This window comes from Phascolarctos cinereus, unplaced genomic scaffold (assembly GCF_003287225.1).
Source record: "Phascolarctos cinereus isolate Bilbo 61053 unplaced genomic scaffold, phaCin_HiC Scaffold_8;HRSCAF=390, whole genome shotgun sequence".
In the NCBI taxonomy this organism is placed as follows: domain Eukaryota; kingdom Metazoa; phylum Chordata; class Mammalia; order Diprotodontia; family Phascolarctidae; genus Phascolarctos; species Phascolarctos cinereus.
This window is the reverse complement of record NW_027556291.1, coordinates 54,221,674-54,293,428: the sequence shown is the minus strand read 5'-3', so window position 1 is coordinate 54,293,428 and position 71,755 is coordinate 54,221,674. Positions and strand designations below refer to the sequence as shown.

The 71,755-nt window shown below is 44.3% G+C and overlaps 1 protein-coding gene across 1 annotated transcript; it reads left to right on the top strand.

The window, feature by feature from the left end:
• The first annotated feature begins 22,710 nt into the window (after window positions 1-22,710).
• On the top strand, window positions 22,711-46,199 carry LONRF3 (LON peptidase N-terminal domain and ring finger 3). Its single transcript, XM_078148052.1, has 13 exons — window positions 22,711-23,804; window positions 27,954-28,072; window positions 29,879-30,001; window positions 32,416-32,580; window positions 34,081-34,506; window positions 34,612-36,787; window positions 37,337-37,427; window positions 38,985-39,099; window positions 39,699-39,820; window positions 41,055-41,216; window positions 42,584-42,746; window positions 43,587-43,736; window positions 44,927-46,199. Exons 1-13 carry the CDS (start codon window positions 23,006-23,008, stop codon window positions 45,683-45,685), a joined length of 5,370 nt encoding a protein of 1,789 aa, XP_078004178.1. The 5' UTR covers window positions 22,711-23,005; the 3' UTR covers window positions 45,686-46,199.
• The last annotated feature ends 25,556 nt before the right edge of the window (window positions 46,200-71,755 follow it).

Here is a 71,755-nt window from a genome sequence, read left to right as displayed (position 1 = left end):
AGGCTGTTAGAGGACAAAGGCCTATTTCCTCCAGAATAGATGGGCTGAGTTCTAGGTCTAAAGGGCAGTGTACAGGGGCAGAAAAGGAAAGAAAGAAGGCCTTTGCAATTAAAAAAAAAAAAAAGGAAAGTTTACCTCCAGCATTTTCCCACCACCTTTCTCTTGCTTAGTCTTCCTGTTCCTAGATTCCCTACATCTTCATGGCCAAGAGAAAAACAGCCTAGTATGTAACCAGGATGACCTGAGTTCAAATCCTGCCTGAGAAACTTCCTATCAATATGAGCTATTCCAAAATGGAATGGCCTACCTTGGGAGGGTTCCCCTCCCTGAAGGTCTGCAAGCATTTACTAAATGTGTGACCCTGGGCAAGTAACTTAACCTCTGTCTGCCTTAGTTTCTTTATCTATAAAATGAGAATGATAATAGTACCCAGCTCCCAAGGTTGTAGTGAGGATACAATGAGGGAACATTTGTGTGCTGTTTTACAAATCTTTATGTGCTATATGTAAACGCAAGCTATTTTTATTATTATTAAACTTCTTTGTGCCTCAGTTTCCTCATCTACAAAGTGGGAGGGGGGTTGGTGATGGCCTCTAAGGTCCCTTTTAGCTTTAAATCTATTGTCCCATAATCCTTAAACTCTCACTTCAACATCTCTCCCTACCCAAAGATTGCAAAAATTACACTCCTTTCCTCAGTCAAACTCCTCATCTCTGTGTTAGGAAGCTGAAACTAATTCACATTAGCATGTGAATGGTCCACACCCAGGTATTTGCAGAGTAACTGGGAATATGTGAGGATGGAAGGTCATGGTGTAGACTGGCCCTATCTCTTCAAGATGCTCCTATTTAAATAGCTGTTTTGCTCTATTAACTCCTAAACCCACAGATTTTCTAAAAGCCCAAGGGTTTCATCCAGGAGTGGCATGGTATGGTGGAGCAGAGTGGGCTGTGGGAAGGTCCATAAGGTAACATAAAAAGTTTTCTGAAAAGGGAGGCCTGGACTGGTTGTGCTCAGTTTAAAATCAAATAAAGTCTCTCTCACCCACCTACTTGGCCTTGTGATGAAACCCTTTCCACTCTCCCACCCTACTCCCTATGGGGCTAGTATTAGGCATCAAAGAATTTTGCTTTGGGGCCGTCTCTTTGCTGCTTGCCAGGGAGGAAGAAAACTGCCAGGCCTGGCTTCGTGTCCTAAGACCTTCTCTTTGTCCCCTAGGCCTGGGGCTGGGATGATTCCCAAACAGGGGGCTCAGGGTCCCTCCAGTCTTAGGTGAGATCCCTGCCCCCTCAGCTGTCTTCAGGGGAAGGCTGACCCAGCTTCTGCAACCTCCCTCGACTTAACTGGAATTAACCCTAAAGTAAAGGGGTTGCTAGTTACTTGTTAACGTCTTGCTGTGCCAGTTCTTTGAGAACCTAGTTCTTGGACAGAATTTCAAATGGCATCACCCAGAATTTATAACGGAATATTTTGAACTACAAAACAAACACATTGGTTTTCTTTTTCACTGTCTGTACGTGTCCTTTCTCCCTTTGTCTGGGTCAGTGTTTTCCAAATATTATGTACCAAAGCATCCCCCACTCATGGTGGGGAAAAAATGATGGGTCCTCTCCTCCTGACCCACTTTGCAAAGAGTCAAAGCCAATATTTTTATGAGCTTGTATTTCAGTGAAAAATAAATTAAGAATTTATGGTAATTTTTAAAGAGCAAACATCTTCGACAATGAAATAGCATAAATGATTACTATGTTGCTTTCATGAGATCTGAGATGTGGAGCTGGAAGGGACCTCGTTGGCATCTTGGTCAACTCCCTTTCCCCACACATTCAATTTGATAGAGGAGGAAACTGAGGCAGAGGGAGGGGGTGTGGCTTTTCTGAGATCACACACAGAATCGTAGATTTAGAGCTGGCAGGGACTTCAGAGTCCATCTAGTACAAGAGGGAAAGAAACTTACCCAAGGTCATACAGATAGTGCCTCAAGTGTGATTCAAAACCAGGTCTTCCTAACTCTCCACACACTCTATCCATTTCACCACACTCATGAGACTTACCCCCCTGACCCTCAGTTTTCTCATCTGTTACATGAGAACTCAAAGATTCTCACCAGTTTAGTTACAGAGGAAATAGGGACCTGTGTTGTTAGACTGAGCTGCTGGGGGAAAGCTCTCTATATGGCTGGTCCAGTAAACTCAATGGAAGTAACCATCCTTTCAGGGGATCTGAGCTGAAAGCTGGAGGTATCACTAGACTAGAGAGTGAATAGGAGTGACTGATTGATTTCAGCCAGCTCATCAGAGCTCATTCAGCCAAATGGGGGCCCATCTGCCCCAAGCAGTCCCCCTATGAGGCTGAGCACTGAGTCCAGCAATGCAGCCCTTGCTTCAGACCCTTTAGGAAGTAGGAAGGAAATAGATACTTATCAAAATGTCTATTATGTGCCAAGTACTGTGCTGAGCCCTATACAGTTTTTCTCATTTGATACTGACAACAGCCATATGAGGTCAGTGCTATTATCATCCCCGTTGGGGAAACTGAGGTAAAGAGAGCTTAAGTAACTTGTCCAAGGTCACACAGCTATTAAATTTCGGAAGGTAGATTTGAATTCAGGTCTTCCTGTTTCCGGGCCCAGCACTCTGTCCGCTGTACCACCTGGCTGCCTCAAACCAGACTCAGAGGGGGTGACCCTATGAGTGTCGTAGGGCTGGGGTCCCCTCAGTGGAGGCAACTCTATTTTCTGAGAACAGGCTCATCACCAGAGGCAGGCCCAGTAGAGATAGAGGTAGGGGAAATGAGAGATTTCAGTATCAAATTTCCTTCCAGCTCAGACCATTCTAGGAGTTACTGTGTAATGAAGCTGAGGAATTGGTAATCGCTTGGTATTACTGAGAAAAAAAACTCAGTTATGAGCATCCTCAAAGGGTTTTCTCCTGTGGCTCTAACTGTCCCAGAAGGTGGGTCCCCAAAAGGAGTCAGTCCAAAAAAAGGTCTGATTACTAGAAGAGCTCCTGAAATCACTGTCTCCTCTCTACTCCTCATCTTCTACCAAGGGGACTCATTTACATGACAAAGTTCTAGAATTTTAAATAAATTGCTCTAATTTTGTTGGTAGCCAGGGTTTTGTTTTGTTTTGTTTTGTTTTTTGATCAGTCAACAAGCATCAATTAAGTTTGGTCTTATTTTTAGCTACTGTGGGCACAGAGAGGCAGTATAATGTAGGAGATAGAGAGAAGGCCTTGGAGGAAGACCAGGGTTCAAATCCTGCCTCTGGCATATACTGCCTTGTGTCACCTAGGACAAACCACTTAGCCTCTTCCTGCGTCCAGAACAGGTGCTGTATTAGTTGACTGAGGGAGTTTCCAAATCAGTTGCTTCTAAATCAATGAAACCTCAGTTGGGTCCATGTGATACCAAATAGTCCCTGGATCCTTCTGTAGATCCTGAATGTCCCCTGCCGCATTCATTTAGCACAGAAAATGGACCTTGGCAGAAGGCTAATCTTGAGGACAATCACATGCCCCCTTTTCAAATCAAGTGGAGGTATTATATGGTCCCTCAGAGTCATTCAGTCAGCCAATAACCTTTTATTAAGTCCTTACTATGTGCCAAGCACCCTGTTAAGCAATGAGGATACAAAAACAAGTGAAAAGAAATTAAGTGGCTGTCCTCAAGGAGCTTACAATCTAGTGAGAAAAGACACCAGGAGGCCTGATGGATTAGGGGATGATAGTGGAAAAGAAGGAAGGGGAAAACAAGGAACTGACTGTGTCCTGGACCCCCTCCTGAAATGGAGGATTTGGAGTTCATGACTCTGTCCTCCAGTCAGAGGGGCAGGGAATACTGATGCGATGTGAGCAGGCAGGCTGATTGGGTCTTGTAGGATGCTGAGACTTCCCAATGCAAAGGTCCAGGAGCTCTGGGCCATGAGGCAAATGGGCTATGCAAAAGTATCGCTGCTGGAGGTTAATGAGGCGCTAGCTGATTACTGGCCCCCCTCCTCAAGTGGAGATTTGGAGGTTTGTGGCTCCAAACTCCAATCGAGGGTGGAAGTTACTGATGAGTTGTGAGTATAACAACAGCATGATTCCATTTTGAACGATGGTGATATTTCTAAACTTTCAAGTGCCCATTGAAATCAGAGAGGAAGAGGGTGTGGTTGGAGGGCAATAGGGAGGTGGGTGTCCTGGACCCTCTCCTGAAACGGAGGTTTTGAAGCTTATGGCTCCAAGGTTCAATGAGAGGGTCCAATCAGAAAGGAAGAGGCACTGATGAGGTGTGAGTGCCAAGGCTTAGTGGATCTTTCTGAAGGACTCGATTTCCCAAAGATTTGTTCCCAGAGATGCATCACTACATGAGTGAACTATGCAAATAAGTTGGTGGGAAATTAGGAGTGGGAAATTCCACGGCCCCCATTAATCTGACTACTGCGAAGCACCCTTCATAGGAGGTCTGTTTCAGAAATTATAAATTCTCTCCTTTCTCTTTTCTTGAATTGAAATTAACCAATGGCTATTTGTATGTCTTTTTTCTTATTCTTATGTCCCAATGGCAATGTTTCAAGAATGAAGAAATTCCTTCCTGCAGAAATTAATGATCTAAGGAAGAGATGTGTTCTTCAAATCCAGAAATAATCCCCAATTGCCTGTAGTTTTAGTTCAGCCAAACCCAGAGCACCTTATTCTTTAATTATGATGTAACCCAGAATCATAAAAACACATCTTTCCATATTCCGTCATATCTTTTACTGTGCTGTGAATATTTTGCAATTAAAATATAGGTCGAAGAAAAAAAAGCCTTAAGCTAGATCTTTTCTCTCTCAACAACGAAAAATATTTGTGAAGATGACAATTTGTGCTTGCAATCAATTTTGTATGATTCATAAAGAAACACTTTTAAAATAACTTCATAATAAAGACAGAAACCTGTTTTCTCACAGTTATGATTCATCATCATTATTTTTGAACATTGGGTAAATCCCATCTTGGTAAATCTTTAGGAAAACTGCTAAGATCCTTCAAGAACCTGCTCAAAAATTCTCTTTTCTAAATTTGCAGTGTGTTCCAGGTTTCTCCCTATCCTGCAAGGTGAAAAGAATATGTAGCTTAGAAACTGGGGATATGCATTTTAATGGAGTTCTTGGAGGGGGGGTGCCTTAACCCAAAGGAATAACTGCAAGAGTAGGATTTCCAGGCCCCATTTGAATTGGGGGTGGGACCAGGCACCAGGGGTATCTTTAAAGCCCCTCAAATTTCACAGGTATCTGACTCCCTTTCTGGCCACCACTCTGCAATCTGTGTTTTCTGTCTCCTTTAAGAATGTAAGCTCCACAAAATGACAAATGCTGGAGGGGATGTGTAAAAATTGAGAGACTAATGTGCTGTTGGTGGAGTTGTGAACTGATCCAACCATTTTGGAGAGCAATTTGGAACTATGCTTAAAGGGCTATAAAACTGTGTATTCCCTTTGACCCAGCAATACTACTACTAGGTTTATGTCCTAAAAAGATTAAAGGAAAAGGAAAAGGATCTATACACAGTATAAAAAAATATTTATAGCAGCTCTTTTTGTGGTGGCCAAGAATTGGAAATTGAGGGGATGCCCATCAACTGGGGAATGGCTGAACAAGTTGTGGTATATGAATGTAATGAAATACTATTGTGATATAAGAAATGACAAGCAGGATGCTTTCAGAAAAACCTGCAAAGATTTATATGAACTGATGCAAAGTGAAGTGAGCAGAACTAGGAGGACATTGTACATAGTAACAATGATATTGTAAGGATGATCAACTGTAAATAACTTAGCTATTCTGATCAATATAATGATCCAAGAAAATTCTGAAGGACTTATGAAAAATGTTATCCATTGATGAAAAATGTTATCCACCTCCAGAGAAAGAACTGATGGAGTTGAATGTATATTGAAGCATAATTCTTTTCATTTCATTTTTCTTGGGTTTTTTGCAACATGGCAAATATAGAAATATGTTTTGCATGATTTCGCTTGTATAATTGATATCACATTCTTTGTCACACAACAGGTGGGAGAGGGGTGAGAGAGAATTCAGAACCCAAGAAATTTTAAATTAATATTAAAAATAAATAATACAAATTTAAAAAAAGAATGTAAGCCTTTTAAGGGCAGGGAGTGTCATTTTCATATTTGTATCCTCAGCACCTAATACTGGGCCTGGCAGACAGTAGGCACTTAATAAAAATGTTAATACGAGGTCCATTTATTTAGACCCATTTTATAGTTTTGGCTGTACTAAACTTGAAAAAGCTAGCAAGCATAAGTATTTTCACTAAAAAGAACAGAAAAGAGGATTGTGCATGAAGCCACCAATATCCATTACCTGCAGCTTGTTTTTTGCTTATAATATACTCAGTACAGTATTCGAGATATAATAAATTCAGTATATTAGTTTCAAAGCTGTTCCACTTGTGTTTCCGTCTGAACCATTTTCTGTTCTGCTCTATGCACTTTTAAAAATGCTTCTTTGATACTTTTATTTAAATATTCGTTTGCATCACTAACATTACCCCCCGCCCATTCTCTTCCCTGTTAAAAAAAAATAACAAAAAATTCTCCCTTGTACCCAGTAAGCAGTCAAGCAAGCCAGATCCACACATTGGCCATGTTCAAAAACTTATTGTCTTCTCTAGTCTCCTCCATTAAGAAATGAAAAGTATATTTCAGAAAGTCATGGTTGGTTACTGCACTCATCAGAGTCTTGTCATCTTTCAAAGTTGTTGTTGTTGTTGTTGTTTCTTTTTAACAAGCGTTTTTTTTTCATTCATTCATTCATTCACTTACCTCCATAGCCAGCCTGGGGAAGGCTGGTCACTCAGTGCCACCATTGGAGGAAGGGAAATTAACTACTGACATTCTGTTCCACCTCACTTAGTTTTGATTATGATGAATGTGAAAATGAATCTGTTTTTGAGGAGGGGGATAGGAAGTGCCCTAATGGTTTTTCCTATCCTAGGGAAAGACACATAAAACAATCTAGCCTAACCTGACTTCACTTTATAATTTTAGTCTCTGGGGAATTGCCAAATTAAGTTGCCTTTTTTCCATTTCTGAATTCTCTGGACAGAAGCTTACCTAATTCACATTTGAATAAGCACTCAGGTAGAGAGACAAAAACCTTCTGGATTGGAGATGGTGTCAGTGGCTTCTTGACTATAGCTCAAAGGCAATTTTCAGCTTAGCCTTCCATATTCCGTCCCAGCTTTCCTTCTTGGCTTCAACTCATCTCCTCCTACGCCCTTTCCTATGCTCCAGCCTAATAATTTATCATTCTGAAAGTTCTCTGTGCTGCCCATCCCTCACACCAGGAATGCTCTCCCCAAAGCCTCATCTCCACCTGCTGACATACTACCCCATCCTTCAAGGCCTAGATCAAATGCTGTTTCATGGAGCCTTCTCTGATTGTCCTGTTTGGGTGTGATCCCTCCTTCCCTTGAATACTCATGGCAATTTATTGTGTAGTCCTTTGAGGACAGAGACTGGTTGTATCTTTAGCTCAGAGGACAAGCTCTTGGATGTGTGTGTGTGGGTGTGTGTGTGTGTATACATCTTTTCATCTGAATTAAATTCTATCCCTTTTAGACACATTCACACTCAGTCTTGTATTGTGATTCTTTTTATATTTGTCTCATCTCTCCTACTAGATTATAAGCTTCTTGAGGATAGGTTTTATTTGTTTGTTTGTTTTTTTATATCTCCCAAAGATAGATTACTTAATAACACTCATGTAATGGAATGTTGAGTTCAATTTCAAGTCTACAGATTTAAACACCCTTTTCTAACTGGCCACCAGTACCTGAGAGTTTGTGCTCTGTCTTCTCGTCAGTCAAGGTTGGAGTTGGTGACTGATAGGTTGAGTTGAGGAAGGGCCAGGTTGGGAGCGACTACTTTGTTCCATCTTTGAATGGCAGGCATTCAGCACAGGGCTTTGCACACAGTAGGTGTATATCACGTGTTGGACCAGAACCTTTTAGTAACATCCCCATGTTAAAGGAATGTCAGCTGGGGAGATCTGGAGGCAGTGGCAAGACCAGTAAACTTACAGGCAGGAAGGCCTGGGCTCAAAGACATTTTTAGCTGTGTGAGCTTGGACAAGTGCCTTCCTGTCTGTCAGCCTTAGTTTTCCTTTTCTGTAAAATGGGTATAATCTTGCTCTCCAGGTTTCATCTGTAGCAGAAGCTACCTTGCTGGAGAAGATGGGGGTAATGGGTAGTGCAAAGGGGTTGGTTGGCGTCAGGAGGACCTGAATTTCAATCGCTCCTTTAAACCTTAGGCAAGTCCATAAGACAAGCTGTTGATGGCTTGCACCTGCCCTGGCAGAGAGAGTTCTCACATCTACAAAATCACAGCATCCTGACACAATCTTTACACCCCTGACGTCTCACAGCACTCTTGAGAACTCCTCCTGAGTGCTGCTAGAGGTGGAGTAATCTGTGTCTCCCTCTCTGGCACCCCTACTTTGTGGCATGGAACATTTGCCTTTCCCCCCTGCTTCTTAACATCCCTAACTTCTTTCAAGGCTCAGCTCAAGAGCTACCTATTTCCTATAGAAAGTCTTTCCTGATCTCCTTGTTTGATTGAGTCATTGGTTTGGAGGCCTTCTAATTCACTCTCCTTGTATTACAGTGGAGGAAACTGAGGCAGGGAAAGAGACTTGCCAAAACCTACAAGCAGGATCATAAAATCGTAGATCTAGAAGAGGAGAGGGACTCAGAGGTTATCTTGTCCAATCCCCTCGTTTTACAGAGGAATTTCACCTCTGAACTTCAGTTTCTACATCTGTAAAATGGGCGTATTGATACTTAACACTACCTACTTCATAGGAGTATTGGAAGGCTCAAATGAGGGAGGGTCTTTTGTGATTCAAAAGTACCTCATTTCAGCTATTATACCCAGAATGCATTTCTAGGCCCTGCTGCATTTAAACATTTTGTTCTAGGTGTTCTTCCTCTAGAATTTTTTGACTGTCCTTGTAAAGCATGTGACATTTCCAGAGAGAGTAGGCTAAGGGGCAGTGGGTAGAATGTGGAGCTTAGAGCTCAGAAAACTTAAATGCAGATCAAGCTTCTAACACACACTAGCTGTGTGACTCAGGTTAAGTCACTTACCTGCTGTCTGCCTCTGTTTCCTCATCTGTAAAATAAGGAAGCTAACAGATTTATATTGTTAAGAGGCTCAAAGGATATTGTGAATGTTGGCTAATGCTTTTGACACTAAACTATGTGCATTTGTAATATAATTTTAAAAGTGGCCCCCCTGGGCTACTCCACAAGTCACATCCCCAATCTGGCCCTTGGTCTCTTCAACTAGCAAGTGAAAAAACCAAATGATCTGTAAGGCCTCATCCAAGTTGAAGTCCTGGGATCCTTCTCTCCTTCTGACTTCTTCCCTTCCTCCGGGGCCTGCATGCTGTACCCAGGGAGGGAAAAGAGAAGGAATCAAGCATTTATTAAGCACCTACCATGTGCCTGACACTTTGCTAAGTGCTTTACAAATATTATTACATAATTATTAGTAGTATTAATAAATATTGTGAAATATTAAACAACCCTAGGAGGTAGGTGCTGTGATTATCTCGAATTTACAATCGAGGAAACTGAAGCAGACAGAGGTGAAGTAATTTGCCCAGAGTCACACAGCTAGGCCTGATTTAAACTCAGGCCTTCCTGATGCCAGGTCCAGCGCTCCATCCACTGTGCCACCTACCTGCCAGGAGGCACTCATATAAGGTCTTGTTAACTAACGTGAAAATAATACATAAGAATAAAAAGAAAATGCATTAGATAGTGCTTTGTGCTTCTCTTACACATAGCAAGTACTTGTAAGTGTGTTTTAGTTCATCCATTCAGTGTAAGGGAGGTCTCTCCTTCTGGCCAACTCCCTTTCGGGCACAGTATGTTTTGCTCCTCTTGGAAGGAGAGAATAGTGTGAGTATAAACCATAGCACCCAAAGGTGATCTAGGTGGCTTGAGAAGAGAAGTTTGGAGGGGTCAATATAAGGAGTGCCATGGCAAGTCTTTCTTATCGTGCAGCAGTGAGGGCCCACTTGGGATTAACCCAGTTCAGGGTAAATATCTCTGGGAGTGGCAAGCATCTCAGTGGCCCTGAAAGCAGGCCAGGCCAGGTCAGAGCCTGAAGCCTCAACCTCCTTTTCTTCCCTAGCCCCCAATACTTCTGTTCTGGGGGTAGCTAGTATACATGGGGGGGGGGGAAGAATCAATCTTGTGACTTTTCCCCAGCATCACACTGGGACCAATTGCATAGCTGCATTTTCCCACCACTAAGAGGCTAATCCTAGCACCTCAATGACTTCAGCCTTTGCTATTTAATAGATGAGGGAGCCCACACAAAGAGAGAGGAAAAGTGGCCTGGACTGAATCACCTTCCCAACCTTGAACCTCACCCTGGGCCCCATCCCACTCCAAGGCCACTCTGGAGATGCCATTCTTCAAGCTTGGGATAACAGATCAGACTTGTCTTGCTGAGATGTGGCCACCAAGAACCATCCTTCGGATGGTATGTTTCCATCATTGGTCACTATTAGGAATCCAGAGCTCAGCATCCTCCCTAATCTGTGTTGACTGAGAATTCAGCCCTGCATTGGCACTTGGGGAAAGTACATGCCTGTAGTCTAGGAATGGCATATGATGCACATAGATCATTAGAAACTAATGTATTATAGGAGTGTCTTCAAGAGGTGCAAATCAATGGGCTGTGAGTAAGTCACTCAACCTCAACTATTACTATTGAGGGGGACAGCTAGGTGGTGCAATAGGTAGAGCTCAGGCTTTGGAGTCAGGAGGACCTGAGTTCAAATCCGGCCTCAGACACTTGACATTAGCTGTGTGATCCTGGGCAAGTCACTTAACCCCCATTGCCTCATCAAAACAAAACAACAACAAAACAACTATTACTACTGAGACAATTTCTGTAGAACAAAAATCTCTTGAAAAAGAGGAAGAGAAGAAAGAAGGAAAGAATGAGTGAAAGAAGGAAAAAAGGAGTGAAAGAAGGAAAAAAGGGAGCAAAGGAAGGAAGAGAAAAGAACAAAAACAGATTGGGGAAAATATTTATGGTAAATATGACAGATAAAATATTTGACATCTAAAATATGAAATGAACTGTTTAAAATATACAAAGGTAATATCCAGCCCATAAAAGACAAATAGCAAAGAGTGTGAACAATTTTCAAAAGAAGAAACACAAGTTATTAATAATCATCATTTAAAATAATGCTCATCCTCACTTATAAGCAAACATATGCAAATTAAAACAACTTTGAGTTCCAACTAAAGCCCATCAAATTGGCAAAAAAGAATGAAAATAAGCAAAACAATGTGAGAAGGTTGTGGAGAAATAGGGATATTCATTGCTGGTGCAATTGCCAACTTGTTGAAGTTTTTTGGAGTGGTTAGGTGGTATTCATTAAGAATTACAAAAATAAACATACCCTTGGACTCCATCATTCCATTATTGGGAGTATTCCCTCAATATGTTATTAAAAACAAACAAAAAGGAGCTCTCTATGAAATAATAAAATGAAATTGGAAGCATTATTTATTTGGTCCTGTGATTTCATCAAGAAACTTCCTCCAGATTGGCACATATCATTTCATAAATGTTAAAATTTTAAAAAAATGCACACACTTTACAAATATTGTGAGATAGATAATACAAGTGTTGGTATAGAAAAGTCCAGCTGTGGAATGGAGCTCAGAGGCCATCTTATCTAATCTCTTTATTTTGCACATGAGTACACTAAGCCTTGAGTAATGAAGTGATTTGCCCAAGATCACACAGCTGGAAAGTAAGTATCTGACATAGGATTTCAATCCAGGTCTTCCTAACTCCAAAGATAATGCCTTATCTAATACATCATGCTGCCCCTCACAGAGCTGTGACCTTATGATCTTCCAGTTTCCTCTTCTATGAAAAGAAGGGGGTGTACAACATGAATTCTAAGGTCCCTTCTGGCTGTAAAGTTGTATTATAGATAGCAAGGGGTCTGTAAGAGGATTTCCAAATGTTAATAAAGTCTTTATTAACCTTATTACCTGTAAAGTGATTTTTTTTCTCTCTCAAATGAACATTGGAAAACTGTGGAACAAAACAGTTAAGTGATCTTACCCATGCTTCCGTCCCTAATGAAGGGCTGTCCTCAGAGGCAAACCTACCTCTAAATACTGTGTTTTCATATCCTTCGGAGCTGTTATTCAGTTCCCTTAATGTACACGTCAGCAAGCCCTTCCTTTTCTTTTTAAAAATTATTTATTTTCAATGTTTAAAAAAAGTTTGAATTCTGAACTCTCTCCCTTACTCCCACTCCTCCCCCACCCATTGTGAGATAAGAAATGTGATATCAATTATACATGTGAAATCATGCAAAACCTATTTCCATATTAGCCACGTTACAAAAAAAAGAAAGAAAAATGAGGAAAGTGAAAAAAAAATGCTTCAATCTGCATTCAGACTCCATCAGTTCTTTCTCTGGAGGTGGATAGCATTTTTCATCATAAATCCTTCAGAATTGTTTTGGAGTATTGGATTATTGTATTGATCAGAATAGCTAAGTCATTACAATATTATAATACAATATTGCTGTTACCATGTACAATGTTTTCCTGGTTCTGCTTACCTCACTTTGTATCAATTCATATGAATCTTCCCAGGTTTTTCTGAGAGCCGCCTGCTTGGTATCTCTTGTAGCACAATAGCATTCCATTACATTCATATACCACAGCTCATTCAGCCATTCCCCAGTTGATGGGCATCCCCTCAATTTCCAATTCTTTGCCACCACAAAAAGAGCTGCTATAAGTGTTTTTGCACACTGTATATAGATCTTTTTCCTTTTTAAAAATCTCTTTGGAATATAGAACTAGTAGTGGTATTGCTAAGTCAAAGGGTATGCACAGTTTTATAGCCCTTTGGGCATAGTTCCAAATTGCTCTCCAGAATGGTTGGATCAATTCACAACTCCACCAACAATACATTAGTCTTACAATTTTTCCACATCCCCTCCAACATTTGTCATTTTCCTTTTCTGTCATTAGCCAATCTGATAGCTGTGAGGTGGTACCTTAGAGTTGTTTTAATTTGCATTTCTCTAATCAATAGTGACTTAGACCATTTTTTCATATGGCTACAGATAGTTTTGATTTCATCTGAAAGCTGTTCATATTCTTTGACCATTTATCAATTGGGGAATAACTTATATTCTTACACATCTGACTCAGTTTTCTATATATTTGAGAAATGAGGCCTTTATCAGAGAAAATTGCTATAAATTTTTCACCCAGTTTCCTGCTTTCTCTAATCTTGACTGCATTGTTTGTGCAAAACCTTTTTAATTTAATGTAATCAAAATTTTCCATTTTATATCCACTAATGCTCTCTATTTCTTGTTTGGTCATAAATTTTTCCCTTTACCATAGATCTAAAAGGTATAATTTTCCACACTCCTCTAATTTGCTTATGGTATCACCCTTTCTTTCTAAATCATGTACCTACCTTGACTATATCTTGGTATACAGTGTGAGATGTTGGTCTATACCTAGTTTATGCCAAACTGCTTTGCAGTTTTCCCAGAATTTTTTTTGTCAAATAGTGAGTTCTTACCACAAAAGCTTAGATCTGTGGGTTTGTCAAACACTAGGTTACAATAGTCATTTACTACTATGTATTGTGTTCCTAATTTATTCCACTGATCCACCACTCTGTTTCTTAAATGGAGAGGTTTTAGAGGTTCTGGGACCCTGAGAATGCCAAGGCAGAGTCGCCTGGAATGAATTCACACACTCAAGCCATCTGTGAGTCAAGAGACAGTTTATTGTAACACCAATAGAAGTAGGTGAAGCCCCTTTGGGGAACTTGCACCCTAATGGGGGTGAATCTAAAGCTTATATAGAAAAGGGTCATGGGAAAGGAATGCCAGGGATGCTAATTAGGTGATCTAAGGGTCCAGGTGTCCTTGGGAGCTATGGATGGGAAAGTGTAGGGAGTACACCAGACACCGAGGGAGTTGTCAGAGGTATAAACCTTGGAGATCTGGTGGAGGTAAGAGTCCTTGGGTCAGTATCCTTGTGTCTGCTCTGATAAGGGAATTACAGATTCAGGCCTGCAACAAGGGAAAATTTTCTCCCCAGGGTGGAAGGGGTGGGGCTGGGGTTACTTTCAGAGACATGGTCTTAGAGCTCTTGGGGGTCCAGGTCATGCCACGCCATCATAACTAGTACCAGATTATTTGGGTAGACAGGTGGCTCTGCAGTGGATAGAATGCCTGTCTTGGAGCCAGGAAGACTCATCTTCCTGAGTTCAAATCGCCTCAAACAGTTACTAGCTGTGTGACCCTGGGCAAGTCCCTTAACCCTGTTTGCCTCAGCTTCCTCATCTGTAAAATGAGCTGGAAAAGAAAATGGCAAACCACTTTACCATCTCTGCCAAGAAAACCCCAAATGGGGTCACAAAGAGCCAGACACAATTGAACAACAATACATCAAAATGTTTTGATGATTACCTCTTTGCAATACAGTTTGACATCTGGTACTATTAGGCTGCCTTCCTTCACATTTTTTTTTTCATTGATTCGCTTGATATTCTTGACCTTTTGTTCTCCCAGATGAATTTTTAATTATTTTTTTCTAGCTATATAAAATGTTCTTTGGTGGCTTGATTGGTATGGCACTGAATAAGGAAATTAACTTAGGTAAAATTGTCATTTTTATTATATTGGCCTGGCCTACTCATGAGTAATTAATATTTATTTCTTCAATTGTTATCTCTGTCATTATTTGTGTGAAAAGTGTTTTGTAATTATGTTCATATAGTTTCTGGGTTTGTCTTGGTAGGCAGATAGATCCCCAAGTATTTTATATTGTCTATAGTTATTTTAAATGGAATTTCTTTATCTCTTTCTGCTGGACTTCATTGGTAGTAATTAGAAATACTGATTTATATGAGTTGATTTTATATCCTGCAACTTTCCTGAAATTGTTAATTATTTCAACTAGTTTTTTGGTTGATTCTCCAGGATTCTCTGGGTATGCCATCATGTCATCTGCAAAGAGTGAGAGTTTTGTTTCTTCATTGCATATTTTTATTCCTTCAATTTCTTTTTCTTGTCTTGTTGCTATAGCTAGCATTTCTAGAACAATATTGAATAATAGTGATGATAATGGGCATCATTGCTTCACTCCTGATCTTACTGGGAAGGTTTCTAGCTTAGCCCCTTTACATAATTGAGATAATCGCATGATTTCTGTTGGTTTTGTTATTGATATGGTCAATTATGCTAATAGTTTTCCTAATATTGAACCAGCCCTGCATTCCTGGTAGAAATCCCACCTAGTCATAGCCTATGATCTTTGTGATATATTGCTGTAATCTCTTTGCTGGTATTTTATTTAAAAATTTTGCATCAATATTCACAAGGTAAATTGATCTATAGTTTTCTTTCTCTGTTTTTGCTCTCTCTGATTTAGGGATCAGCACCATATTTGTGTCATAAAAGGAATTTGGTAGGACTCCTTCTTTGCTTATTTTTCCAAATACTTTATGTAGTATTGGAATTAATTGTTCTTTAAGTGTTTGGTAGAATTCATTTGTGAATCCATCTGGTCATGGTAATTTTTTTACTAATTTCCTAATTTTTTCATTGATGGCTCATTCAATTTCTTTGTCTAGGAAAGAGTTATTTAAGTATTCTATTTCCTGTTATATTAATCTGAGCAATTTATATTTTTATAAATATTCATCCATTTAATTTAGATGGTCAGATTTATTGGCATATAATTGGGAAAAGAATTCCTTAATTAATTAATTAATTGCTTTAATTTCATCTTCATTGGTGGTGCATTCACCCCTTTAATTTTTGATACTGGATATTTTGGTTTTCTTTTTTTTTTTTTAATCAAATTGACTAATGGTTTGTCTATTTTATTTTTTCCCTAAAACCAGCTCCTATTCTAATTCTTCTTTACATCATGACTAATGTAAAAATATGCTTAATATGAATGTATAAGTAGAGCCTATATCAGATTGCACACTGTCTTGGGGAAGGGAGAGGAGGGGGGGGAAGAAAAATGAAACTCAATCTTATGGAAGTGAATGTTGAAAACTAAAAATTAATAAATAAATTGTTTAATAAAACCAGCTGCTAGCTTTACTGATTAGTTCAATGATTTCCTTATTTTCAATTTTATTAATCTCTCCTTGATTTTCAGGATTTCCAATTTTGTGTTTAATTGGGGATTTAATTTTTTTTCTAGTTTAATTGCATGCCCAATTCATTGATCTGCTCTTTCTGTATTTTATTCATGTAAGCACTTAGCTAATTTTCTACATGCTTCTTACTCACTTTGTAAATTATCCATGGCCAATGGCTAATCTCAGTTCAGCTTCCTCCTGCCACCCAACATATTCCCACCCCATCAGTCAGTTAACAATTGCTGCCTTAAACATTTTGTGTACTTGGAGTGGAGGGAGGAAGGTGAAAAAAAAAATAGGGACCATGGTGTAGGGGCTTTCAACTTAGGTAAAGGCAGCTGAGTGGTCTAGATAAGATAAATTTTGTAAAACGTTTTGCAAACCCTGAAAGACCATGGGACCCTGAGGGTGGATTTGTGTACTTGGAGTGGAGGGAGGAAGGTGAAAAAAAAATAGGGATCATGGTGTAGGGGCTTTCAACTTAGGTAAAGGCAGCTGAGTGGTCTAGTGGATGGAGTAGTGGATTTGTGGTCAGGAAGACCTGAGTTCAAATCCACCCTCAGATACTTACTAGTTGTGTGACCTTGTGCAAGGCACTTGACCTTTTTTCAGCTTCTTTCCTCATCTATAAAACAAGGATAATAATAGCATAGACCTCCTAGGGTTGTTGTGAGAATCAGATAAGATAATTTTTGTAAAATGTTTTGCAAACCCTGAAAACCTCTAAAGAGTGTGCACACTAATTACTTTTGAAGACTGAACAGATTAAAGAGAGTAAAGAGAGTCAGGGCCTCAGTGGTGATAGGCAGCATAGACAAAGGACAATGACTTGAGAATATTTACAAAGCCACAGCTGCTGTGGGAATGCAAACTAATTTTTAAAAATCTTCAGCATAAAGATTAATTAAAATGATAAACATGCTGTTAAAAACAATATCAGGCAAAGCATTCCAAAAGCCAAAGGGAAATGACTTTGGGATTAGCTAGTGTTTGGGATTACAATGATTGCCACATTCTTGAATGCTGGATTTTGTTTGCATTTGTCCTATAATTAGGGATTTGGAACATTTTTTTACATGATTCTTGAAAGTTTGCGTTTCTTTTTTTGAAAATGGCCCCTTCATACTCTGACTAATTATTGGGGAATGGCTCTTGTTTTTATATATTTGTATCAATTCCACATATACATAAGTCCACATATAATATTACAAATAATATGTTATATACTGCATTACACATATTATATAGAAAATATATTATATATTACATACCAGATATTTATCAGAGAAATTTACCATAAAGATAGATGTGTGTGTGTTGGATAGCAGACAGTGATCAGAGAAATTTGCTGCAAATATATATGTATATAATCCATATCTATGTCAATGCCACAGATGCTGTATAATATATAACATATATATCTATCTTGAATATCAGGCATTTATCAAAGAAATTTGCCATGAAGATGTGTGTGTGTGTGTATAATTCCACATATGTTCCATATATAATGCCCTACATAATATATTAAGTATAACATATATTTAATATACATATCTTATATATCAGGCATTTATCAGAGAAATTTACCACATAGATTTTTTTTCCCTACTCCACTGTTTGTCTTTTAATTCTAGCTGCACTGATTTTGTATAAAACCTTTTCAACTGAACATTAGACTTAAAGATGACCCCCATAAAGATGAATTAGAGTCTGGATCTATGAGAACTGCCCTTTGTTTCCTAGTTTTAGAACATCTAAGAAGTGACTACTAGGCCCTCTATAGATGTTGAGATCTGGAGAATTAATCAGCTTCCTAAATTCCCAACAGCCACTTACCACATAAGACCAATCATTTGTAAATTAGTGGCTGCCTGTATTGCCCCTTCATTAGCACTGATAATCTAGAGCTCGATTCTAGGGGAACAGATTATTGCTGAACATCTCCCTCTGCTCTCCAGCCCTCTTCCCATAGGTTAGAATTCAGTTTAGAAACAAACAAAACAAAACAGCCCAGGATGGGATGAATCCTTACTTATCTGCTGCACTAAAGATATACATTTTTTTTTAAAAAGTAAATCAACACACACAACACTCACACAAGAGTTCATCTGCATAGAGATGATGATTGCATCCATGGGAGGTGATAGATTATCAGGTGAGATAATATAAAGGGAGAAGAAGAGAGGGCTCAGGACAGAGCCTTGGGGGATACCCATGGTTAGTGGGAGTGACTTGGATGAAGATCCTGAAAAGGAGACTGAGAAAAATTAGTCAGAATGAAGAGAGAGAGGATCCAGGAAGAGGTAGGTGATCAGCAGTGTCAGAGGATGAGGACAGAGAAAAGGCAATTAGAGTTGACAAGTAAGAGGTTATTGGTAACTTTGGAAAGAGCAGTTTCTGTTGAATAATGAGATGGGAAGCCAGACTGAAGAGGGTTTAGAAGCAAATTTAGAGAGAGGATTTAGAAGAGGGCAAGGCAATAGCTTTTTCAAGGAGTTTAGCTGAGAAGGGGGAGAACTAATAGGGATGGCTGGATCAAGTTGGGGGCTTTATTTTATTTTATTTTTAAGTATAAGAAGGTGTATGTTTGTATACTGCAGGAAGGAGCCAGTAGGGAGATATTGAAGATGAGAGACACAGACAGTGAGAAAGAGAGGCAGAGATAGACAGAGAGACACAGAGAGAAAGAGAGAGACACAGAGAGAGGCAGAGAGAGAGAGAGAGAGAGAGAGAGAGAGAGAGAGAGAGAGAGAGAGAGAGAGAGAGAGAGAGAGAAAAGTATTATAAAATGAGAAGAAATGGGATCAGGGATATTTTCAGAGGGGTTTATCTTGGCTGAGAAGGGCCAATTCTTCATCAGAGACTGGAGTGAAGGAAGAGATAGTGGGGAATGATGTCAGAGGCACACAGCCTAAGAACAGGAGAAGAAACTCTAAGGGAATAACCTTAATTTTTTTCAGCCAAGTATGGGACAAGGTCTTCCGCTGAGGGTGGGGAAAGAGGTGGCATGGGTGGCTTGAGGAGAGAAGAGACAGAGACATTGTGGTGAATGGAATAGTGAATCAATTAGGGAATAGTAGGATTGTCTTGCTGCAGTGAGTGACCATTTGAGGTTAGACAAAATAAGTTTGTAGTGGACAGCGTCAGTATTGTTTCATGGCTTCCTATCACCTCTAGGATCAAATATAAAATCCTCTGTGTGGCATTCAAAGTGCTTTACAATCTGGTCCCCTCCTACCTTTTCGGTCTTCTTACACCCCACATCTCCCCATACTCTCTGATCCAATGAGACTGGCCTCCTAGCTGTTCCACAAACAAGACACTTCATCTCTAGACTCTGGGCCTTTTCCTGGGCTGCCCCCCATGCCAGGAACACTCTCCCTCCTCATCTCTGCCTCCTGGCTTCCCTGGCTTCCTTCAAGTCCCAGCTAAAATTCCTTCCACAGGAAGACTTACCCATTCTCCCTTGATTCTAGTACCTTCAGTCTTCCCTCTATATTCCCTCTCTATCTCCAATTTACTGTGCATAGAGCTTATTTGTAGCCAGATGGTTTCATTCCCATTAGACTGTTGTTGCCTTTCTTTGTATCCCTAGCCCTCAGCCCAGTGCCTGGCACATAGCAGCCTGTGGGCAGTTGCTGAGGAGGGAGATTGTGGTCATGTTCATTGTTGATGTATTAGCAAGGCTCTTTCACAGGACTCAGGAACTGGACAGTTGAGGATTGTGCAGTATTGAGCTGGTTTACCAAGGGGTCAGTATTGGGAGAGGGGGCAAATGTAGCCAGGGTATGGATAAAGGATTTGGAGGTCAGGGTGAGAACAGAAACATAGGAAAAGTCCAACTGACAATGGGTTGTGATCAGATTGATCTCTCTGTCTACCTTTCTCTTATGTCTGTCTCTGTCTCTGATCTTCAATATCTCCCTATTGGCTCCTTCCTGCAGTACACCATCAGATTTCATGACCATGAAAATGAATCACTTATCATGTGTGGATGGCAAGATCAAAGATGTGACCATCCCTGTGATTAGCCAGGTGAAATAGAGGAACAGGCCACGACGACTGAGATTTCTTCAAGTGTAAAATGAAGACATGATTTTTAAGTTCCCTTTCAGCATTAGACTTATGATTCTAGGATACAGAAATGAATTCCAATCGATGTGGCAGATTATAAACTCCTCAAAAGCACAGCCCTGGTCTCTCTCTGTATCTGCTCCAACTGCAAAGCCTTGCACATACATTGTATTAAGTAGACGATGTTTCTCTTGCTTGCACTGCTTCTGGCATCTACATGTGCCAATTTTTTTTTTTGTCAGGAATATCTTCGCTTTTGCCTTCTTGGCTACTAGCCTCCTTCAAAATTGACTACAGACCATCCTCCCTTCTTTGCGGAATTAGGGGACAGTAGATGTGTATTCCTGCATGCATGATGGCTGCCCTTTGATTTTTGCTGAACCGCTTTTGAAAGGTATTGGGTAGTGGAGGGATATATTTGGAAGTGAAAGTGATGTGATAATAAAATAAAATGTTAAATAATAAAATCAATAAGATTAATCAATAAAAATAAGATTTTAAAATACCTTAGTCAGCTCAGAACTGGCCTCCTCAAACATATTTTTCGTGATTACCTACCCCACCCCTCCCAAACCATCCTCCCCCCAGACCACTGGAAATCTCCACCAGGTTGCTTCTCAGACCTCAGAATCAATTGCCTTGAAATTAGTATAATCATTCATTGTAATGTAAATGTGTATTACCCCCTTTGGTATATGTGCGCCCCTTTCTCTCCTTGTGGGGTAGAAACCACTGGGTCATTTGGAGTCATTGTCCATTTGGAGACCTTGGATCCCAGGAGGAAAACCCCTCCTAACCAGTTGCTAATATGCACCTATAACTTTTTGGGGACCCATGAAAGTACAATTTGGGTCTCCAGCTTTCCTTGCCTCCCCCCCAAGTTGGCACAGGGCTCCAAAGGACATGAGAGTGGGGGAGGAGAAGAGCAGGCAATAGGAAAGGACACCAGGCCCAAAGTTTCGGAGATCACAAGACTGTGAATGCAGGAGATTGGGAAGGTGGGGGAGGGCAGGGGAGATCGGGAGGGTGGAAAGGAGTGTCGGAAGGGTGGAAAGGAGTGTCGGAAGGGTGGAAAGGAGTGTGTGGAGTGGGAATTCTCAGATTGCCTCCAGTTGCACACTCTGAACACACGTGCCAATTTTTGTCAGGGATATCTTCCCTTTTGCCTTCTTGACCACAGACCTCTCTCAAAATTGAGTCCAAACAATAATCCACCCCTCTTTGCAGAAGTGGGGGACTGTGGCAGCTGCTGCCCAAGCAGCCCCTACTATTACTGAGTGGTCACTCGTAAGACTGTGATGCAGGATCCCAGGAAGTCAGATGGCGTGGGAAGCTCACGATTCGTTTAGTCCGACTCTGTCCTTTGAGGAGAAAATAGTCTCACAGGGGCCGGAGGGGGGTAGTTAGGACAGGGACTATTGAGGGAACCCGTTTAGAGAATTTAGTTGGTGAACCCAGAATGTTCCTTGGGGCTTCAGCTTGGTTTATCTGTGCTTTCCGGTCCTCTTCTCTGACAGGTCATGTCCAACCCCTCCAAAACTCCTAGAAGGATCTTATTGTCCTGAGTAGATCGAGAAGAAATTCTAAGCTCCGGGCTGTCCACTCCCCAATTCTCTATGCCCCCCCCCCCACTCAGAAGGTCAGCTAGTCCCGACTCACAAGGTTAGTAGGCTCCTAAAAGGCCCTTTCAAGCCCTGTCCGTTTCCCCACTCGAGAGGGACTAGGGACCCCCCCCCAAACCCTGCAGCAAACCACCCAAAAGAATAGAATGTGCGTGCTCGTGGATGTGTGCAGAGGGCAGATCAGCCATGCTCAGGAGACGGCTGTCTGCAAACCGCTACGCCGCTCCCCCCCCACACCCCAATTGTGCAGCCACTAGGGCTCTCTACGGGCAATGATTGTCCAGCCGTGTAGGAACTGGAGTTGGGGGAAGAAGCTATATGTGCAGAAAGGTTTGCGTACACACGTGCAGCCTGCGGGGGAGGGGGGGCGCTAGGGTGGCTGTTGGTGCAAAAGCAAAGACAGTGAGTTTTGCTTTTGCAAAAGACTTGCCGGTAAAGGCGGATAAACAACAACATCCAAAAGGCACAGGCGCATAGCACCCACCAGCGAGAGCGCGCGCGCGCATAGATACATACATACACATCATCCTAAAATGCGTATAGCTAGCACAAGCCATACACATATACCACGCCAGGCACACTCACACCACACATACACACACACCCCACACACATTCACACTCGCACTCACACCGAAAAAAAAAGCAGAGCCAAAAGAAGAGAGAGCTCACAACTGTTACAAAACCCTTCGTCAGGTTTTGTAACAGTTCTCTCGCCGCCGGCCAATGAGAGGCAGCTCGGTTGTCACGTGGTTTGGGTTTATATAAGACGAAGCCGAGACGAGACAGTTATCAGGAGCCGCGGGGCGCGCGGAATGGGTGTTAGGGTCTCCGTGGAGAGCTGAAAAACACTGTTCGTCATCCCCAGGAGCCAGAGTCGCAGAAGACGCCGCCGCTCCAGCAGCATCAATCCCTGTCGTTCCAGTTCCGCCGCCGCTGCAGCACCTCCAGTGATCGCTGCAGCAGCGGCCGAGGCCGATCGGGTCTTGGCCCTATCGGGCCAGCTCTCCCGATTACTGTTCCAGTGGCGCCTCCAGCCCTACGGCTTCTAGGCGCCTCCAACGCTCATCCACCATGAGCTCCAATCCCCGTCAGGGGCCGATGCTCCGCCACTCGGCTGGCAGGAATTCGGAGCCTCCCGTGGTGGCGTCGTCGTCGGGCATGCACGGGCGTCCCGCCTTCCTGGAGGCATCCCCTCCGAAGCTGACCCTGACTCTTACCCCTGAAAGCCAGGGGATCCTCCAGCAGGCGGATGCCCTGGCTGCCAGCGGCAGCTTCCACGAAGCCTTCGGGCTGTACCAGGTTCTGTACCAGCAGCGGCAGCTGAGCTCCGAGCACCTCGACACTCTGGTGCGCTGCCTGGCCGAAAGCATCCGGCGCCGAGAGGGGCTCCTCGCCCCCGGGGCGGAGGACAGCGGCGCGAGCCAGCCCCCCGAGGCGGCGGCGACCCCGGTGGAAGATGTGGAGGCAGCAGTCGCCAAGTCGCCCACAGCGCCCTGGGATGGGTTCCGATGCCGGAAATGCCAAGGTTTCCTGTCCGATCCGGTGTCCCTAGCCTGCGGACACACCTTCTGCAAAGTGTGCCTGGAGCAAGAGCGCCGCTGCACCCTGTGCTGTGTCCCTGAGCCTGGGGTCGCCAGCTGCAGCCCAGGTACCTCGGGCGAGTCACTGCCGCCGCCCCCTCCTCTGCCGGTGCCGGTGCCGCCACCGCCCATGCCGCGCCTGCGGGTCAATGTGCTGCTCAGCAACTTGCTGACCAAGTGGTTCCCGGGCCCATCCCAGGCGTCGCGGCTTCGCCACGAAGGCAACCGCCTGTACCAGGAGCACAAGCCGGAGCAGGCGCTTGAGAAGTACTGCGAGGCGCTCGATCTAGGTAAGGAGCGGGGCCCTAGTGGGGGCGGGGCGTCCCGGCCCGAGGGGTGGAGGGGAGAAACCTGTCCCCCCAAGCGCGTCTTTCCCTCCCTGTCCCCCTGCCCTGCTTGCTCACTTTGGGTACCAACTTTTCCCTGACTAACTGCTCCCATCCCAAAACACCCGAACCCCTGGGGGTCCCGCGGGGAGGGCGGCGAGCGAGGGCCGCAGGTGCCCATTCAGGGCAGTGTGTGGCGCTGGCTGGGCGGCGGGTGGGTGTGTGCTCACGTGCGTCAGTCTGGCTATCTTAGGGTCGGGGCCTGAGAATTTTCTGCCTCATCCTCTCGATCGTTCGGTCCCGAGGGGGCGTGGGGTTCTGTGTGAATTGGTAACTTTCGGGGGGCATGGATGCTCTTTTGCGTGCAAGTCGCGAGTGGAATTAGGCCGGGAGAGCATCGTGTTGCATAAGCCCTTTTTGAGCTCGGCCACTCGGACCAGGCCCGGCTCCCGGCCCCTCCTCCCGGTGGGGCCGGGTTGTGTAACGGGTGAGGTAGTTGAAGCGGGCCAGGGTTTCGGAAACCATCCCTGGGAGCTAGGGAGGAGAGGTGGGAGCGGGCGCCGATCACCCAACTGGCCTGTGAATCAAGGTTGCTGTTTACCATCACGCGATTCCCCAGGCCGAAAGAACCGCTTTGCCTCCCCCGCCCCCGCTGGCGGGGCCCGATCGATTCTCCTTTGCCATCGATCGTCTGGGCCTGCTGGCCTCCCTGTTTAGGCAAGCCCAGGTCGGCCAGTTTATGGTAGTAGCTTCAGAGTTGTGTGTCTGCTTGGAGGGGGTCTGGATGGGCTCCTGAGGCGAGCTTTTGGAATCCCCTTGGCCATTTCAGGGGGTGCTATGCCTTCTGACTGCTGCTGCCCTCTTTCTCCCTCCCTTTCCTCACTCTCTCCTTCCCCCTCCCATGTGTCTCTCCAGTATTGCTGCGTAGTTGTCGCAGCGGTGATGGTGGCTTGGCGGAGGGCTTGAGTACGGGGCAATTTGGGGGTGACGAGAATTGAGCTCGAAAGCAGCTCTAGTGGCTGACAGTGGGCAAAAACACTCCCCCCCGCAATAGCCGTGGTATCTGGAATGCGGGTAACTCTAGGGGATATGGGATTGACGCAAATACATGGAAACGGGCAAAATTGGAACTACTTGTTGACTGCCATCATAGGCCTGCAACAGGTATAAGCAGGGGGATGGCATCTAATTTACAAAGTAAGAATGTAATACCTAAGAAAAATGTGGATGGGAAGGAAAGGAAAAATGTGGATGGGAAGGAAAGGAGCAGTGACAAGCATTGCTGGAGGAGAGGCAAAATTGGAGGCCTCTCCCCCTTCCCCCTTCCCCCTTCCCCCCTCCCCACAACAGCCCCCATACAGAGGGACTGGTATATGGCTTTCTGTGTCATTCTTGCCTCTCAGACCCAAGAAGGATTGCAGATTAAGGTGCAGAGAAGCTCCCTTTGGACCCATTGTCCACATTCTGTGACTCACCCCAACAGGAAATATTTTTTAAAAAAATCAAAAATCTTCATCCATCCTTAGCTGATGCTTATTAGCAAATTATGCAGAGCTCTCAAAAGGTCTGGAAAGGGTGATTTCAAATCCTTGGGATAGGCTTTAAAAAAAACCTGACACTGGTAAGACAAGATGGCACCAAAATCCCACCTGACCCTTGAATCCCTTGTAGCTCTAGCTCTGTGATCTTGTACACCCCCACCCTCTTTGCTACCACAATCAGAAACTGCCCCCCCCCATCATCCAGTGACATCAGAGAAGGGTTATCAGACCCTATGAGAAAAGGGCCCTGGGAAGAGAAATTCTCATTGTGCCCCCCCCCCCATTTTCATCTACCCAGTTTAGGAGTAGCTTTTCTAATCCTAACCTCCCAGCTATATGGCTATGGGCAATACCCTTCCTTCCTCAGGACTTCATTTTCCTCATCTGCTATGGGTTGGGCTAGATGTGAACCAGGAGCCATGAGATGATACATGTAAAGCACTATATAAATGGTAGCTATTATTGATTAATAATGAGCAGAAATTGCACAGAGGCAGATTTAGGTTCAGTGTCAATCAATCAGCAAATATTTATTAAGCACCTGTGTGCCTGGCACTGTGCTAAGTGCTGTGGATACAAAGAGTGCAAAGATACAAAAGCTAGTCCCTGCTCTGGAGGGGCTCAGAGTCTAATTAGGGGATGCAGCAGGCTTTATACTGGATAAATTGGAGCTCAGCAACAGAGGGAAGAATTAAGGGGGATCAGGAAATATTTCCTGCAGAAGATAGGATTTTAGCTGAGGCTTGAAGGAAGCCAGGAGGAGGCAAAGATGGAGAATCCTGAGTGAGGAACAGCAAAGCCTCCAGTGTTACTGGTTTGCAGAGTACTGGGTGGGGGAGGGAGAGGTTGTAATGTTCCAGAAGACTTGGTGAGGGGCAGGTTATGAATGCCAAACAGGATTTGCTATTTTATATTGCTATTTTATATTTGATCCAAGAGGTGATGGTGAGCCATTGAGATTTATTGAAGGTCAGATCTGTATTTTAGGGAGGTCGTTTTGGAATGGACAACCGCAAGAGGTATTGAGTTCCCAGTCACTAGGGATCTTCAGGCAAAAGCTAGATGCCCTCTTGTGAGTGTAGGTGGCCCCTGACTTAGATTCGAGAGCTTCCACCTCTGAAATTTTATAATCTCCAAAGGCCCTTGCAGCTCTGACTTTGTGTGCTTTTGCTAATTCCTAGTCAGTGCCATGGAACAGCTAGGTGGCCGAGTAGACAGATACAGTGCTGGGCCTGGAAACAGGAAGACCTGAGTTCAAATCCAGTTTCAGACACTTACTAGCTGTGTGACCTTGGGCAAGTCATTTCATCCTATTTGCCTCAGTTTCCTCATCTTGTAAAATGAACTGGAGAAGGAAATGGCAAACCATTCTACTATCTTTGCCAAGAAAACCCCAAATGGGGTCACAAAGAGTCTGACTTGATTGAAAATGACAACCACCACAAAAGTCAGGGCCATTCTCTGATTACAGGTGCTTGTTTCTTGTATCTGTTTTTTTCCTCCTGAGCACTTCTGTTGTTCATGCCTTGGTGGGGAGATTAGTGGAGTGCCTTGTCCCAAATGAATTTCACCTCTCCCTAGAGAAACTGCCCTTCCATCATAGGGGCTGCTTAATATATACAGAGATGCTGCTGGTCACCTGGCTTTCTTTAACTTGGCATTATTTGTCCAGTAGTGGGGGATGGATCTATGCTAAATCGTTCACATAATCTTAATGTTTTAATAATAACAGCTAACATTTATATAGTGCTTTTAAGATTTGCCAAGTGCTTTACAAATATTATCTCTCTTCATTCTCAAATATTATCTCATTGTAACACTTACCCAGCCCCAGGTTAACATACATTTATTAAATCAGTTAAGAAGTGTGCTCTGTAGCCAGGAAACATTTTGTCTGTGTGATGCTAACTGGATTGTAAAAGGATTAAACTGTCACACCTGGCTCTTCCCTTCCCACCCACCCCCACTTTGGGGGGTCTAGATAGTTAAATGTAATAGAATAGCAAGCCTTATTTCTTAGCTTATTTTACAGATGGTAAAATTCAAATGCAGATGGGTTAAAGTGAATGAAGGGATGGCTGAAAATAGGGCTACCAAGACTAAAACCTAAAAAATAAACAAAAAAAAAACCCAGGTGGTTCCTCCTATTGGCTCTAATTTTTACTTACAACATCACTAATCTGAAAATATGTTTAATAAGAGTGTGTGTGTACATATACATATATATATATATATAGCCTATATCAGATTGTGTGCCATCTTGGGGAGGATGGTGGGGAGTAATGGGGAGAAAAATTTTAAACTCAAAAGCATGTGGAAGTGATTGTTGATAAATCAAAATAAATTAATAAAAATTTAAAAAAGAAAAAGAAAATGGCAGCACATTATAAATGGTAAGTGGTGACCAGCTTCAGGGATCACCTGCCAGGCAGCCAGATCCAGTTTGGACCGGTTGGCACCTGGTTCTGGGAGTGGGACTCAGCCATCCAGCTCCAGCTCAGAGAGAACTGGGGCTCTGTGCTGATGATGGTAATTGATGAGACTGTATGCTGCTGTGTGTTTCAATCAACAGCTCCAAATGACTACTTGCTCTATAGCAACCGATCTCAAATCAATACTGTCTTGAAACGTCCTGAAGCTGCATTGCATGATGCTGACATGGCCTGCAGACTCCAGCCACGTTGGCTGAAGGTTCGTGTTCTTACTGGGTGATGGGTTTGTTCCTGGTAGAAACAAGTTAGGAAGGTCCCTTCTTCCCCTGCCCCCCACCCCGTTGTCCTCTGTGAGCTTCCACAGGTGTGCGGTGGGGGGGGGGGGTGGTGCTAAGAAAATGTTTGAAGGGTGGCCCAAAAGGGGAGATAGAGCATGGGGAGACAAAGAAAGGGATAAATAGTCCCTGTTTTCAAGTCCCTGTTGTCCCTTGTCCTCCAGCACCTCAAAGATGGCCCCTGTAGGCAGGTCCCCAAGCACTAATCTTGGCCTTCCTGTCCTGCAAACATCCTTCTTCTCTGATAAAATGCCAGTGAAGCATGATCCCCTCAAAGGCCTCCCCTCCTACATAGCCTTTTCACATTTTAAAATAAGGACTTAATTGGGGGCAGCTAGGTGGCACAGTGTGGATAGAGCACTGGCCCTGAAGTTAGGAAGACCTGAGTTCAAATCCGGCCTCAGACCAAACATTTGACACTTACTAGCTGTGTGACCCTGGGCAAGTCACTTAAACCCAATTGCCTAAAAATAAAACAAAAAAAAAAATAAGGACTTAATTGAACCTAAACAGTCAATAATGGTAAACTTCCAGGCACCGTGGCAGAACAAGTTGGAAAGGCCTTTTGGGAAGGGCAAAAAGGGGGCTCCTGCTGCCTTTTCCCTGATTTTGGACCAGCTCTTTGGAGATGGAAAATTTTCTAGAATTCAAACTGACCAGCTTTTTCCCCTCCTTAACTTGAACATTTTAAATGTAAATTTGTATGTTAAATTCAACACGGCTTATCTGCTAGAAGGTTCTGAAATATACTTGCAGCCCTACTTTATTTATTTGGAGCCTGGAGCCCTGTTTCTCAGAAACTTTCAGTGTACTGATATAAATGCAGTATCTAAATTGTGCCTGGAACACAAACTGGCTGTGTGTTATTCCTCCCCCTCCCCCCAACTTCAGCTCTCAGTTGCCTATGAAATTGAAGACTAGCAGCAGAAAAGATGCTGGCATTCATTAGCTCTCCCCACCCCCCTTTATCCAAGTCTCCTTGTAACCTGTCAAGAAAAAGACTGAGAAGGGAGCCGCTAGGTGGCGCCCTTAGTGGATAGAGCACTGGCCCTGTGAGTTCAAATCTGGCCTCAGATCCTGGGCAAGTCACTTAACCCTGATTGCCTCCAAAAAAAAAAAAAAAAAGGAAAAGAAGAAGACTGAAGTAGTTCTCTATGTAACAAGTGCATTGGCACTTGGCATGATTTGCAAGGCATCGAAAGGCCTATCTGTTCCTAAATCCCTTTCCCACTGCCATCACGCCCCCAAATTGCATTGGCTTTAGAAGGCCTCTGTTAAAATTTACAATATGGGGGCAGCTAGGTGGCACAGTGGATAGAGAACCGGCCCTGGATTCAGGAGAACCTGAGTTCAAATCCAGCCTCAGACACATAACACTTACTAGCTGTGTGACCCTGGGCAAGTCATTTAACCCTATTGTCTAGCAAAATAAAATAAAATAAAATGTACAATATGTTTTCTGGGGCAAGTAACACTTAATAAAAGAGAGCATGGTCCAGATAATCATATTCCTTTTCCTTCTTTTGGCCTTAGTTTCCCCATCTGTAAAATGAGGTAGTTAGACTAAATGGCAGAACCTGCAGGGGCCATCTTATAACTCTCTTTTAACAATTGAGACCGCGCCTGCTTTGCTATGTGTAATAAGATTCAAGGTTCTCTAATCTGAACTCTTGCTCAAGGCAGATTTTTGCTCAAGTGGGGCTTGAATAAGGGGACCTATCTCTTTGTAGGGTCACTTACGCAAAGGCCAAGCCTTGGCCATCCTGGGAAATACAGAAGAAGCCGTCAGGGAGTTCCTGTTCTGTGTGGCTTTGGATGAGGGTAATAGGCTGGCCAGATGTGAAGCTGCCAAGGTGAGTCTAAGCCAGCTTTTAGATAACTCTGGTGGGCTGGCTTCCCGTGGCAAGTGAGGGGCTGGCCTGCTGCCCTCTTTTCTTTGTCTGGGAGAGACAAAAAGAGAAAAGAGAATGAGAGGTGAGATAGAGAGAGAAGAAAGAGAGAATGAGAGGAAAAACAAAGAGAGGAGAGATGAGAGATGAGACAGACAGATCCCTTTGGGCTGAACTGACTAGCCATCCTTTCCAAGGCTTCTGTACTGGGGCCTCAGGGAAGGGAGCACCACCTCCTGTACATTATTGCCCCTTACCTCCCAGGTGAAGCCCTTCCTTTCAGCGTTTCCAGGAAATCAGATGCCATGATTTGGTGCACATTTATAGGAGCCCTCCTCTGGGGGAAGGGTGAGCTGGGGGCTTTATAGCCTTAAAGGTTTTTAAAAAATCAGTGGCTATTGAGGCCTGCTTGAAGGCCTCCTGGCTTCCCAAGGAGAGAAAGCAATTATCGAGGCTGCCTACCTGCTGTTCTAGACTGCTGCTTCTAATGATGAGGAGATGACATTGCCTTATCCCACAGACTAGCTCATGGGGAAGGAGGGAGGGAGGGATGGAGGGAAGGAAGGAGAGAGCCTGGGAAGGGTTGGGGTCAGTCAGTAGATAGATAAGAGGCTCACCCAAAGAGTAGGGGTCCTTGCTGGATTACCAGGCATTTACTGTGTGCCAGGCCACAGTCAGTGGTAAGCTTATACATTGGTTCTAGCATACCCCTTCCTCCCAAGGCTGGCTCTCTCTTCTGATAAGGGAATTCGGTTTTTTAGCTTCTCACCCCTTCTTTCTGGGCTCTTCCATCCATGCTTGGGATTTTTCCCCTCCTTTTTCTCTCCCAACTGCTTGCATAACCGCCCCGAGCTTCAGGGTCCTGTCCCTTCCAAGGGCCTCTAGGCGGGCACTCAATGGAAAGAGGGCTGGGTGGAGCTGACAATATGGTTGTCAGATTTGGAAAATGTATGTGCAAAGACTCAAGTAAATGAAGGAAAAGGAGTTAGAACGCAGATGTTTCTGTGGTGGGCTGCAATTTCCTTCCACAGAATGGATAACGGAAAGAATGCTGGATTTGGAGTCTGAATACCTGTGTTTGAAACTGAGCTCTTTCCTTGACTTTGGGCAGGTCTCTTCCCCTCCCTAAGCCTCAGTTTTCCTTTTCTGTACCACAAAGGGGTTGGATTAGATGACCTTTAAGATCTCTTATAGAGAGTACTTAGGACAGTGAACGTTATGGTTGTGGGGGGTTCTTTGGGTTTTTTTTTTTTGCCTCCTTTATTGACCCATTCAAGTCTCTTCTTTGGAAGGCTGAGACTGGAGTGGAATTGACTTTGATTTAGCATTGTGGAGTGGTCTTTCCTACTGGGAGATGAACCAGACCTTGGGTTAGACCTTGGATTTCTCCAGTCATTGAGTAGTTTTCTGGTTTATACTGAAGAAGGGTTGATGGTACCATTGTTCACTCTTTTTCCTCCCTTTATCTCCACTCCCCTTTGCTTTTTTCTCTTTAGAAAGGAAGCTATTTGTGTTTTCTAATATGGTTGCATTGGAAGGTCATTGCCTTTTTTCCCAGGTCTCACCTTGGAATTGTGTGGCCCGGCTGGACCCGTTCAGGGAACAAAGTCCCCAGGCTTCTGTCATTCTCTTCACTGTTGGGCCCTGGCTACTGGCCAACCATTGAGTAGATTTCTGCCTGTAGCTTGTTTCTGCCAACTCTAGGCCTTGAGAATCCAGGCACCTTTTAGGCCTCCAGGACTGAGGAGGGTTGAAATTGAACATAATTGAAAAAGCAGGGAGAGAACACAGACCCTGACCCCAGCTGCTCAGAGTCTGGCTAGAGAAGCTGAAACTCAGACATGACACCATTCTAAAGAGAGACAAGGAGGGTCAGGGTCTTTGGCAGAGGGGAGGAGATGAGGGCTGACTAGAATAGGGAGAAAGATCAGCCAGATTAAAGTAAGTTTAAGTTTGAGGTTCTGTAGGAAAAGTGAACAAAGGACCCCCTCCCTATGACTTGAAGACACCCTATGGGAATGGTCCATATTCTCTGCTAGGACTTTTCCTGGTTTCCTCTGTCTGCTTCTTCACTCACTGCTTCCTTGCCAAATAAATGGGTCAGAAGCATATCTATCTGCAGGCCTGCTCTGGAATAGTGACTGTTGGGAGCTGGGTAGACAGCTAGCTCCCCAACACCAGATCAGAGTTAGTTCCTTCGTGTCCAACATGTTGGGGGCGGTCCTCGACTAGAAAAATCACTTTGTCCCTTGCTCTTTTTCTGTAAGAGAGCTGCTCCCCCCCCCCCAAAAAAAAAGAGAGCTGCTCTCCTGCTCACTTTACCTTCAGAGCCTTGAAGGAGCTGACTAAGGAGTGAAATGTTATGCTTTCTGTCTCAGCTCCTGTTAAGTTTATTCTCACCCATCCCTGGGAATACCCAGGAGCGCTTAGCAAGCAGCCTACAACTGGAGCCCAGCAGCTCTAGACCAAAAAGCAGTGCCGTGGCTTCCCAGACCCGTGGAGCTGCCAGCAGAGGGGACCCTCAGCTGCCAGGATTGGTCCAGGTAAGGCAGACAGGTGCTGCTGGCTGCTGCTTTAGGGCTCTGATCTTTAATGGACTTGGCCTTGTCAGGGGAATGGAGGGGCAGGGGAGAGGAGGGAGGGAGGGGGCTGGCTCAAGGGGAGGGAGTGACAAGGTCTTTCTCCCCTTCTGCTTTTCCAAGTCTTCCATGGAGCTCTTGGTGTCAAAGATCTGGGGAAAGTTTCATTAGAGAGGAAGGGTCAGTCAGTCTGTAAAACTTACAACAGCTTTCGCCACATCCAAGGCAAGAGGGAGCTGGGAATGTGGGTTCTGCTGGAGGAGTGATGGCTTGGCCTACCCATCTTCCTGCTGAAGCCCTCTCCCATGTATCAGGCTAAGAAACAAGATATACCAAACTGTGCCTGGGACAGAGTTGTCTCTAAGTGAAAGGAAAGAAATAGAGGACAGAGCGAGGGTGTCCATGTAAGGGGATAGAGGATGGGGCAGGAGTTCCTGGCAGCCTATTTAGATAGCTTTGGAGAACCTGGCATTGTGAACCAGCAGGAAGGCCTGGAAGAAAGTTCCATTGTAAAGCATGATCTACCAGCATGCCAAGTACTTGAAAATCTTGGGAAGAATGGGGTTCTCATGCTAGGAAGTTAAATCCTCATGTCATTATGTTCGAAAATTTGAACACCACAGACTATGGGAGGGGAGATAATGGCTACTTCTCTACCTTACCTCAAATCTGTCTCCCATTTGCCCTGTATCTCACCTACTACCGACCTGTACCCTGAGAAGAGGAGTCTGGCCAACTTTGACCTCTGGACTGCAGATTAAGATTAGGGAGGGATTTCCCCCAGGTCAATCTCCCCAAGTTGGCACTAGATTGATTCCCTGGGTAAAGAAAAGTTCTTTCTGCTTTGAATAATCCCTATGCAGCTAGCCAAGCTTCTGGGAAACTGGTTATCTAACCAGCTGACCTATTGCCCCAGTAACCTGCTTATTAGGAATGCCATTCACAGGCTGCCCAGTGAATTCCTGGCCTGTCACAGTGTGGGTCCTCAAGTCCTGATTGGGTTAAAAGTGTTCTTGCTTTATCAGTTTCCAAGCATTCAGACCAAAAAGTTTTACAAAAAAGGGAAATACATTTTTTCCCTTAAATCACTTTGGACTCTTTTTTTTGAGGGAGGGGGCTTCTAAAACTAATTAAACTTTTCCCAATTCAGCTTCACGCAATAGTAGCATAAGTTTGTATTGTGGCCCTTGCAAAAGGCTTGCCTTGTTACATTAACTGACATTTACATAGTGCTTTACAGACCTCAGTTTATCTTATTTGAATCCCATGAAGTAGGTGTTACAGGGATTATCCCCATTTTACAATGAAGCAATTGAGGCTCAGAGTCTGAGTGACTTGGGGTGGGGTTGCTCTACTCCTTCCTCCTCCCCTTCCGTCTGCCCCCACCCCAGCTATTGATGGGAATCAGAGGAGGACCAGAATTGCAAGTAGCCACTCATTTTGCCTAACCTCCCTGTCTCACAGGAGATACAGAAATGCTGTCCTGCTCAGGAGGAGCCAGACCCTCCTGGCTGCATTGGCCTGGAATGTGTGGAGGAGAGGAAAGAAGGGGAGCCCGAGGAGCTAGAGAAACAGACTCTAGTAGTTAGGCCCAAGGAGAAGAGACAGGCTGCAGTGTTCCAGGCCCAAGAAGAGGAGGAGGAAGAGGAGGAGGAGGAGGAGGAGGAGGAGGAGAGAGAGGTTTCAGTCATCCAGGCCCAGGAGGAGCAGGAGGAGGAGGAAGAGAGACAGGTTCTAGAAGCCCTATCCAGGGAGACAAGACAGGCAACAATTGTCCATCTCGACGAAGAGGAGATACAGGTTCTGGTGACCCAGCCTGAGGAGAGACAGACACTGGTCATACAGCCTGAGGAGGAAGAGGAAGAGGAGGAGGAGGAGGAGGAGGAAGAGGAGGAGGAGGAGGAGGAAGAGGAGGAGGAGGAAGAGGAGGAGGAGGAAGAGGAGGAGGAGGAGGAAGAGGAGGAGGAGGAAGAGGAGGAGGAGGAAGAGGAGGAGGAGGAAGAGGAGGAGGAGGAGGAGGAGGAAGAAGAGGAGGAGGAGGAGGAAGAGGAGGAGGAGATACAGACTGTGGTGGTCCAGGGAGAGGAGGAGGAGATACGAACAGTGGTGGTCCAGGGAGAGGAAGAGGAGATACGAGCAGTGGTGGTCCAGGGAGAGGAGGAAGAGATTCAGGCTGTAGTGGTCCAGCCTGAGGAGGAGTTGCAGGCTATGATGGTCCACGTCAAGGAGGAAGACATACAGATTCCTGTGTTCCAGCCCAAGGAGGAGGAAGGAGAGATACAGGCTGTAGTGGTCCAGCCTAAGGAAGAGGAGATAGAGATTCCTGTATTCCAGCCCAAGGAAGAAGAGATAGACATTCCAGATTTCCACATTAAAGAGGAGCCGCTAGACATTCCTGACTTCCAGCTTAAAGAGGAGCCGCTAGACATTCCTGACTTCCACTTCAAGCAGGAACAGGAGGATTTAGACTTTCCCACGTTTCACCTCAAGGAGGAGGTGGAGGAGATAGACTTTCCTGAGTTCCAGCTCAAGGAGGAGGTGGAGGAGATAGACTTTCCTGAGTTCCAGCTCAAGGAGGAGGTAGAGGAGGAGATGCACTTTCCCGAGTTCCAGCTCAAGGAAGAAGAGGAAGATTTAGATTTTCCTGAGTTCCAGCTTAAGGAGGAGGCAGAGGATTTAGACTTTCCTGAGTTCCGGCCCAAGGAGGAAGAGGAAGATTTAGACTTTCCTGAGTTCCGGCCCAAGGAGGAAGAGGAAGATTTAGACTTTCCTGAGTTTCAGCCTAAAGAGGAACCAATAGACATTCCAGACTTCCAGATTAAACAGGAGGAGGAGGACGAGGAGGAGATACCAGTTCTGGTGGCCCAGCCCGAATCAGAAGAGGAAACATTGGCTCTCATGGCCCAGCCTGATGAGGAGGAGACACTGGCTCTGATGGCCCAGGCTTTGGAGCAAAAGAGACAGGCTTGCATGTCCCGTCCCGAAGACAGACATGCTTTTGTGTTCCAGCCAGAAGAGACTCAGGCTTGCATGTCCCAACCCGAAGCCAGACATGCTTTTGTGTTCCAGCCTGAAGAGACACAGGCTTCCATGTACCAACCTGAAGAGGGACAGGCTTTTATGTTCCATCCTGAAGAGGGACAGGCTCCTGTGTTCCATCCCGAAGAGGGACAGGTTCCCATGTTCCAGCCCGAAGAGGGACAGGCTTCCATGTGCCAGCCCGAAGCCGGACAAGCTTTTATGTTCCACCCTGAAGAAGGACAGGCTCCCATGTTCCAGCCTGAAGAGGGACATGCTTTTATGTTCCATCTTGATGAGGGACCTGATTCAGTGTTCCAGCCCAAAGAGGGACACGCTTTTCTGTTCCATCCCAATGTGGGACCGGATTCAGTATTTCACCCCGATGAGGGACAGCCTGAAGAGTACCAGGCTTTTATGTTCCAGCCTGATGAGGAAGAGGTTTCCCTGTTTCAGCCAGAGAGGAGACAGGCTTCAGTATCCCAGACCAGAAAGAGACAAGCTTCTTTGTCTCAGACCAGAAAGAGACAGGCTTCTTCAACCCAGCCCAGAAAGAGACAGGCTTCGGGGTCCCAGCCTGGAAAGAGACAAGGTTCCTCATCCCAACCTGGGAAGAGACAGGCATCTTCATCCCAGCCCAGAAAGAGACAGGCTTCTTCATCCCAGCCTGGAAAGAAACAAGGTTCCTCATCCCAGCCCAGAAAGAGACAGGCTCGGGCAGCCCAGCCTAAAGAGGAGAAGAAACAGGTACGAGTGACCCAGCCCAAGAAGAAAAAGGCTCCAGCAATCCAGCCAAAGGATAAAAAGAAACAGTCTGCAGTGACCCAGCCCAAGAAAAAGAAACAGACTGTAGTCACCCAGCCCAAGAAAAAGAGACAGACCCCGGTGACCCAGACCAAGAAGAGAATAGGGCGGGTGGTCCAAGCCAAGAAGAAAGCAACTCGAGTGGTCCAAGCCAAGAAGAGACAGGCTCTGAACACCCAGGCCAAGAAGAGACAGGCTCGAGGGGTCCAGGCCAAGAAGAGACAGGTTCAAGCGGCCCAGGCCAAGGAGGAGGAGAACAAAGAGCCCAAGAAACGTCAGCTGCCAAGACGGAAACGCAGCCCCTCGCAGTCCTTAGACTCTGAAGTACCATGCAAGATTCCCAAGACAGGTAATAGCCCTACCTAAAGAGAGTATGGGGGCCCCAGAGTCATTAAGTCTGAAAAGAGAATGAAGGATGGGCTGATCTTTATTTTATAACTGAGGCCCAAGCAGGGGAAGTGACTTGTGTAAGATCATCCATAGAATCCCAGATAGAGGCCTGAGGGAAGCTATCTAATCCACCCCTTCTTTTTATGGAGAAGGTGGCCTAGAAAGGTGAAAACATTTCCTGAAGGCCACACTGTACTTTAGTTAGCAAGAGTCCAGGTCCCTTTTTTCTGGGCTAGGCTTCCCTCATCATGCCCTAAACATGGCATAAGATATATAAATGCTGATGTCACCTCTTCCCAGTCACATTCCCCACTAGTCTGTAAGAAACATGGAGATTCTACCTTACCTGGGGAGTGACATCTTCCACTCCAAGAGAGGTCCTTCCCAAAGGCTGAGGATGGAAATACAGGGCAAGAAATCAGCTCTCTGATGTTTAAAAACAAACCAGACCCTCTTGGGCCAGGTATAGTAGCTCACTCCAAATTTGATTGGACATTTTACATTTCAGATTCAGATGACTCCCAGGATGGGGATCATGGTCACAATGTTCCCTTTGAATCTTTTGACCCAACTGACCTGGATTGCCCTCTCTGCATGAGGTAGGTATGCAGTGTCATCAATCCCATACTTCTTGATGGGTCACTTTTCCTGATGTCTGCTGCATCAGCAGCCCAGATGCTCAGCTACACCCCAAGGCTAGGGAAGACTATGGAAGCCAAGACAGGGAAGCCAAGGTTTGGTTGTGAGAGACCACAGATTCATACAGGCCGTGTGATCCTGGCCAAGTCACATAACTTTTCAGTTTTCCAGGCTACTCTCTAGGAATAGAAGTTTCGAAGTTGGTACCACTTTGCATGGTGGAAGAATTTTTTCCCACTGGGAGTTCCTGCACTGATGAAAATCACAGGCCTGACATAAAAAAAAAAAAAACCAGAGCAACAGCTAGCTTCCAAGGGATACTGCCACCCATGGACTAATACACCACCTGGTTCTAGCTATCATCTCTTCTTTTCCTTCCCATCCTGAGTCCTATCTTGTCTAGTAGAATCAGCCTTAGTGTTTTCAGCACATGTGGTCTGACTGGGAAGAGAGAGGAAGGAGTAGCCCTCCTCACCCCCACCAAAAGCCCCCATTCTCTGGTGGGCTGGACTAGGCCTGGGCATTATAAACTGGGCAAAATTCTTCATTCTGAACATGCCCAAGCAGTTCAGCTACAAAAAGAACAGCATAGTGTGACAGAAAGGATATTCCTTGTAAGCCAGTGATTAGAGTACCGTGAGGGCATTCCAGTCCAGAAAGAATTGGTCTTCCACTGTGTTAGCTACTGGTCCCATTGGCTAGTCCTCTGTATGTGCTGGGGCAAATGAGCAGTTAGGGCTGCAGGTACAACTACTAGCCACCGGAGGGCGCTCTGTAGCCAGTTGCCTCTTCAGGTCACTGGGTTGAGCTGTTCAACCCTGGCCTTTGTTTCTGGGGCCTTGCTCCAGTTTTGACAGTCAGCTGTTGCCCTCTGCCTCTCATCAGTATTCCACCAGCACTGAATCCAGTGATCCCTTCTTGAAGGCCTCTCTTCAGGGGAGAGCCAGGCTTCCATGATGGCAAAGAAATGGAAGGAACATGAGAAACTACTTAATATAAAGGGCACTTCCTTAACAGTAGAACAAGGGTTTCTTGGGGCCCAATGAAATGGGAGGGTAGAGTGGAACAGAAATGAGAGGGCCAGGGATCCTAGGTGGAGAATTAGAAGGGACGTCAGGCCATGTAATCGGAGGGCAGTCACTGTGATCACCATTTCTAGTAGCAATGGTTACTGATCAGTGATCATCATTCCCTAAGACCGAAGGCAGGGTGAACAGGGTAGATGTTGTTTAGGCATTGGGCAGAGTGTTGAATGTTGGGGTTAGATATGGGATGGCAAGATGCCTGTTTCTGGTGTTACTGAGGGCAGGGCTGATCCTGAGCCAGTTCCAATGCTGATTGATTCATCTCCTGCTGGGTAGATTGGGAGTGCCCTGATTGTAGATATGCTGAAAACCTTAACAAATGCTTTCATTTTACCTTCCTAGGGTTCTAATCCCACTGCTTTGCCAAAGATACCCCAAAAAGCTTAAAATCGAGTTAAATTCTTAATTTTGGTTTTTATGACTTGATTTCAGGCTGTTCTATGAGCCTGTCACCACCCCCTGTGGACACACCTTCTGCATGAAATGTCTTGAAAGAAGCTTGGATCACAACCCCAAGTGTCCCCTGTGCAAAGAAGGCCTTGCAGAGGTAAGACAGCATATTTAATTCAAGAAAACGTTATAGCTACCATGGTGGAGAGAGAGAGAGAGAGAGAGGAGAGAGAGAGAGAGAGAGAGAGAGAATGAGAGATCAGACATTTAGACCCTTTTCATGAGAGTCAAAGCTTTATGGCTAGGACCAGTCTGAAATAGACCCATGACTTCTCAGACAGGTCATCATAGGGCTAACTCCAATCTTGTCTCTAGGCTTTTAACAAGCCTAGATCTCCCTGTTTTAGGCCTTGCTTGAGATGAATAATTAGAGCCCAACAGAATTATCTATCCCCTGCATGACCCTGGGCTCTCAAGCCTCAGTTTTCTCAACTGTCAGGTGGGGATAAAAAGAGAATGAGATATTTATAAAAAACACTATTTGTGTTGTCCATAGGGGCTATAGAAATGCTTTGTCCCCTCCCCCTCCTCCTTCCCTGATTGATATACTTGATAAACTTTCCTAGGAATTAAAACCTATAGGAAGCCTGACTTGTGTGTCAAAACAGCCTTCACACAGGGCTCATTTGATCACTGGACCTTCACAATGACTGGGCAGGCCCCAGAGACAACTGATTTCTTTCCTTCTTGGTGCAGTGTGTGTCTGTGAGGAAATGTAGCAAAAATTTACTGATGGAGGCAATGATAGCCAAGTACCTGCCTGATGACCTCAATGAGCGCCGCAGGATTTATGAGGAGGAAATGGCAGAACTCTCCAAGTATGTAACCCTATAAATGTCATTTTGTCTCCCCAGCATGTGAGGGAACAGACTGAAATGTGAGTCAAGATAAGTTCATTCAACTGGCTCCAAGGAAGGTATCCTTAAGGGCCAGGTGCTCAAAAAAGCAGGAGGCAGTGGGTAGGACCAGATGATCTCTTTAGGCCCCAACAGAGCCAACGTGATGCAATAGAAAGAGTACCCAACTCAGAGTTACTGGTACTGGGTTCAAATCACAGCTTTCTGCTACCTTACTACCTGTGTGACCATGAACAAGTCCTTTCCCTTCGTTCCCTTAAGGACAAAATGAGCTGATTGGACGAGATGACCTCTGAGGTCCCTTCTAGCTCTAGGCCTTGGATCCCATCATCCTTCTGTCTCAGGAACATTCTAGATGCCCTAGGTCAGCGCTCATGTGCTTGTGAGGCAAAAGGTTGGAACTGGGACCCAAGTGATATCCCTGGCTCAGTCTATTGGGAAGGGTAATACTATCTCATTGAGTTCTAAGAACCAGCAGTGCAGTCCTGTTCCTAAGGCCACCTGCTTCTGGGCATTTACTGCCCTGGCCACAGCTCAAGAAAGGCTGGACTCCTGATGACTTTTGATTGGATGAAGAGTAACTCCATTTACATTTTGAGTACTTTTTCCAATTGAGAGCCAGGCACTATGGCCCTCCCATGCTCTATTCTCATGGCTATTTGGTTGGCAGCATCCCCTGGAAACTAGCTTTCCCCAACTACTGTGGCAGCACCAGAGGACTCAGCTTGGGGATGACTCCTTTTGGAATTTGACTAAGCCCTCAGCAACTTAGGATTTCTCTGCATCATTAAACAAAGCTGTCCTCCCACCCCCTCCCCAGTTTGGGCTTGGGATGGGGTGGGGCTTGGCAGTTTACCTGCTTTCCCCCTACCCCTTTTTGCCCTGATGGTTCCTTGGAGGGAGAGCCAGCAGGTGAGAGGTCAAGGGAGAGGTTCACAGGTGGGTCCAGGAGTGATGGTGGCTGAGAAGGCCTCTATTCCTTGGGCAAGCTGGGGGCCGTCTTTCCTCCTGTTGGACACAGCAGCTTCTCCAAGCTGAAAGCAGAGCATCAGAAGGCCCTTGTTTGGCAAGACAGCAAAATCAGAGGCGGGCCAAGACATTCCTCCATAGTGTTAAAGGTGCTCAAAGATGGCCCCTCTCTGGTGGGAACATGAGGGAAGAATCCTGCTGTCAAAATTATATTTCCCTTCTGCAGCAGCCTGAGTAAGAATGTGCCTATATTTGTGTGCACCATGGCCTACCCCACTGTGCCATGCCCCCTGCACATCTTCGAGCCTTGCTACCGCCTTATGATTCGAAGATGCATGGAGACTGGCAGCAAGCATTTCGGCATGTGCATTGGCGACTCCTCCAGAGGGTGAGTGTGTGGCAGGCCGCCAGAAGGACAGCCTGAAGGCATGGGGCCCGGCTCAAGTAGGGTGTGGTATGGGAGGTGGGGAGAAACTCGGACAACATAGACAGACTGTCCCAGCACATCTAGCCCAACGCCCACGTTTTACAGATGGCAAAACTTAGGCCCCAGAGAGGCAGTGGAACATAGGCAACATAACCTTTTTTCTGAACCCTAGGCAATACTAGGATGTGAGTTGCTCTGGCAACCTGTGGGACCACCTTGAGCTTGTCTTGGGGAAGGCATGGAGTCTCCTAGACTACCCCTAACCCTGTAGGAACATGGCCTGTGAATCCCTCGCTATTACTAGTAGCTTTCTACTTTCTACCACATACCACTTTACCAAGTGGGAAAGAGGAGAGAGGGTACACCAGGCAAGTGGAATAGAAGTAGGGATGAGCATTGTAGTGGGAAACATGAAGGAGAGACTGGTCTTACTATAAGAGAGTGTACTTGAAGCAGTGGCAGCCAGGCTACTTGTCCAAGGCCACAGAGCAGCTGAGCCAAGGTTGGAACCCGGGACTTTGGACTCTAAATTCAACTCTCTCCCTTCCTGCTCCAGCAAAGATATTTCTCATTTCTCTTCCTTTCCTCTTTTTCTCTTTCCCACTCCTTCCTTTCCAGCTTCTGCTTTCTATGCCTTAAGTCTCCACTGGCATAAGAGTAGTGCTTGGGGCCCCTGGGGGGGTTCCTAGGTTGAGGGGCAGAGCTGCCCTAGGACATCCTGAATTTCCCTTCAGTGCTCAGAACGATGGGGACCTGATGTCCTTGTTGTATAAAGGGATGCTTATTCCATAATTGCTTGCAAGGACATCTGTGCTCACTTGCCCCAGTGTGATTGATGATCCTTGTTGTCTCAAAGCAGAGTATCTGTGACCATCACTGTATCTTCCCTGCTCTTGCAGCTGCCTTGATTAGATGACACAGGGGGAATGGTTTTTTGTTTTGTGTTTCTTCAGTACATATTGTTCCTCAGGCCCACTTTAGTTCATTACCTGAAATCCCTGAACATCTGTTTAGGCCCAGTGAGTAGAGGGGGAGATAGATAGGGTCATGGGCTCTGGTACACCCTTCTTTTGCAGAGAAGCCTCTGAGGACTCTCAACTGAGCCAGTGTCCACATGAAGAAAAAGGGCACATGGAGTAAAGACTCTGGTCCAAGGGGCCATGCCTGACACAGACTCCTGGCATTCCTGGTGGGGACCCCCAAGGACTCAGGCTCTGGAGTTGGCCAAATCATATTCTAGAATCACCAAGGTGGCTAAGCTTCAGGCCTGGGGAAACAAAGCCAGTGATAAGAATGACTGTTTTACTTACTCCTACCCCAATATATAGGTTTGCAGAATATGGTTGCTTGCTGGAGATAAGAAATGTTGAATTCTTTCCTGATGGTCGCTCCGTGGTGGACAGCATTGGTAAGAGGAGGTTTAAGGTGCTGAGGCAGAGCCAGAGGGATGGCTACAACACGGCTGACATCGAATATGTTGAGGATCACAAGGTGGGTTTGCTCCAGGGGCTGAGAATCAGGAATCCAGCAGATTCCAGGAACTTGGAATGCCCACCTGGCTTCATGAGCATTTTGCTGGGGGTTTCCCTCTAGGCTTCAGGTGGTACCTTACGAGAAGCCAGAAAGCTAGAGCAGAGCATTGGCCCCTCTCCCCTAGCTCAGTAGCTGAGCAACTAGAGGCCTCAGGAAGAGCACGTCCTTTAACTTGACCTGGGATACAGGTCCTCCCCAAATCCCCATCTTCCCATGAATGCACTATCCTGTTTCACAGTGAGATAGTGGCAAGCAGTTAGGCAGCGCATTTTTGACTTGCTTGTGGTGAGAAGAAGAGGTGACCATGACAGTAGTCATTTCTCTTCATGCATGTAACAGGCATTCATTCACATATCTGTGGAATGAATGAAGTGTAGCTTTGGAATGCTGAGTTAGAATGGTACCTTCTCACATTCCCTTCCTGGTCCTAAGAGAGGATCCATAAGGAATGAATGGGTGGGTGGGGGGGGGGGGGTAGGAATTCAGTCCCCTTTTAATATCTTTGACGATGCAGATGTTTTGCTGTGAAAACTAGTTTCAACAGCTATTGGCCTCTTCCCCTCCCGCTACCGTGTAATTGCCTATGTCTGGACACATGTAAGTTGATGTGCAAGTACACAGACAGAAGCAGGGTGCCCAAACCTCTCTCCAAATGGGCCATCATCCATCTGAATGGGTCAGTCATGCTGGCTGGCTGGACTCAAGCATGTCTGGCTGAAGGGTCTTTGCTAGAGGGACCGAATGCCCGGGGAGTGGCCAGCAGCCCCCTGCTCATGTGACTTCTCTGGCTAATTCCAGGTTGAAGGGGAAGAGTATGCCAGATTGCTAAGCCTGCATAGCACCGTGTATGATCAGTCACTTGCCTGGTTTGATTCGCTCAAACAAACACTCCGGAGCCGCATTCTGGGCCACTTTGGTCCCATGCCACCAAAAGATCTGGATCCACAGGTACAACAGAAGAGCACTTGCCCACGGAGGGTCCCTGGGGTTGGTGATTGAATGAGTGTAGTCATTAGCAGACAAGGGCATCACAGGAGAAGCAGTGGAGGTTGTTACGTGCTTGTGCTTTTGTTACTATCTGGCCATGCAAGTAGGAGCCTAAACCAAAGTTGGAGGGCAGGGCAACATAAGCAGTCCTTTTGGCCCTAGGGTCTCATCTCTTCCAAAGCAAAGGTGAGGCTGACATTCACAGTCTGAGTCAGAGCAATGAGAACTCCTAGTTGGGCTGGGAGATAGGATACTTGACTAGAAAAACTTTGGACAGGCCAGGCAAACAGGCAAGGAGAAAAGGCCAGGCGTGAGATGAGGAGATAGAACTGAAACTGTCCAGGTGCGTATGTCTAGCATGCAGGCTTTTATGTGGAAGTGGAGCTCAGGAGAGACATCAGACTTAACTCATGGCCATAGCTTCTGTCACCATGTTCTATGTCTCAGGGTCCCCTGCAGCTCAGACTTGGTACATTCTCTGTCCTGAGGGCCCTTCCAGTCCTGTCCCTTTCTGTGTTCTAAAACAGTCACTTCCTATCCCTAGCATATGCTAAGGTGACATTGTCTATTCCCAGAGTGGGAGGGAAGGGGTGACCCTTCTCCCTTTGCCTATGATTCAGGTTCCCTAATGCAGAAGCATCTCCCTGGTGAGGGAGGTCTCCTCCCAGTGCCCCTGTGCTCAGCCTGAGCTACTGTCTCTCAGCCCTGCCCAGCTGGCAGAAGGGAAACAGCAGAAGTAAGAGTAGTTTTCCAAGAAAAGCACACAGATGCCCCAGCGACTCAGAAGGGCATGGTGACACTCTTAGTAATTGTCACTGTCGCTTGGGCAGCACCAGCCCAGAGCTACCAGGCAGCTGCATGTGGCAGTTTATACAAATGCAGACCTGGAGGGGATGGCCAAGAGACATGAACTTTGATTCAGAACAACAGCCAGCATCTGGAAGGTTAGCGGGTAGGTGTAGAGGCCACTAGGGGTGCAGTAGAATAGACCAAAAGAAAAAAAGTCTGAGAGTAGCCTAGGGACAGGGCAGAGAAGTTGGAGCTGAAAAAGCAAACCAAGGTAGATCCTTGTGCTTTGGGTTTAGGAAATCTCCCAGCATCATGGGACTTCTTCTGAAAATGACCAGTCCTCCTTTGTATTTCTACTCCAGGTCAACCCCAATGGCCCTTCCTGGTGCTGGTGGATCCTGGCAGTCCTTCCACTTGAAAGTAGGGCTCAGCTTCCTTTCTTATCCATGAAGTCCCTGAAGAACCGCTTGCATGGCATTCAGCGTGTCCTGATGTTCTTGGCCCGCAACCAAAACCCAAACCAAATCCAAGTCCATGTCCAAGATATAGATCAAGACCAAGACCATGATGAAGAACCAATGCCAGGCCCAAGCCACGAACCGATGCCAAGCCCATCCCGCGAACTAATGCCAGGCCCAAGCCAAGGACCAGAGCCAGGCCCAAGCCAGGGCCCAAGCCAAGGCGAAGACAATGGCCAAAACCAAGGCGAAGACCAGGGCCAAAACCAAGGCGAAGACCAGGGCCAAAACCAAGGCGAAGACCAGGGCCAAAACCAAGGCGAAGACCAGGGCCAAAACCAAGGCGAAGACCAGGGCCAAAACCAAGGCGAAGACCAGGGCCAAAACCAGGGCGAAGACCAGGGCCCAAGCCAGGGCGAAGACCAGGGCCCAAGCCAGGGAGAAGACCAGGGCCCAAGCCAGGGAGAAGACCAGGGCCCAAGCCAGGGAGAAGACCAGGGCCCAAGCCAGGGAGAAGACCAGGGCCCAAGCCAGGGAGAAGACCAGGGCCCAAGCCAGGGTGAAGGCGAAGGCCAGGGCCCAAGCCAGGGTGAAGGCGAAGGCCAGGGCCCAAGCCAGGGTGAAGGCGAAGGCCAGGGCCCAAGCCAAGACCAGGGCCAGTAAAACCCAAGAGATGAAGAGAAAGGAAGGGGCTCTGCTCTGCTCTGCTTTCCCTTCCTAATTGGTTGGGGGGGGGGGAGGGGGGGAACTTATTGTCACTGTCTTTAATCGAAATACTGTCTTAATGGGTGGTCATTATTAACCTCAGGGGGAGTGTTGAGCAGGATGTCCTAAATAACACCTGCTTAGGGGTACTCCATTTGGAAAACCCTCATTCCTGCCTCTCCCCCCCCCTCCATCTTCTCTCTTCTCTCTTTCTATCTGCAATTGTTGACATGCTGCATTGCTAAATGAATGGCCTAGGTGTTGTTCTAGAGCACACAGTGATATTGTTTGCCTTCAAAAGTTCAGAAAATAGCATTTACATTTCAGAAAAAATGTTTAGTCTTACTGTGAAACAGTTGATGTTGATGAATTTATTTTGTTGACCCATGTTTGGTCTTATTCCAAATGCTTCTGGTTGGATTCAGCTAATGTTCACGACTTCATTCTGTTTGAATAATTTATTTTCGCACAATTGTGTCCTGTGGTGTTTTGTCAACGTTGTGTAGGAGACTTCCCTTTAGGTTTGTTAAGAGAGGGAACTCTGTACTCTTCCACTTCCAGGGCTGTGTCTCCCTAACTCAGTTCAGTTCCCCTTGGCTTCAACTTCCTCACTCCATTGGGTTACTCCACCCAGTTAGATCTTCTAGTCTAATGGTTCATGATTATTTTCCCATTCTAGCCCTGTAGGCTTTCCCTTTTAACCCTATGGGTCCATGAATTTTCTTGGGGAGAAACAAGGTCTATAAACACATGGTTTGACTCAGCTTATTGTAGGAGGGACAGTGGGGCAGTGAGATGGGGTGTTTGTCCTGGATCAAGACAAACCTGGGCAGCCCTCCATGGAGGAGCTCCCTAGGCAGTGGGTAGGATGGCCTTTATTGCAGGCTGTTTTGTTATCAGGGAAGGTAAACAAATGAAGCCTTTTTAAATGCAGCAAGTCTTTGGCTTTTAAAACAACCCCATTTCATAAGGGAGTCTTGGGATTTGCCACAAAGATGGGGGGAGATTATATTCAAGTAAGGAAGATGGTCAAGCTAAGTCAGTGCCAATGTTCTCCTTCAGTCAGCTCCAGGCAGCAGAGGTCCAGGGCCAAGAAAAAAAGCTATTTGCTTTAAAAGGAACAATTCTATTTGGCCTCTTTTATCAAAAATATGTATCATTTGATCTGAACCCCAACACTCCTTCCTCCCACTTCATTTCTGATGAGGGCCCAAGAACAAATAGTGTGAAGAATAATCCTGGTCCAAGAATACTAGAAAGGAGTTTGGGTCCTGATGCAAAGGACTGGAAAGGGACTGGAAATTCAGCAAATGGTCCCAGTTAGTGGGGGCAGCTAGGTGGCACTTCAGTGGATAGAGCGCCTGGGCTGGAGTCAGGAAGACTTGAGTTCTATTCCAGTCACAGACACTTTATTAGCTACGTGACCCTGAGCAAGTCACTTACCCTGGTTTGCCTCAGTTTCCTCATCTGTAAAATGAGCTGGAGAAGGAAATGGCAAACCACTCCAGTATCTTTGCCAAGAAAACCCCACATGGGCTCACAAAGAGTCAGACACAAATGAACAACAATAGAGTGGTCAGCTTCTTCCGGTCAGTTATTCCCAGCTACAGTGACACACACACATAGCCTTCCATAGGAGGTGGCTCTCCCTCATCCCCAGCTACTGAGCCAAAGGTACATTTATGCCTAACCCTCACAACTTCACAGCTAAAATATTCTGCTTTGGCCCTTGCTATCACAGACTGGCCCATTTGGCTGAGATCAGCCCTTTCAGTTGATAAAGAAGGATGCAAACCCAGAGAAGGGCAGGAACTTTCCCAAGCTGCCCAATGACTGGCCCAGTCCTGTAAGCCAGTTCACTTACCTCTTTGGCCTTTTTTGAACCTTCCCTGACAGCCCCGGTGAATGAGTGAAATAGCTTACTATGTGGCAGGCACTGTGCATGTGTCAGGTGTTCTGTGGGTACTGCTGTTGATAATTAGGCTAAGTCAGTGAAGAGTGAAAAACTGTCAGGCTTGAGTAACATGACAGGAGACAGCCTGGTCCCTTGTCTACTGCTAATATAAAAGGTAGACTGAGCAGTTCCAGCAAAACTCTGCTTCCATCCAGCAAGCATTTATGGAGCACCTTCTAGGTGCCTGGCACTGAAAATGCAAACACAAAATGAAGCAACTGCAATAGGCATAGAACTCTATTGGAGTTCTGAACAGAACCCACCAAACTTGCAGGAGGCACCGTGGGGTACAGTGGAAAGAATCCCAGCTCTGCTTCATACCTGTGGCACCTCCAATAAATCACCTCATATCTCTGGGCCTGTTTGCTCTGAAAAATGAGTTTGGACTAGATGACACCTCCCCCCAATGAGAAATTTGAGCATCCAATGATTGCTAGGGCAGGGCCTTGATGAGAGTTAAGTGCTGAAGAGGCCCTTTGTTTCTCAGTTGCGTCTGACTCTTTGTGACCCCATGGACCATAGCATACAAGGCCTTTCTGCCCTCCGCTATCTCCAGAAGTCTGTCCGAGCTCATATTGGTTGCTTCCATGACACTATCTCTCCATCTCGTCCTCTGCCATCCCCTTCTCCTTTTGCCTTCAATCTTTCCCAATGTCAGGGGTCTTTTCCAATGAATCCTGTCTTCTCTAAATAAGTGCCAAGCCATGCAGACGAAGTGAGAGCCCAAGCCTGCCAGCAGCCTCCTTCCTAACTCTAACCCTTTTTAGCTTGGAGGCCAGAATGTCTAGCTATTTTCGGTATATGAAAGCCCTACATTTCCACTCCACTAGAAAGCTCAACCATCCCTTCCTCAGCATATATACTGAATTAAGACTATGGACCAGCTAAAGTGACTTTCATGACATAGCATTTCAGCTCATTTTGTGGGATTTTCTTAAGTACCCAAATCACATCTTTCCACCCTAAGTGACGTGTAAATACATCCAAATGGGACACAAGTGTATTCGACAAAGGTTGATATATTCGAAATGGAGCTAGATGCTCCCAGGATTGCTTTTGTCCTCATACCAGAGCCTGACCCTAAGGTGCCATCCCCTTGTGATTGATGCAGTTAAAGCCCCCAAGGGGCCAAACCTTTCATCATTATCAAGCTATGAGCAAGGCATTGTGCTAACTGTTGAGGATATAAAGAAAGGCAGGTACACAGGGTGCTGACCCTCAAGGAATTCACTTTTTAAGGGAGGAAAAAGAGTGAGCAACCAGGTGCATAGAAGATGAATCCAGCCCCAATAGAAGATCATCTCAGAGGACAGGCACGGGCTGGGGGCTGGGAGGTGGGGGGAACTGGGAAAGAAAGTGGCATCTGACCTGAGTCTTGAAGGAAGGAGGAGAGATGAGGAGGGAGACCATTCCAATGGTAAACCACTTGAGAAAATGCTCGGATGGAGTATCTCATGCAAGGAACAATAGGAGGCTGGTGTTGCCGCATCATAGAGGATGTGGAAAGGCTGAAGCATAAGAAGACTGGAGAAGTAGTAAGGGACCAGTCTGTGAAAGGCTTTAGAAGTCAAGGGACTATATATATCTGGTCCTGGAGGTAACAGGCAATCACTAGAGTTATTAAGGGGGTGGGGGTGGGGTGTATTATTCAGACTAAAGGTTTAGGAATATCACTTTGAAAGTTGAGTGGAAGGATGGATTAACACCAAGAAACCAAACTGCCCTGTGGGTCAATTCTAGAAACCAAACTTGGGGTGAGGCTGGTGTTTTGGTCCCATGGTTTGGACCCAGAAGATCCCTCCTGGGGAATGTGTGTTTGTATATGTACAGCAGGGGTGGGAGGAGGCAACAGGCTGAATCCAAGACAGAAGCCCCCCTCCAGTCACCCCCTAGCCTTGGCTTGTGCAGTTTGCCTGGCTTGTTTTTCCTCTGAGTTGGGCTTTTTCCATCTTTCCCTAAACAAAATGGTTGCTGCTCATTGATGACTCAGTGCCTTTCTGCTCAGTCCCTATTACTGTTGCTTAGCTAGCTAGGTACTAATAAGCAGTGTTGCAGATGAAAAAAAAAAGGGCCTTTTGTGGACAGCATTGCTTTTATAGATTACAGGTCACTGATGGAGGGGGAATGCATTGACTTCCTCCCCAGCTCCTAAATGAGGGATTGTGACAGGAATTTTATATAAAGGAGCTCATGCCATGAGGTCTGATGTGAAATGGACTTAAAATTCAGCTCAAATTATTATGGAAATGTTACTGTGTATAAAGAAACACAAGGAAACTCTAGAAATGGCAGAGAATATGTTTAGCTTTATTCTTGGTCAGGAGGAATGGAGTTCCAATTTATGGATGCAGAGAACCATAGAGCTAGATGGGATGTTAGAATATAGACCAGGATGGCAGAGCTGAGAGAACCCTCAGAACAAGAATGGCAGAGGTGGGTGGGGGCATTGAGGCAATTTCAGAGATAGAAGGGATCTTAAAACATAGAATCTCAGAGCTAGAAGATCCTTAGAACAGAAAGGCAGAGTTGGAAGGAATCTAAGAACACAAAATGAAGTCATCCAGGCTTACAATCTCGATGGTACCCCTCAACTCCTCCCTCACATACACTCCACATGGGAAGAAGGAGAGGGTATGAGCATTTATACTGGACCTACAATGTGCCAGGAACCTCACAAATATTTTCTCATTCTGTCCTCACAGCAACCCTTATTATTGTCCATATTTTACAGTTGAGGATACTGAGGCAAATAGAGGTTAAATGACTTGCCCAAGGTCACATTGTTATTGTTGTTCATCCTTCATTTTTAAAAAGAGGACCAATGACATCATGGGGTGATGTCCTGACTCTGGGGGAATTGGATCTAAGTGAGACAGAGCTGCACAAAGTTGGCAGCCTCACTCTCTCTTCCAGAGTTATCAGAGTCCAGTGGCAAGACAAAAGTCAGGACAACTGGCGCTGGCCTGGGATTGAGGCAGATGACCTTGGCGCTTTCGATGGCTGACCCAAGCTCTAAGCGCTCCCCCGAGCCTGCTTCAGCTGCCTTCATGACTGTTGGAACAAATTGTTCTCATCCACCCATTCCCTGGGGGAAGTCTTTACATGCTTGAGGTAGACATCCTCCTAACTCACCAATGGGTTTGAGGCCTGTCAGTTACTCTCAGCCTGATTTGGCCCATCTGCTAAGACTGTTTTACTGGGGTGTGGATGCTGTCCATGCTAAAGCTTCTTGGAGCCCCAAGTGAGAGTTAGGCGAGTCGGGTGGACACCAAAGGTGGATAAGCAGCCCTGAAAAGGGCCCAGCAAGCCCTCACACCAGAGGTGCCAGTCCTTCCTGAACACCCCATACAAGCAACCACATACCAACAAGGTCTATACAGGACAAATTAGAGATGAGTAACAGAGAGATGGCACTAGGTAGCATTAAGGCGAAACAAGGACTTCTTGTAGAAGGTGGGGTTTGAGCTGGGTCTTGAAATAAACCAGGGATGTCAGGAGATGGTAATGAGGAGGAAGGGAATCCTAGCCGTGAGAGATAGTCAGTGAAAATGTTCAGAGCCCAGAAATAGGGTGTCTTGTTTGAGGAACAGCAAAGTAGCAAGAGGACGTGGTAAAGAATAAGGTATAAGGATATAGGAAAGGGGGCAGCTAGGTGGCGCTGCAGTGAATAAGGCACTGGCCCTGGAGTCAGGAGGACCTGAGTTCAAATCCAGCCTCAGACACTTACTAGCTGTGTGACCCTGGGCAAGTCCCTTAACCCTGATTGCCTCCCCAAAATGATAGGAAAGGTGGAGAAGGGGATTGGTTATGAAGGGCATTGAATGCCAAATGGCATTTGTATTTGATTTTGGAGGTGATTATTGGCAGTGGGAGAAGGGATGACATGCTTAGACCTGCACTTTAGGAAAATGACTTTGGTGGCTGAATGGAGGATGGACCAGGGTAGAGAGGGACATCTGGCAGGCAGACCAAGCAGCAGCAAGCTATTACAATAGTCCATGCCTCAGGACATAAGGGCCCACACCAGGGTGGTAGTGGTATCAGAGGAGAGAAGGGGGGTGGATTCAAGAGATGTAAGAAAGATGAGATTGAGAGGCCTTTCTTGGCAACAGATCAGATATGAGGGGGGAGAGATAGTGAGGAGTCCAGGATGATACCTATAGGTTGAGAGCCCAGGGTACTGAGAGGTTGGTGGTGCCTTCAATAGTAATAGAGAAGTTTGAAGAGAGGGAGGGTTTCAGGGGGAAAGATAAGGAATTCACTTTGGGACATGTCAAATTTAAGATGTCTATGGGATATCAAGCTTGCAATATCTAATAGACAGCTGGAGATGAGAAACTAGAAGTCAGCAGAGAAGTTAGGGCAGGATAGGTAGATTTGAGAATCATCAGCATAGAGGTGGTCATTAAATCCATGGGAGCTGATGAGATCACCAAGTGAAGTAGTCTAGAGGGAGAAGAGAAGAGAGCCCAGGACAGAGCCCCGAGGCACATCTATAGTTAGAGGATGTGATTTGGAGGAGGATCCAGCAAAGGAGACTGAGAACGAGGAGTCAGATCAGTAGAAAAATAGCCAGGAGAGAGTGGGGTCCTGAAACCCTAGAGAGAAGACAGGATCCTAGGGCAGCTAGGTGTCACAGTGGATAATGCACTGGCCCTGAAGTCAGGAGGACCTGAGTTCAAATCCGGCCTCAGACCAAACACTTGATACTTACTAGCTGTGTGACCCTGGGCAAGTCACTCAACCCCAATTGCTTTTAAAAAAAAAAGTGGAAGGCTTATTTAAAAAGCAAAAAAGAGAAGACAGGATCCAGGAGGAAAGGGTGATCAACAGTGTCAAAGGCTGCAGAGAGGTCAAAGAGAATGAGAATCGAGAAAAGGCCATAGGATCAATGAAGAGATCACCAGTAACTTTGGAGAGAGCAGTCTTGGTTGAATGATGAGGTTGTAAGCCAAACTGTAGACAGTTAAGAAGAGAGTGACAGGAGAGAAAGCAGAGGCTCCTATTGTAGATGGTTCTAGGAGTTTAGCCACAAATGGAAGAAGAGGTATAGGACAATAGCTATCGGGGATGGAGAAATCATGTGAAGGTTTTTTGAGGATGAGGGAGTCACAGACATGTTTGTGCATAGCAGGGAAGGAGTCAATAGACAGGGAAAGATTGAAGATGAGTGTCAGAAAGGGGATGACAGAGGGGGCAATCTGCTGGAGAACTGTGTCACAGTACGTGACATCGTACATGCTTAATAAATGCTTCTTGATTTACTGACCTTAAGATACAGAATATCAGAGCTAGGAAGGACCCTAAGAAATAACTTAATCCAACCTCCTTATTTTATTTGAGGAAACCAAATTTCTCACATTAGAGTCTTAATGAATCGTAGACTGAGTTGGATTGGATTTCAGAGGTCATCTAGTCCAAACTCTCTTCTACAACACCCCTACCAAGGTGTCAGCCAATCTTCCCTTGAAGAGCACCAATAATGGGGAACTTACTCCATACTTTCCTTCCAGACAGCCCTGCCAGGAAGGTTTTGCTTACATGGAGCCAAAATCTTCCCTCTGTACAACTTCTATCCATTGGGCCCACTGGGGACTGACTAAGGAAGTCCTATTGGAAGAAGGCCTAACAGGTGTTCACATTTACAGCATATAACACTTTCACAGAGCCTCTCTTGATCTTCACTTCAGGGGAGACTAGGGCATAGATCATCACCTCCATCAACAATTGAAGGAATAGTCTGTGCCTTACATGGTATTGAGTGATTTTTGCTTAACCGATTTTCTTCATTACAAAGGGGAAGGGGGAGATATTTCCAGAAATGACTGTGATGTCAAAACAAGAGCCCTCAATAAAACCTATCTAAAAATTAAGATCTAAGCCCAAAGTTGGGCCTTTTGACTCAGAGCCATGCCCTTTTCACTAGGCCATAAGCCTAGTGAAAAAAATCAACAAGGACACCAACAAGCAGCTCTCTTTGGATCTAGTTTACGCCTCAAAGAGAACGTGAAATAACATCAGTGAGTTCCACTGCTACAATCTCATCTATGGCATCTGTCTATGTCCAGCAGTCAATGTTCATTTACAAATGGGTATTCATGTCCCCATCTTGGCGTTGGCTTTCCCAGGCAAATAGCAGCAAGTTCTGTTCCAGGTTGCCCCTGGCGAGCTCCGTCGTCATGAGTCTTCTGCAGCAAATTGGTTGAACAGAAGCTTCCAGAGCAGTGAGCGTTGTTTGGCATGCTTCATCAGAGTTTGCCTGTGATTGCTTCTATCTCTATAGTCAAGAAAGACCCAACAGAGAAAAGAGGTCACGGGCATTGGAGCTGTGCTGCTCTGTAGGGAAAGCAAGGGGGTTGGTGGAATCCAGTGCCCCTTAGGCCTTAAGAGGATTTATGTCTGTCTAGCAGCTAGTGACTATCTCTGGATAGAGACAGGGACTAGACCTGGGATTTCTCTGGATATGGAATTCCTTCTACCAATGGAGGTTGGCACCTTCCTTGCAACACATAGACTTAGAGAATTATCTAGAGTGGTACTTCTCCAACTTTTTGGTCTCAGGACCTGTTTATACCCTTAAAAATTATTGAGGATCTTTCCCAAAGAACTTTTGTTTATATGAATTATATGTATTGATATATGGATTATTATGTAGATTATATAGATCACTCGTGGGCAACTAGATGGCACATCGGATAGAGCATCGGGCCTGGAGTCAGAAAGACTTGAGTTCAAATCCAGCCTCAGATACTTACTAGCTGTGTGACCCTGGGCAATTCATTTAATCCCATTTGCCTCAATTTCCTCTTCTGTAAAATGAGTTAGAGAAGGAAACAGCAAACCATGCCAGTATCTTTGCCATGAAAACCCCCAATGGGGTATGGAGAGTCAGATGCAACCGAAAAATGCCTGATTGAGATCACTTATATATCTATACATAGCTGTATCAGAAATTAAACTGTCTCTGTATTATTATAATATTCACTTTGACCTCCCATAAGGGTCTTGGGGACCCCCAGAGGACAAAAAAAAAGTTCCTATGTCTGAAATCCCTTCCCTCCTCACGTCTGCCTCTTGCCTCTGGCTTCCTTCAAGTCCCAGCTAAAATTCCACTTTCTACAAGAAGGCTTTCCCAATTCCCCTTAATGCTAGCGCCTTTCCTCTGTTGATTTTCTCTAATTTATCATATGTATACACACATATGTGTGTATATGTATATATACATATCTTGTTTGCACATGTTTGTTTGCATGTTGTCTCCCCATTAGACTGTTAGCCTCTTGAGGGCAGGGACTGTTTTTGGCTTTTGTTGTAATCCCCAAGGCTTAGCACAGTGTCTGGCACATAACAGTCACTTTAAAAAAATTCTTGTTAACTCACCGGCTGAGCAAGGGAACCCCAGAGCTTTGAAATATTTAAGCATGGAAAAGAACTAAGTTGGATCCATAGCTCTCACTGCACATTCTAATAAAAGCGGCTGGATTTTTTCTTAAAAGGAGCCAATGCAATAGCATTTTCATATCAGCTGCAGAAGGGAGATAACCCTTCTGACTATTGAAGAAGCAGAGATTATTATCAGAGACAAGCTGAATGAGCTTGAAGATATAAAAATAATTTTTTTTCAAAATCACATAAAATAAATACAAAAAGAAAAGCAAGAGGATATGAATTAATAATGATAAACATTAATTGGAAAATCTTCAGTTCTGAAAGATATAACAAATTGATGCTACTTGCTACGGAGCCAGTACTGAGTCCTTTCTCGTATCTTGGCAGTGAACAATTACTGGTGTCTCAGAACACTGTCCCTGACCTTGTGATTTCAACTTCCCTAAGAAGGGAGGCAAACTTGGGCTTGCTAGACAGATACCCCTTAATATTCCAGTGAGTTCTGCTGTCACTCAGAGAAGCATCCAGAATTCCATTGTTATGGTACTAGCCTATGGGTTTGGATTCCATCCCACTCATGCCCAGAAGGAAAATGAGCTTGCAGTTGCTAGAAAGGAAACCCCCTTTATTTTGTAAGGACATTATCTGACTAACACAGTAAAAAGAGGACAAAGTCCAGGTCTTTTTTTCCTCACCTCATCGTGGCAACATGGGATCCTAGCTTTCTCAAGCTAGACGAGATCTTAGCAGCCATCTGGTCCAACCCCTTTATTTTACAGAGGAGGAAACTAAGGCCCAGGGAGGAGAAAGGACTTGCCCAAGCTTATACCTGGGATCCTAGAGGCAGAGCTCAAAGGGATCTCGGAGGCCATTGAGTCCAAATCCCTCATTTTACAGAGGAGGAAACTGAGTTATAGAAAGGGGGAATGGCCTGCCCAAGGTCATACAGATCATGTTAGAATGAAGATTTGACCCTAGGTCCTCTGACTCCACAGTTACCATGCCATTTCAAAACACCACCAACACATCTGACTTTTCCCTGCTTCTCTGCAGCTCTCAAAAACTCTGCTAAGCCTTGACTGCCATGTGGAAGAGGCTTGAACCTATCTCTGCATTCCTGAGGAAAGGAGGCCTCCGTTGCTGCTTCCCAAGGCCTGAATTTCAGCCAGTTCACTTAATACCCAAAGTGGGTCATTTAGTGAATTAAGGTTTCTTTCCATTTTCAAAACAAGATTGTAGCAATTTACAGAATGAAAAAAAAAACAAACAAACAACTCACTGACCTAATAACACATATTTGATAACAAATTCGGTAATCTTCTTCTTCCCTTCTATGCGGACAATATGTTCTTTCACCGTCCTCTTTCCAAGGACAGCAGAATTCGATACCGGTGAATGTAACCTCAGGGACATGACATTAGCACTGCCCCCAGGAATCAACCCCCAACAAGTTTTTCTCAGATCTCCAAGTAGGAGTTAACACAAGGCCTAGCTACCACTACCAAAGACCTGGAGGTGATCTGGACAAATACATGGCCCAAAAGGTCAAAACCCAGCAGAATTCTTTAGAAAAGGGATAAAAGGAAAATATGGCTAGCTGAATTGGCCTAGACCAAGCATACAGGGCCCAGATGCTTAAACCAGGTTAGGGGGGATGGTCTACAAAGATAAGTGTGTCCAGCTTCTCTTTATTAACCCTGGCTCAGGCTTTGAAGGAGAGAGTATGGAGGCCTATGGCTTTGGCTGGCATGAGGCAACAGCAAAAATGCCTACCAATGCCACCTGACATTCCTCTGGCCTTATAGCAGCCATGGGCCCTCACGTATGGCTTTGTAGTCTATGGTCCTTCTCCTTCACTTGACTAGCCTTCCTAAGTTGGACAGATCCCCTACCATCCTGATTTCAAGAAATTTAGTTCAATTCAACAAATACCACATCAAGAATATATGCAAGACCCTCAGGTGCTCAGGAGACAATGGCAAATAGGAAACAGTCCCTGCCCTCAGGGAGCTTACATTATGGGGAGGGGGAGCAGGAAGATCCAACATGTGATTATTTGAGAAGGATGAGAGCACTAACTATTCAGGGGATCAGGGAAGGCCTCAAGTAGGAAGTGACATCTGAACTCAATTTAGAAGGAAGCTAGGGATTCTGAGGGCCAGAACTGAGGAGTGAGAGCATTCCAGCCAAGATTCATAAACAAGGCATGGCATGTTGAACTGAGGGAATGGGAGTAAGCCAGTTTGGCTGGAACCCAGGGTACACAAAGAGGAGTGATGGGTAATAAGACCAAAAGGGTAGGTTGGAGCCAGCTTTAAATGCCAAGTTAAGGAACTGGTATTTTATGCTTGAGACATTAGGGAGTCAGAGAAGGTTTTTGAGCAGGGCAATTTTAGGAATATAAATATGTATGGAGGTTAGATTATAGAAAGGAGAAACTGGAAACTGAGACCAATTGGGAAGCTACAACAATAGTCTAGGCAAGTCTGCACAAGGTGGTGGCTGGGTGAGTGGAGAGAAAGGAAAATAGAGATTTTGGGGTGGTAGAATAGACAAGAAAATTCACTTTTAAGGAGGCTTTGACAAAATATATGTGTAGATAGCCTCTGTCAGACCATGTTAGCCAACTTGTGGTACCAAAACATGGTTGTTATATACCCAGAATCATCCTTTCTAGTAAGACACCAACATCAGCCTTGAGTACCACAAAACTATCATGCTGTAGGCCTGAGAATTTGTCTCAGTCTGAACTATCTACAAATGAATAATCACAGGCACAGCATCATGCCAGGAGAGAGCTGTCTCCAGCTTAAGTGCTATCTTACTTAGCAATTCCATGGTCCCTCTGTCTAGTCACCCAAGTTCAGCCCAAATCTCTGTCTTCTCTCTCTCCTTCTGCCATTGCTCCTTTCCACCAAGTCTCTTCCCTCTCTGTCCACCTCCCCATTCCCAGTAATCCCTTCCCTTTGTCTCTCTACCTCTTCTCTCTCCTCAGTGGTCCCTTCCTTCTGTCTCTCTCCCTTCCTTCTATCCTCCCAACCCCAGTTGTTCCTTCCTTTGTTCTTTCCCTCCCCTCTTTCCTCAATGGCTCCTTCTTCCCCTCTTCCACCTTGGTTTCTTCCTTCTCTCTCACTGGTTTCTTCTTTACTGGTTTCTTCCTTCTCTCTCTCCTCCATCCCCAATGATCCTTCCTCTTTCTCTCCTTCTCTGCCTCCCTCATACCAAATAGTCTTTTCCCTTTGTTTATATCCCTCTGCTCTACCTCTTCCTTCTTTCTCTCCTTTCCCTCCCCCAAAACACCATTCTCCATAGCAAACTCTGGCTGGGGTCAATCAACCAACAAACATTCATTAAGTGCCTGGGACTATACTGGGTGCTGGAGATACCAAGACAAAACTGATGTCCCTACACTCAAGGAGCTTACATTTAAGGAGTCACAAACAAACAGATGGTACTCTCTCTTCTCATCCATCATCTTGATGCCTTTTTCTCCTCTTTGCTCTCCCTAGCTTTGCAGTATTCTTTGCCCCACCCTTTGTCTCCTCCATTAGACTGTAAGCTCCTTGAAGGAAGGGATTGGTTTTTGTCTTGGTATTTGTATTTGTATTGTATTTGTCTTGGTATTCTTTGCTTAGAAAGATGTCAGGCACATAGCACTTAATAAAAGCTTGTTGGTTGATTCCTTTCCTTTCCTTTCATAGGATAATTGATTTAGAGCTGGAAGGGAATTGTTTGTTTAGTGAAGACCTTTACCTTGCTAAGAACCATTAAGTTTGGGCATGGCTTTTTTATATAAAATGGAAGCACATTCTTTATGGGCTATTGGCCCTAATTAGAGACTGTTAGAACCATAGATCTAGGGCTGGAAGGGACCTCAGAAGCCATCTAGTTCAACGGCCTTATTTTACAGATGGGGAAATTGAGGCCCAGGGAGGTGAAGGGACTTTCCCAGGGTCACACAACTAATAAGTATCTGAGGCAAGATGTGAACCCTGGTCTAGAAAGTCCAAGTTCCACACTCTATCAACTGCCTCAGTGTCTTGTTTGCCATTTCCCTCCTCCTTGTCTATCCCTTACACCTATGGCAAACACACTGATAATTCACCACCATCAGTCCCTCTGCCCCCCCACCCCCAACACCACCACACATGCATACACACACATGTCAGCTGAGCCCTACTCTGGCTGGCTCCTCTATGAGGAAGGAAGACAGTCACGGGTTTTCCAAGACTCCCAAGTCAATGGTAGAAGATAAAGAATAAAAGGTATTCCCAGTGCACGCAGATGTTCCAGGCAATTTGGTTGGAGGTAGCTTGTGGAGCTTGGCATCCAACTAATCTAAGCACATCCTAGGAGAAGCGTTTTCCAAGTGGTCACCAATCCAGAATCTCTACATCAGATTCCATCAAATCCATCAATGAATAAACAAATGAAAAAACATTTAAGTGGTTATCCTGTGCCAGGTATTGTACTAATTTCTGGGCATATGAATACAAGCCCAGAAAGACAGACTCTGCCCCCAAGGAACTTATATCCTAATGGAGGAAAAACAAGGGGAGCTAGAAGGTGGGGGTGGGGTTCTTCTTTAGTAGAGGTCTACAGAGTGTAAGGCAGGTGGGGGGGGAGGGTTAGATAACTTGCCCAAGGACACAGGGGAAGTCAGTTACCCTACTTGGCCTGGATCAAGGATTCTCTAGATTAAGCTGAACTCCTTTATTTTGTATGGTCTGGTGCACATGCTCTTATGTATATTTTCTCTGATTTCTGTTTTGCTATCAAGTTGGATAAATGGATGTCTTCTTTCCTATTTGCTACATGTGTTTATTGTGGAAGTGGTGTTTTGTGGAAAGGGAGCTAAGGCTTTGAGAGATGTTTTCAAGTCATTGTCTTCTTTTGAGTGTTTTTGTTTCGGAGGCAATCCGGGTTAAGTGACTTGCCCAGGGTCACACAACTAGTAAGTGCCTGAAGCCCAATCCAAACTCAGGTCCTCCTGACTCCAGGGCTGTTGCTGTATCCACTGCACCACCAGCTGCCCCTTGAGTGTGTTTCTTGAGCTTCCCTATTCCCATAGTAGTTTTTATGATCAGGTTCTTTTTTTGTTGTTCGCTCATTTTTCCGGCCTATTTCTTGATATTGGACTTCACTTCTGGGGGTAGCAGGTGGCCTGCCCTTCTGTCTGTTATGAGCTTTTACAGCTTTTACATCTCAATCTGGACAGCCTTTAAGTTTTCAGTGCTTCCAAAATGATATGATCCAGTGAGAGGTCTGGGTACTGCCCTCCTGGTCTGTTCTCAGGTCTTTACATAGCAGGGTCCCTGCTCTTTCATCCTGAAGCTGTCACTCAGAACTAGCTAATAGATGGCACCTGCCAAATGGCACCTGATCCTGCACCCAGTGCTAGTACAGGAGTCCCCTTACCATCCCCAGGCACTTAGCTGCTCCTGTACCCCACAGCCCACAGCCAATGCTGCTTCTACTGCACCACATTCTCAAACAGCCCCCACCTCAATATCCACAGACTTCTTTTTTTCTTTTCCTAAGCTTCTATGGGTTGGAAAAAATATCTCACTGTGATTTTTTTTTCCACCCAGAATTTTGTTTGGAGTGGGGTTTTTTGTTTTTGTTTTTTAAGTTGTTGTAGAGGAATATGTTGGGAAAGCTCAGCAAAAATTCTAACTTCATTCTGCCATCTTGGCTCCACCCTCTTGAATGTACTGTTAATGTGCATTTATTTTATTTCAGTTTCAACAATATGAAATATTGAGTGCTTGAGACACCAGGAAAATTACCCTTGTTATTTCAAAGTGCTCATGTTTGTGTATATACTATATAGTTAGATTTTGGACTTGCCCCAGCTGATCTTTGCAAGGATCTACAAAGACTTTTGGTCCAGAGGAGGAATATTACCAGAGCCCCAAAGCCCATTGGTATGCTACTCTCTCCACACTGGTAGAGCTCAGAGCCCTACATGTGTGAGAGGTAGAGTGGAATTGGCAGAGCAAGACAGAGAAGAGATCTTTTCAATCTCTTCAGATGAGTTCTTCAGTCTTTTGGGGACTTTACTGGCTTCCAGAGAGAGAAGATGGATTATGGCATAATCAAGTGCAGTCCTTTGACTGAATCCAAACTTCCCAGAACAAATCCCCTTAATAAAAGGATTTGTTCTGTAAAACTTGGACTCGGTCAAAAGGCCACACCTAAGGACCTAGAAGGCCTCATGTGGCCTCGAGGCCACAGGTTCCCCACCCCAACCCTGCCAACCCCACTTCAGGTAGGTAAAGGGAGAAAAAGACTTTGGGAAGAAGCCAAAATGAGAGAAGCTTGCAGTCTTCATCTGCCTTTATTCTCAGTTTGCAGCATCAGAGACTATAGCAGCTATTTTGGGGTTGGCAAAGAATTGGAAATTGAGGGGATCCCATCAATTGGAGAATGGCTGAACAAGTCATGGTATATGGTTGTGATGGAATATTATTTTGCTATAAGAAATAGTGAGCAGAATGATTTCAGAAAATGAGAGAAGACTTACATGAACTGATGCAAAATGAAGTGAACGGAACAGGACAACACTGTGCACAATAATAGTAATAGTATAAGGATGATCAATTGTGAAAGGCTTATCTGATCAAGTCAATGATGCAAGACAGTTCCAGAGGACCCAAGTGCAGATTGAAGCATACTTTTTAAAAGCTTTCTTTGTTTTCCTTCCTTATGTGTGTGTGCTTTCTTTTGCAATGTGGCTAATATGGAAATATGTTTTGCATGGCTTCACATGTATAATTGACATCATATTGCTTACCTTCTCAAGGGATGGAGGAGGGGTGAGAGGGAGGGAGAGAATTTGGAACTCAAATTTTTAAAAAATGAATGTTAAAAAAATGTTACATGTAATCAGGAAATATTGAGCAAAATAATAATGTACTTTAAAAAATAATAAAAGAGATGAACAGGGAAACTACATTTGCTAAAAGGTACAATACACAAAGAACTGATATCAATACTGAATAACTTTCAACCAAATAGCATCACATCCAAATTTTTAAATTAAAAGTTAAATGTATTACAGGAGGAAATAAACAGTGAAACTATAGTAGCTGGGGGGGTCCAATTTACTCTTTTCAGAGCCAGATAAATCTAGCCATAAAATAAACAAGAAAGAAGTTAAGAAGATGAATAGCATTTTAGAAAAGTTAGATGTGATAGACCTCTGGAGAACAGGAGTAGAAAGGAATATACTTTTTTTTTTCTCAGCTGTATATAGCACCTTCACAAAAATTGATCGTGTACAAACAAATGCAGAAAAGCAGAAATATTAAATGTACCCTTTTGGGACCATAACAGATTAAAAATTAATTGGAAACTAAATAATCTGATCCTGAAGGATGCATGGGTCAAAGATCATAGAAACAAAAAATAATTTCATTAAAGATAATGACAACAATGAGACAACATACCAAAATTTGTGGGATGCAGCCAAAGCAGTACATGTCTCTAAATACGTATATCAATAAAATAGAGAAAGAGTAGATCAATGAATTGAGCATGCAACTAAAAAGAAACTAGAGAAAGAACAAATTAAAAATTCCCAATTAAACACCAAAATGGGAATCCTGAAAATCAAAGGAGCGATTCACAAAATTGAAAGTAAAAAACCATTGAACTAATAAATAAACTAGTAACTGGTTTTGTGAGAGAGGAAAAAAAGACTAGACAAACTGTTGGCTAATCTGATTTTTAAAAAAAAGTAAGAATAAAACTAAATTGCCAGTATCAAAAATGAAAATGGTGAAAGCACAACCAATGAAGGGGAAATAAAAACAATTATTAGGAGCTATTTTGCCAAATTATAGTTCAATAAAACTGACAATTAACATGAAATGGGTATATATTTATAAAAATATAAATTGTCCAGATTAACAGAAGAGGAAATAAAATACTTAACTAACCCTATCTTAGAAAAAGAAATTGAATGAGTCATAAATGCGCTTCCTAAGGAAAAAATGCAGGACCATATGGATTTACAAGTCAATTTTACCAAATATTTAATGAACAATTAATTCCAATACTATATAAACTGTTTGAAAAAATAGGTAAAGATGGAGTCCTACCAAAATCCTTCTACAACACAAATATGGTTTTGATACCTATTCCAGGAAGAGCAAAACCTGAGAAAGAAAACTATAGACTAATTTCCCTAATGAATACTGATGCAAAAGTTTTAAATAAAATACTCTCAAGGAGATTACAGCAATATATTACAAAGATCATGCAGTACAACCAGGTGGGATTTATACTAGGAATGCAAGGCTGGTTCAATATTAGGAAAACTATTAGCATAATTGACCATAACAGTAACAAAAGCAACAAAAAAGGCACGGGATTATACTAATAAAGGCAAAAAAAAATTTGACAAAATACAGCACCCATTCTTACCAAAAATACCGGAAAGCATAGGAATTGGTGGAGCTTTTCTTAAAGTGATAAGTAGTTTCTATCTAAAACCAGGAACAAACATCATCTCTAATGAGGATAAACTAAAAGCCTTTCCAATAAGTTCAGTGGTGAGATGTCCATTATCACCATTATTATTCAATATTGTACTAGAAATGCTAGTTATAGCAATAAGACAAGAAAATGATATTGAAGGAATAAGAAGGTACAACAAGGAAACAAAACTATCACTTTCTGAAGATCATAGTTGACTTAGAGAACCCTAGAGAATCAACTAAAACATTAGTCAAAACAACTAACAACTTCAGTAAAGTTGCAGGATATAAAATAAATCCACATAAATCATCAGCATTTCTACATATTACTAATAAAACACAGCAAGAGGAGATAGAAAGAAAAATTCTATTAAAAATAACTGCAGACAGTATAAAATACGTGGGAGTCTACCTGCCAACACACACACACACACACACACACACACACACACACGCACAACTATATGAACACAATTACAAAGCACTCTTTACATAAAGACAGATTTAAATAATTGTTAAAATATTAATTGCTCATGGTTAGGCTTAACCAATATAATAAAGTGACAATTCTACCTAAATAAATTTACTTATTCAGTGCATTCCCAATCAAACCACCAAAGAATTACTTTTGTTGTTGTTTATTTGTTCAGTCACATCTGACTCTTGGTGACCGCATAGACCATAGCTCACCAGGCCCTTCTGTCCTCCACTATCTCTCAAAGTCTGTCCAAGCTCATGTTTGTTGCTTCCATGACACTATCTCTCCATCTCATCCTGTACCATCTCCTTCTCCTTTTGCCTTCAATATTTCCTAACATCAGGGTCTTTTCCAATTCTCTATCTACTGTACTCAGCTCTTTGTAAAGCCTTATCAGACAGCCATTTTGCTTCCTTGTTCTTCTTTTCCTTTGGGATGTTTTTTGTTGCTGCTATAAAGAACTACTTTATAGAGATAGGAAAAAAATAGTATCAAAATTCATCTGGAGGAACAAAAGGTCAAGAATGTCAAGAAAATCAATGAAAAAATATGAACAAAGGGGGCCCAGTAGCACCAGGTCTCCAACTATGCTACAAAGCTATAATCATCAAAATAATCTGGTACTGGATGAGAAATAGAGTAGTTAACCAATGGAATAAATTCAGATATACAATGTACAGAAGCAAATGAGCACCATAGTCTAGTGTTTGATAAAACTAAAGATCCCATATATTGGGACAAGAATTCACTGTTTGACAAAAACTGCTAGAAAAAGTGGGAAGCTGTCTGGCATAAAGTAGGCATAGATCAACTACTCACACTGTATACAAAGATAAACTCAAGATGAATATGTGATTTAGACATAAAGGATAATATAAGCAAATCAGAGGAGTATGAAAGAAATTACCTGTCAGATCTATGGATGGGAAAGAGTTCATGACCAAATCAAAAAGATAGAGAGGTTCATAGGAGGCAAAAGGGATCATTTTTATTATATAAAATTAAAAAGTTTTTACAGAGACAAAACCAATGCATTCAAAATCAGAAAAAAAGCAGGAAACTGGGGGGGGGGGAATTTTGCAGCAAGTTTCTCTGATAAAGGTCTCATTTTTTTCAAATATATAAAGAATCAAGTCAAATTCATAAAACTAAGAGCCATTGTTTTAGTGATAAGTGGTCAAAGGTCAAAAGTCAAACAGGCAGGGGTTTGTTTTTGTTTTTGATTTTGTTTTTTTGTCTGCATTGAGAGTTTATTTCCCCAATGTGAAAAGAAATAGCCAGGTGATTCCAAACCTGTTGCCGAGGGCCTCCAGAGTTTGTGACACCAAACCGAAAGACTGGCGGCATTGAAGTGGGGGAGGGAGAGAAAGGAAAGGAAGCACAGGAGACACAGCTCCCAATCTGTGTGCACTTGGTCCCATGTCTGTCTTGGCTAGGCCTTATAGGATGAGGGTGGGCCCCTGCCTGGGGATGGAGGCCCTGGATCCCAAGGGAGAAAGAGGGGCCAGCTGAGCAGGGGCACAGGTTGGCACAGATCAAGGCAATACATAACTGACAGGCCAGGCACAAGATTCCAAGGCAGGGGCTGAGAGCTCCAGCCAGGGACAAGTAAGGCTCAACCATTTGCTTTGTCCTTTGGGGGTCTTTGTTCAACTAGGCCTAAAGACTCCCCAGATACGAGAGCTGCCCTGACCCTGTGGAAGTGATTGGGATGAGGAAGCCAGAGCCTCCCCAGGTCTCCAAGGAGTGGAAAAAACCTCAACTTTCTAGAGTGTAGGGGTGGGGCACGGAAAGAAGGAGCAGGTTAGAGATTTGGCAGTTTGGCTCTCACCAATTGGGAGCAGTTCCTGGAGCCTTGCTCTGGAAGAAAAAGCAGGGCCGAGACCCACCCTGGGCAAGCTAGGGAGAAGGGGCAGCAGCACAGACAGACAATGCAAGTCCCTGTAATTAGTGAAGGCAGAGGGAAGGTGGGGATAGGGGAAAAAGCAGTTTTCAGAAGAAAAAATCAAAGCTATCAGTAGTCACATGAAAAATGTCCTAAATCACTAATAATCAGAGAGATACAAATCAAAACACCTCTAAGGTACCACTTCACACTTGTCATATTGCTTAAGATGACAAAAGAAAATGACAAATGCTGCAGAGGATTTGGGAAAATAAATAAATTAATGAAGTGTTGGTAGAGTTGTAAACTACCAACCATTCTGGAGAATAATTTGGAACTATGCCTAAGGGGTTATAAAACTGTACATACCCTTTGACCCTGCAACACCATTGCAAGGTCTATGCCACAAAGAAATAAGAGGGGGCAGAGCCAAGATGGCAGAGTAAAAGCAGTGACTTGCTTGAGCTCTCCCCCAAACCCCTCCAAATCCCTGTAAAAAAATGGCTGTAAACAAATTCTAGAGCAGCAGAACCCACAAAAAGACAGAGTGAAGCAAGTTTCCAGCCCGAGACAACCTGGATGGTTGATAGGAAAGGTCTGTTGTGCTGGGCTGGGAGAGGAGCATGGTTCAGCATGCGCCACCAGGTAAAGACCAGGTCTTAGCAAAACTGGAGCAGTCCTCAAGGGACTGAATCATGGGCAGCTGTGGCGGTTTCCAGACTTCTCAACCCACAAACACCAAAGACAACTTAGAAGACCAGTAGGAAAGGTCATCCCACAGTGAGAGAGAAGCTCAGTCTCAGCTCTAGTCCTGGCCCAGTCATAGGGTGGTGGCTGCTTCTGGAGCTCTCAGCCCACAGACTGAGGGGAAATCTAGTGACTGATCAGAGGGGGATTGCAGGGATCTCTTTGCTGGTGCTGAGGCAAGATTTTCTTGCTTTGCTTGTGCTTGGATCTGGGTCACAGTTCTGGGTGGCAGTCCTGGGGGGAGGAGGAGCACTGGCATGGTGGAGCTTGTAGTGGTGGTAGAGAGAAAATCCTCCTCACAGTTCCAAGGCAGAAAAGAGTGCTTGTGGTCACTCACAGACCAGAGCACAGGCTAGGAAAGGAGTAAACACCTCGCCCTTGATCATACCACTTTGAAAGAACTGAAAACTTACAAGTCCCTCGAAGTATCTCTGAAAACAGCTGCACAAAACCCCCTGAAGCTTGGGACAGTACATTCTTCACGCTGGAAGCAGACCCCTACCTTAACAAAGAGTTTAAAACTCAAGTAATTGGCTGGGATCATGGGCAAACTGCACAAAAAAAAAGTCAGACCGTAGAATCTTTCTTTGGTGACAAAGAAGATCAAAACATACAACCAGAAGAAGACAACAAAGTCAAAGCTCCTACATCCAAAGCCTCCAATAAAAATATGAATCAGTCCCAGGCCATGGAAGAGCTCAAAAAGGATTTTGAGAAGCAAGTAAGAGAAGTAGAAGGAAGAGAAATGAGAGTGATACAAGAAAATCATTTAAAAACTAGTCAACAGCTTGCTAAAGGAGAATCAAAAAAAATACAAAGAAAATAACACCTTAAAAAATAACCTAACCCAAATGGCAAAAGAAGTAAAAAAAAAAAATGAGGAGAAGAATGCCTTAAAAACCAGAATTGGCCAAATGGAAAAGGAAGTCCAAAAGCTCACTGAAGAAAATACTTCCTTAAAAATTAGAGTGGAGCAATTGGAAACTAGTGACTTTATGAGAAATCAAGACATTGTAAAACAAAACCAAAAGAATGAAAAAATAGAAGACAAGAAATATCTCATTGGAAAAACAACTGACCTGGAAAATAGATCCAGGAGAGATCATTTAAAAATTATTGGACTATCTGAAAGCCATGATCAAAAAAAGAGCTTAGACATCATCTTTCAAGAAATTATCAAGGAAAACTGCCCTGATAGTCTAGAACCAAAGGGTAAAATAGAAATGGAAAGAATCTACCAATCACCTCCTAAAAGAGATCCCCAAAGAAAAACTCCTAGGAATATTGTAGCCAAATCCCAGAGTTCCCAGGTCAAGGAGAAAATATTGCAAGCAGCCAGAAAGAAACAATTCAAGTAATGTGGAAACACAATCAGGATAACACAGGATTTAGCAGCTTCTACATTAAGAGACTGGAGGGCTTGGAATATGATATTCTGGAGGGCAAAGGAGATAGGATTATAGCCAAGAATCACCTACCCAGCAAAATTGAGTATGATCCTTCAGGGGAAAAAAATGGATATTTGGTGAAATAGAGGACTTTCAAGCATTCTTGATGAAAAGACCAGAGCTGAATAGAAAATTTGAGTTTCAAATACAAGACTCAAGAGAAGCACGAAGAGGTAAACAGGAAAGAGAAATCATAAGGGATTTATTAAGGTTGAACTGTTTACATTCCTACATGGAAAGATGATCTTTGTAACTCATGAGACCTTTGTCAGTATTAGGGTAATTGGAGGGGAAAAAATTATATGTATAGAAAGATAGATAGATAGAGGGCACAGGGTGAGTTGAAGATGAATGGGTGATATCTGCAGAATAAAATTAAGGGGTGAGAGAGGATTATACTGGGAGAAGGAGAAAGGGAAAGGTAGAATGGGGTAAATTATCTCACATAAAACAGACAAGAAAAGGCTTTTACAGTGGAGGAGAAGTGGGGGAAGGTAAGAGGGAATGAGTGAATCTTATTCTCATTGGATTTGGCTTAAGGAGGGAATAACATACACATTCAGTTGGGTATGGAAAGCTATCTTACCCTACAGGAAAATAGGGGGGAAGGGGATAACAGTGCAGGAGGATGATAGAGGGGAAAGCAGATTGGGGGAGGAGGTAATCAGAAGCAAACACTTTTGAGGAGGGACAGGGTCAAAAGAAAGAATACAATAAACAGGGGGTGGGATAGGATAAAGGGAAATACAGTTAGTTTTGCACAGCATGACTGCTATGGAAATGTTTTGCTTGACTACACATGTACAACCTTAATCAAGTTTTTGCCTTCTCACTGAGGGGGGGTGGGGAGGGAGGAATGGAGAAAATTTGGAACCCAAAGTTTTAAAAACAAATGTTAAAAAATTGTTTTCACATGCAACTGGGAAATAAGAAATACAAGAAATTGGGTATAGAAATCTATCCTGCCCTGCAGGAAAATAGAAGAGGAAAGGGATAAGAGAAGGTGGGGGAGATAGAAGGGAGGGCAGATTAGGGGAGAAGGTATTCAGAATGTACGTTGTCTTGGGGTTGGGGGAGGGACGAGATGGGGAGAAAATCTGGAACTCAAAATCTTGTGGAAGTGAATGTTGAAAACTAAAAATAAACAAATTAATGAATCTTTTAAAAAAAAAGGAGAAAGAAGAAAAAGGGAAAGGACCCATATGTACAAAAATATTTATAGCAGCTCTTTTTGTGGTGGAAACTGATGGATTGACCCTCATTTGGGGAATAACTGAAAAAATTATGTTCTATGAATGTGATAGGATACTATTGTGGTGAAAGAAATGATGAAGGCTTGTATGAACTGATAGAAAGTGGGTGAGCAGAACCAAGAAAATAATCTACACAGTAACAGCAATATTGTAAAGATAATGAATTGTGAAAGACTTTTTCACTCTGATCAATGTAATGATCCACCACAGCTCCAAAGGACTCAGGATGTAAAATACTATCCACTCTCAGACAGAACTGATGGACTCAGAGTATAGGTTGAAGCATTTTTTCCTCTCTTTATTTTTCTTACTTTATTTTTCAGAATCTGGCTAAAGCAGAAATATGGTTTGCCTGATTTCATACATATAATAGGTATCATATTTCTTGCCTCACCAGTGGGTGGGAGAGAAAGAGAATTTGGAACTAAAAATAAGAAGATTTTTTAAAAATTACATGTAATAGGCATGACACCACACAGAGCATCAGCTGGGAGGATATCACATACTACATATAAGACATATAACATGTGAATATCCTGAAAGTACATGGATATCCACAGTACACAGCAATTAATCAAAAGCAACAAGCTTAGCTAAATAACAAAGCAAAAGTAGCCAGTTGCAACAATGATGCTATTAATAAGCCTACATATAAAATATGACTTAAGCGTAAGCAATAGCATATATGCAAAACAATGAACAGACATTGCTCTAGCATAAACACAACACACACCAAAAAAATAGTCATATAACAGCAAAACAAACAAACAAAAAGACTATGACCATACTCAAGCATGGAGTAGTTCCTATGTACAGCAGTAAGTGTAAGTAAATACATGCAAGGCACATTTCCTATGGGCATCATCAGTGAGATACATATGTAACTACATCTTCAGGTTTACCTATAACACCATCACTTAGTCTAGTCACTGGTCCGATAGGTCTAGTTTCCCTGTCACTGACAGATCTCTCTGTTCCTATATCAGAGCCAGTAGTTGGTATGGTCTGACTGTCCGGATCATTATAGACTTGTGTGTCTACACCTGGGCTGGCAGCCATGCCAGGCTGACTATGAGCATGTTAGATCCTTGGGGATTGAATCTGTCCCCTAAGAGTCTCTGTAGCAGTTTTAAGCAAGAAAGGAGTTGCCTCTGGTTTCAATTCGTCTGCTCTGTAATAATAGACAAAGTCTCCTTCACTGGCTGCATCACTTTCAGTGCCCATATCTGGGTCAGGAAGTCTTTGTACAGCTGGTGGACAGCCTCTTTTCTTCAGCCGTTGCCTAGGTGAATGTCCGGTAGTTCTCTCCACCTGCTCATTAGAAACTCCAATTAACTCTCCTACAGGCAATAGATGGTTGTAGTGAATAGTCTTGATGGGGCCCCCTCTATTCTCTGAGGCTATTTTGTGAATTGGAAAGTTGCCAAGTCTCTCAAACTGGTTAAAAAAAAATCCAGCTCAACAGATAAAAGAGCCTTTTTTCCAATGTTTTCCTCAAATATAGGAATCTGGTAATATCCACTATGCAAGTCCAAGACTGAAAACCACTGGCTGCCTAGCAGACAATCCACAGCATCTCGCACCCATGGCATAATGTACTGGTCCACTTTAGTCTTTTTGATAAAAGTTCAGTAATCAACACACATCTGTTTATCTCCATTTTTCTTAGGCATTACCACAATGGGTGATTCATGGGCTGCTAGATTCTGTGATGATGCCATTAACCAGAATTTCTATGAGATGGTTTCTGATATTCTCTGTCATACACAGAGGAATCCTCCTAGAGCAGGGGTGGGAAACCTGTGGCCTCGAGGCCACAGGTTCCCCACCCCTGGCCTAGAGCTTTCTCTGAATGGTCTGGAATCAGTGAGCTGGATTCTGTGGGGTGCACCTTGAGCACAATCCACATCCCACTCATGCAATGAAAATATGCTTGTTGGGGCAGCTAGGTGGTGCAGTAGATAGAACACTGGCCCTGGAGTCAGGATGACCTGAGTTCAAATTCAGCCTCAGACACACAACACTCACTAGCTGTGTGACCCTGGGCAAGTCACTAAACCCCAATTGCCTCATCAAGAAAAAAAAAAAAGTATGCCTGTCTTCTTGCCAAATTCCAGCCTCAGTTTACACTTCTGCTCTTATGGTACTGGGAGTCCCCAAAGTCAAATACATCAGCATATAGAGCAGAAGGCAAACACTTGGGGCTCTTGTGATGTTCCCTGGAACCCAAGTCTCTGCACAGTCTGCATAGATGGTCAAAATGTGCAGGCATTGGCTAGTTGCTTGTAGAATTTGCTAGAATTGTGAAAAGACTACAATTAGTTCCAATCAGTGCTAACCCTCCAGTGAGTGATGGAGGCTCTGGACATAGCAGAGTCAGAGTGTCCAACT

Coding starts and splice junctions, on each gene's coding strand:
- LONRF3 (XM_078148052.1), top strand. CDS start 23,006: ATGAGCTCCAATCCCCGTCAGGGGCCGATGCTCCGCCACTCGGCTGGC. Junction 30,002..32,415: donor CCAGATGTGAAGCTGCCAAG/GTGAGTCTAAGC, acceptor TTTCTGTCTCAG/CTCCTGTTAAGTTTATTCTC. Junction 41,217..42,583: donor ATTGGCGACTCCTCCAGAGG/GTGAGTGTGTGG, acceptor CCCAATATATAG/GTTTGCAGAATATGGTTGCT.